The sequence below is a fragment of the Capsella rubella genome, unplaced genomic scaffold, assembly GCF_000375325.1.
Source record: "Capsella rubella cultivar Monte Gargano unplaced genomic scaffold, Caprub1_0 scaffold_1, whole genome shotgun sequence".
Classification (NCBI taxonomy): domain Eukaryota; kingdom Viridiplantae; phylum Streptophyta; class Magnoliopsida; order Brassicales; family Brassicaceae; genus Capsella; species Capsella rubella.
In genome coordinates this window covers 13,838,822-13,910,392 of record NW_006238923.1, presented here as the reverse complement: position 1 = coordinate 13,910,392, position 71,571 = coordinate 13,838,822, and the positions used below count along the sequence as shown (strand labels likewise).

The following is a 71,571-nucleotide window of genomic DNA, read 5'->3' as shown; positions in this document are numbered from 1 at the left end:
AGAGAGAGAGAGAGAGAGAGAGAGAGAGAGAGAGAGAGAGAGAGAGAGAGAGAGAGAGAGAGAGAGAGAGATCAGGAAAGAAGAAGCCTTTGTGTCTAAAGCACAACATAAACACATCAGCAGCGAGGGTGTGGTTAAAAGTGGAGCACAACGAAGCACTATTTTGGGTGGACCATGGGCACAACGCTCTGTGGGAAGGGAATGTGGTCATCGCTTGACAGACGGTGGGGGTGAATGGTTTGTATGGCCAATTGGAGCACTTTCAGAAGAAGAAAAACAGAGTAACGTGACGGGCGATGCTATGTAATATTCCTTAAGTCATGTACTATAAATACCAAGTTTGGTGAGGCTTGATCACGATAAGCTTGAGTGTCTAAAATCCTAAGAGTTCTAAGAGTCCATTGTGTTCTCTTGAGTGTGTTCTTGTATAATAAAAGCTTTCTCTTATATATATATATATATTATCTTCTGCAAACTGTTAATCTCTTTCATATATTTGTTTCCTATATCTCGATCATATCAAACCTCCTACGTGGTTGTAGCTACTATGTGTCTGTAAATTTGGTATCAAAGCCATAGTAGTCTAATCTTTGACTCTTCAATATCTAAGAGGTAGTATGTCATAACGTTGTTTTCTATTATATGCTTTGCATAGAGAGTAAGCTCTGTGGTTGCCATTTTTTTATGGATCCTCCACATCAGAAATCTTGCTAAGTTTGAATAAAAGATCTAAAGAAAAGATCCGTGAGGTCATAATGCTCGAAGTACCTTGAGGCTTATTTTGATGAGAGTTGTTTGCCTTGGTTTGCGTAGCTAGTACTTCGTGATCATTTTCTTCATGTTCTTATCGCTAAATAGTCACATGAAAACAACTTATGGATTGTTACTCCTTTGAAGACTGAGAAGAAGTTTATAGCATTTTGTCTTGGTTTCTGCTTTCTTTATATATTATAGAAAACACGTCAACTTTGTCCAAAACACCCTCTTTTCGAAAATCCACCTCTAAAAAATTAGATTATTTATATGAAATAGAGTACATGAGTTATGTGAGTAAAGTTCCTATTACACAACTTCCTTTGCTTAATCCTTACAAAGCCTTCTTAAAGCCGAATTCTACTTTCCCTAAAGTCATCAGACATGTGTTTGTGCCTAACAAACATACTGCAAAAGAACTCGCTCTAGCCTCTCCTCTAGAATAGTTTATGGTCCTTTCAACAAAAGCAGAGCAAATGGTTCCTCTCTGTCTTAACAAAGGAATGATACATCATTGGCGAAGTCTTGGCTATACACATCTTCACTATGGAGCAATACGCCTAGCATTAACTCTTTATGGAAGAAAAGGCTTATCGGTAGTGGCAAGGGTCGCTCTCCCCGACATCAGATACAAAAAGTACCAATATGCATGCATTGCAACCATCCAGACGACATTAAATGCTGGCACTATCTTTGTGACTCTTTTCCCAAACTTTAACGCGGCACTAGAAGACCCACAAATCTATCGAAACATGCAGATCCAACTTCAGATTACCGGTGCTCCAAAAATTGGAAACACATATGCAGCAACACTGCATCATCAAGTGGCATATAGAATCCAAAATCTGCTATGGATTTAAGTCTCCCTAGAGACACTGAAGATGCTTTACTCATTCAACTTGAGTCACAACATAGCTCTTCATGCATCCACATTCCAAGGCAAATCCCAAGAAGCGAATTAGTCAAGCTACTTTCAGAATCATGGGTAACCAATAACAAAAAACTCCATGAAAGAAGTACACCAATACAATCAGTGGGCTCTTCTATCCATAGACGAAAAGATGGAGCTGTAGAGATCGCGTTCAAGCACAAGAAGAAAAGTCAAGACCGGTTTTTGCATTGAGATTAACATGATCACTCCTGCATGTGAAAATCAATTCATGGAGATAGATTCACGTCTGCCCGGCGTTCCAATCTCATCTTTTGACTTACTTGGAAATCATGTCTACGCATTCATGGGTGACTCTGGTCACAAATTCTTTGATATTTGTGACTGTAAAAAATGTCTGATGAAGAAAAAGTCCCGAGGTGGAGAAGAGGAAAAAAATCTTCACAACAAATTCTCAAAGAAAGATACGAATCAGGAGATCCTCAGGTCGGATTTCTTGAAGAGCCAAGTAGTGGAAAATTTGATTACTATGTTTTGTATTCGAATAGCTCGACCCCAGCAACCCCGGACAGGGAAGAACTACCACTGAGTTACATGTTTGGCCCTCCATCCCAGTCACCATTTCCATCAAAGGAGTTTGAAGAAAACAGTGTCAAACACTCGTGGAAAAACAAAAATCCCAACATTAAGAACCCTGATGGAACAGTGAAGCAAGTGAGTGCGGCCGAAGCAACTTTGAACTGGGATCGACAAAAAGGTACCCATTTTGGAACTTTCTATAAAGGAAATAACTAAAAAGATGTCCTCCCTCCATCAAGACCTCCTCCAGTTGGCTACTACTGTCTCCATAAACTCTCCCCTTATGGCCCAAAAAGAATCTGAGCTAAAAATCCTTAAAGCCCAACTAAACTCCTTACAAAATCAACCTGAAACACAAGCCCAAATGCCTTATGAACTTTTTACACCGTACCCTATATATACACCATCTTACGCATTTCAATCACAAATCCTTTCTTTTTCTCAAGACCCAAGTGTATTTGGATCATCATCTTTCTAAAACGCTTGAAACCATTCTGGTGGTGCCGTGCCTCATGTGTATTGAAATTGTTTTTTTCCGAAAACCACAAAATAGTAAAAAATTGTATGGCCACATATCTTTTTAGTTAATTAGGTTATGTATTTAGTTTGAAAATGTGTTTACGCTTTTTATTTTAAAAATCCATGATATTTTGTATATTAGTAATTCTTCTTATTTCATATTTTTTATCTTGTATTTGTATTTAGAGAGTATTATATAATGATTAAATGTTTCAAAGTAAAATGAAAAACACATGAAAGTTGAGAACTTGAATTAAATCTTTATACGAAAGGATATTTTAATGAACTAATTAACAAAATGCTAATGTGACAATAAAAATAGATGGTATGACATATATCTGAGAGTCTCCTATTTTTATGTGTTATAAAAACACATACGTAAAAATATTTTACTTATGTTTTGTTCATATTTTACATATGTTTTGCTAATATCTATTTAATATTTCAAAGAACCAAAAAATGACTAATTTAATGTCATATATGAACGATCACATTACACTTTATATTTATATAGATTTTAATATAAACTCAATGTATCAAACAATCAAATAATTTATATATAAAGATGATTTTATCATAGTCACAAAATAATATAAATATATAAACAGTTAAAAATACATATTATCTTCTGAAGGCGCTTGGTATAGTCTCTTTTTAATATCGTTAAATGTCTGATTTTTTCGAGTTTATTGTGCGACAGGATGTCACCCGATTACAGAAAGTTATAAATGAGTTTCTAGGTTCAGGTTGTCAGGTTTCGGATCGGAATACAACTATTGTATTCCCCAGAACCTGATAAAGTGCTCACGAAAACTGTGATTGATCCAAAGGATCACCCTATCTCGTTTCAGGTAATTAATTGTTAAAGTTTTGTGAGTTAGCAATGGAAAAATAGTTCATCTTTCCCAATATTGATAACAAACCATCCTTGTGTAAGTACAGTGCAGTAATATGGTACTAATAGAGAAGAACCTCGAGAAAATGGATATCTCCTTTCTAAAGGCGTTATAAAACACGGAGGGATCCAAGTGGAGCAGGTCTTCTTTCATGACCCGGACGAGTTCATGATCGTGATCTGCAACTGCGGGATCCTACCCGTCCTCCCAATGATTGAATGATTTAATCTGGTGTGTTACGTTAAGTGTGGGTGTTTATGAAATAGTTTGTGTAACAGGAATAAGCTTATAAGCCTAATATTCGGTTTAATCATTTGGTTTAGTTATTTATGCCTTTATTTCGGTTATGGTACAATTTATGTTGGTTTGGTAGTTGGTACAATCACTATATTGTACTTGTAAGGCGATTTTGCCATTTGGGGAAATCAACAAATAAACAATAATCTTCTTTGTTCTCTCTATCGTGTTCATCATTCATCACTCATCATTCATCATCACCATCTAAATCAACCTCTTCGAGTGTCTCTTCTTCCTTTGTAGTCATCTTCTAGACTAGATTTACCTTTACCTCATGATGGATGGGATTTATCGGTTAACTGACATTACTGTCTCATTGGTATCTGAGCTCTTCGATTCTAAGGACCATAGTCATGTAGACAAGGCAACAATATATGATCAATTTGAACAAACATATGGAGGAGATCTGTCTCATGTACAAGAAGCAGAACTATGAGCGGAAGCAACACTACGATGAGCTAGATGGAATGGTCGCGAGTTTGGAATCTTCGTGGACTAAGATTCTCTCTCAAGGGTCATAGAACTCACAGATACATACCTATGAGTTCAATTAATCACCATCAAACGCTATCACAGTATATCCAAGACCACCTCAACCTCCTAAGTTTGATGGTACAACATTACTCCTTGAATGGTTCCGACGCTGCATTGAATATTTCTATCTTCATAAAACACCACCTGAGATGAGGGTTTGCGTAGCATCTTCACACATGATTGGTAAAGCTCTTCAATGGCATACCGATTACATCAGAAATAATTTTGGAATTTTCCCACTTTGGGTTGACTACATCATAGCGTTATCTGCTAAATTCGGTAAATTTCCTGATGATCCTTTATCTGAATTGATGAGTTTGAAGCAGTGTGTGATTCTGTTGAAATGCATTTGGAGAAATTTGATCATGCTTTATCCCAGTTATCATTGTCAATGCCTCACGCACTCAATATATTCTTATCTAATATGAACCCTCATCTAACTTCATATTCTAGGCAATTTGATGTCACTACAGTTGTAGATGATGTTTGGATAGCCAAGCGTTGTGAATCATTCCTCTTACACACACCTTCTAGGTCCCTTCAGTTTTTATGAAAACCAAAATAACCAATCCCATTACAACAATCCAAACACTACATCCTTATTACCTCCTCTTGAAACCACTAAAACTCTACCATATTAACCAAACTTTCCCACTGAAACCAACATGGAGAAGTCTCCCATGAAACTTTAGTGTGAGGAATTACAAGAAAGCGGAATAAGAAGACTTTGTATGTCTTATGATGGATCTTATGCCAATGGTCATCATTTGGAGTCTAAGAAGTCTCAGATTTTTGTTGTGGAATGTGATGATGAAGATTCTTCTGATGTTAGGGAACCAAATGATGTAATTGTTGAAGAAATTATTGATAAATTAGTGGACATGATTCGAGAAAATATTTATACTCCAGAGAATGAATCAAGTCTAGAAGTATCGTTTTAGATTCTGCTTTCACAACTCAGGATCTTTGATGATGAGTCACAGGGAATTCTTGGAGATCACACACTAGAGCCCATGAAGCCGTATTAGTCATACTCCCAATCTTGGTATGAGCTTCATACTGTACAATCTGAGATTAACTTTAAAGTTTTGGTTGCACATGAATGTGACATAGTAGGTGCCGTGGTGATCTATGAAGTGGTTACTACTTTTGAAAAGCTAGCAAAAACATGGAAATTCAAGTTTAAAAGCAATCGAGAGAGAAGCAAATTGTTGGATGATATGCTCTATTTTATGGAGAAATCAAGTGATAAGTATGTCATGGTATGGGTATCACATCATAGAATATTGGAATCACAACAAGGTAATGGACTGAGCTTATTAAACTGGTTAATTGATCAGGATGTGTGGAGACCATGGATCTGTTTGGGTGTTTATAATAAAAGTTTGGAAGCAAAATTGGAGCTCTCTGGCTGGAAGTATAAGAAGCAGATAAATCAAGGTCATATTTGCTTGAATGGTTTGTGTAAAGAGCTGGTTTATGGTGTAGCCAAGAAGAAGCTAATGAATGTTGAAGATGATATTAAAAAGGATAAGAAACTTGATCTTAATTTGATAGCTTTGAATATCCAAATCTGTTGTTGCATTGGAGGTCTGGACTACTTCACTTATTTGATTTTTATCTGTTACCAAACCTTAAATTGCGGTTGTGAAGCTGGTCGTATGAGTTCTGGATCCTTCTCTGTTGGTGATGTTAATGAATTTTTCATTTATTCCAAGCTGCAAAATGGGGATGAGGAACATGGTAAGAGGCTGTTAGATTGGAATGAGATATCAAGACCACCAATTTCTTCTCCTCCTGGTCTTTGACTACTGAACATCTTCATGCTGTTGTCATCATCTTTTAATTTGATTTCTTCTTGTACAATAGAATCATGGATCTCTTCCAAAAGTTCACTTGGAGCAGAATCTTCAGGATCATTCATAGCATTCACACGTGTAAAATCTGATTTTGACATTTTCGGCCAAACCATTGGATTATGTGCATATGTATTCAACATCATAGTTGCATAGGCAGAATCTGCGTTCTTGAACAGACCTGGATTGTCTGCGCAATATCTACACAATAATGTTATAAACTTTAGGGTTTTAATTCAACTAATCCAAAATAACTACCAAGCTTAATATTTTTACTAGATTAAGAAAAAGATATAACGAATACATGGTATTCTTACCTCTCTACAAATTTTTCCATAATGCGATCAATTATTTGAGCTTTTCCTGGAAAAGTCTTAAACTTTGAGAAATTCACAAATAGCTGAATGAAACTTCATTTCTGAAAATTTCATTGAATCAACAAATGCGTGCATTACAGCAAGAGGAAACTCCCCGTGTTGGCTCAGGTAATCACCAATCATAACCTATACATAAGAATAGTTATATCCCACGTAGAAATACTGAAAATAACAATGCATAGTTCTATAATTCCATCTTGCTCAGACTCAAAGTACTTCTCAGAAACTGCGCAACTGAAGCATGATTCCTTTCAACCAACTTGTTTGCTATTAAATATTCTGCACCCTTCACTGAGTTCCTGTTGAATAGCAAAATGATTATCCATGTATTAGTATGTCACTACTGGTGGTGACAAGCATTCATATTGAACAATAAACTCGGAGATGGCAGACTCCATTGTGAACTTATGAGCTTTAGCCTTCTTAAATTTGCTTGGGACATCTTCCCTACTTTTAGTTTCAATTGGCTCTCCAGCAGAAGCAGAGTCCTCGTTTGCATTTCTTGTACTAATTTCTGCATCTCTCCTTAGCTTCTCCCAATCAACTAGTGACTTAAGTAATACATAGGAATTTAGGAAAAGATTCCTTCAATTTCTTATTGAATATGATATGGAAAAAATAATACATATGAATTTAACTAGTTAGTTTTCTGGATGTACGTAAAGAAAGCATGATATGAAGCCTACCTGAAGTGATGAACCTTTAACTGAAGATGTCCGTGAAGCCATGGCAGGATTTGGATCAGCGCTTTGAGACCTTGAGCAATTTTAAACAATGTTCTTACCTAAAAGAGAAGAAAGATGCTTCGTGAGTCATAACTCTCAGTCACATTCCTGATGTACAATAATTATATAAAAGAGAAGAAAATGGAGCAAACCATGCGCTCAAACAAGTTCGGGGCCTCTAGATCACAATCATATTTTACATACACATCAACAAGCATCTGAGGTTCTTTATAGAATTTCTCAAGCATCCTGCATTAAAGATATATAAATCCATGAAATTTAAAGCAAAAAGATAGTAGATTCACTAGCTTATGAGTCGTATTGAAAGCAAAATATATCTGACCACAAAAATTATATTGTAGCTAAGACCAAAGTCGTGATTTTTACAAAGAACAAAAAAAGGTTTAACTCATTATCCGCTAATCAAAACATGTATATATGAGCATGTGTAGATGTTCAGCCACATGCAAATGTTTTATGTATAGTACAGGCATGTGCATGCAGACATATTCAAATACATAAATACACATGGCATTAAAGACATACTGGTATATAGATCAGAAAAGTATACAAGAGTCTTCCAATTATCAGAACGAACAAAGAAAGTATCCTAGAGAGCTTCTTCCAATCTTGTTATTTTTATCTATTATTTGCTAAATTCCGGAAACTCTATAGATACCTAGTGGGCACTCGAGGAAAAGTGACTGACAAAGTTTTCTACTTATCCAGAAGCAACTACGAGGATATGACACATGTACATAGAGAAAGAACGCTACAAAACAATATAGAATCCTTTTCTTCTAAAGAATTTCTATCATTTTTCCAAAATCCTTTCAACACTTTTTTTGAAGAATAAATCTCTAATCCACTCACAACTTTGGATATAAGTTTAAGATATAAGGTGCAAACCAACATTAATATCAGCACCGCCCATAAGGGTATGCAGCTCTTCAACAAAAGCAAGAGTTGTGTCTTTCGCCTGAGTGAGTGCATCTCCTAAGGTCATTTTCATCATCTGCAGTAATTTCTTCATTTTTAGGGCCCGAGACATGTTCTTCCTGACGCACTGAGGAAGATGCGGAAACCTAGGTATGCATTCAATAGTCAGCGCCTCCATTTATGATGTGGACATCGATTATTCTGTCCAACCCGCTGAACTAGATCGAGTACCAGGTCCTGTTCCACACCCTGTACCAGTCGTCCCAAAAGGTCCCATGAATCGTTCAAAGTCTTAAAAAACTTAGAAAGAGGTTCAAACTAGCTGTACAAGATATTGTGAGCTCACTATAGCTGAACTACGTCAACTGGTCTGTACCACCTTTACTCCATCACGACGGATATGATCCCATCGCCGAGGAAGAGCTTGCTGAAGCATTCACCCAAATGAGTCTTGAACATACCATTTCCCCAGGTATGAATTCTCCTTTGATAGGTCAAGAAACCTCTAGAATCCAAGAGAAGACAATGGAGTCACAAGAGACGAGCAAAACAATCTTCACCTTCGAGAGTGATCGAGAGAGTGAAGATCAAGAACAAGACATCAAGGACTTGGAAGAGCTTCAAGAGACTAATCAAGCTACCCAAGAGAAACTCTACGAAGCCATCTACTTCAAGAAACCAACAAACAAACAGGCACCTGACAAGACCCCTGGAGTAGATCAAGACGTAGTTCAGAGATCGATTGGGCCTAGATCGCATCCAGGTAAGTTCTATTCAGTATTTTTGATATTTGCAGGTCCACTAAGCCCCAACAACAGCTAGAATACGTGCCCTTCAAGTCAGTTTAAGTGTGCACAATTAGTTTCTTTATTTTGTCATTTTCTTTCCAAAAACAATAGGTTTTGTGTTTGCTTTTTATTTGTATCCTTTTGTATATTTTAGCATTTAATTTTGGCCCCAGGGCTAGCTGATGGACTCTTATAAAGTCCCCCTGCAGCAGTTGTACAATTTTCACCCTTGATTATCAATAAAGAACCGAACTTTCTTCACTTCTTCTCTTCAAGTGTTCTTAAGAGAATCAGCTTGTTCTTGTCTTGTGTGTGTGATTCCACAAGGCTACGATCGTGTACTGCATCAGAGACCAATCACATCTCTGTGGTGTACTTCAATCCGCCAAAACTTCCCCATCATTCGATCCCACACGAGAGAAGCGACCGCAATCGTGTCAGTTCTACATCAGCGACCATCTTTTCTTCACAAGAGAGAAGCGACCGCCATCTTGTGAAGCCATCATCTATCCTAATACAAGCTCACCACCGAGTCTTGTATCGATTTAGAATTGTTATCCATCATTCATGAATTCAATGACACATAAGCAGCATTGAGAAATTAATATTCCTTGCAATATCAATCTCCATTCTCCTGAATACAATGCTTATCATCTGAGTCAACATTGCTTTAGAAGTTGCCTGGTTTATTGGGCTCTTGCTACATGTAAATTATGCATTTAGTGATCACACTTGAGTGCTGAAAATTGTTAGCTAAAAGGAGAGAAAGCACACCTGTTTAGAGCAATGTTATAGCAAACTTGAACAACACTCAACATGGTTACCCATGCACTGCCACACGGATTTAAATAGTTTAATTTTAATATTGAAAGAACAATAAACCGATTCATGCCATCTAAAAGTTACAAAACATAGCTTTCTAAATCAGAGTTTTACGTTTGAACTTTCCTGAAGCAACAGCTGTAAGAAGAACCTTCAGCATTTGGAGTACAGTGCTGCACAAAATTTTCCGCTTTAAGAATTGGTATAACCAATGTCAAGAAGATTTTGAAACGCAAAGGTACATACCTGTCTGGTGATGAATTTTTGACACAACTGCAAACCTCAGTTTATCGGTGAAAAGTGCAGAATTTTTTCCGCCATGCAAACCGCTGATCCCCGTCCAAATGATCATTGGCAATGAGTTTCTGCTCGCGACAAACAAAGAAATAAAAACATATACAGAACATCAATAGAATGACTGGATATACATTACATGAGTACATAATTACATCTCAACGACATACATGAAGACAATCTAAAGCAGCATGAAATATTTGTCTCAAATGCAAGGCGTAGAGGTTTTAGAACAAGCTCCACTCTCGCACCCCGTAATGTGTGTCCAGCATTTGCTAATGAAATGTTTATAGTCTCGCTTTTTGACTGGCTAGCCTGCTCGGCTATTTCAGCACTGTGGACTTTTGGCTGTTCATCTGCTTCTCCTCTAGTTTTTTTCACCTCTACCTTCAGCTTGTGAACTGAAGTTAAGTATATATTAAGTGTCAGTCTAGAGAAAAGAAAATAGACTATTGAACTTATTTCACATGCATAAGGCAGCACAAAACAGGCCACCTTTACATGTAAATTACAAAACCCCTTACAAGTTGGTGATTTTAAAACATTACAGAAAAAAACGAAGGCTCAAAGATTTTGAAGCTATATTTCAAAGATTTTATTTCATCTATTGATTTCCGTTCTCTACTTCAAAGTGATTTTGATTTTATTTATGTTTTTACCAATTTACAAATGAATATGCGATCTACTTTCAAATCTGAATATATATTTATCTTTGTCTTTATTTGGTAAGTTTTTCTTCTTGCATCAATTTGTTTAGATTCTCTTTGGTTTGCTGGGTACAAAAAAACATAGTATCATCCTCTTATATATTAAAAGAGAAGTACACATTTTGACATTTCTAATTTATTACTAAAATTTTCAGAATTGGCTTTTAACTTTAGAGAAGGAGAAGCTTTATTGAATTTAGTAGGGGTAATTTTAGTCAATATGTCAATTGAAATCGAAATTGCTACCCAAATTAAAGAGGATCCGCGTGACAACCCGTTGTATAAATGGATCCAAGAGCCTCGAGTTTGATCAGTCGTAAAAGAAAAAAGATACATATATTTGTCGGGCCTAACAAGCATTGTCCACCACGTGGAAACATCATTAGAGTCCAATATGAAAACTGTATATGGGCCTCGATGGGTTTTCAAGCTTGAGTCAATGAATTGATTTATTTGAGTGGTAACAGTAGGCGTAACAGCTTCGTAACAAAATAAGTTTAGCTGCAAATAAGATAACATTATTTGATTTGCTACTTTCAGTAGCAACAAATTTATATCGAAAGAAAAAATATTCGATAAACTAAGTCTAATATACATGATATATATGTTCATCATAAGATTATTTATTTTAGGGTACTGATTTGATTCATGGCCATAAAATCATAATCTGTGTACAATAAAATATTGACTAACTATTAATTTCAAAACAAGAATATTCAGATTATTTAGTAATCGGAACTAACTCAATTTTGGCTACAATTTTTAATACCTTTATTACTTATTTACATAGTGATTTTTCCTTAAAACCTCCGTTTCTACTCTGTAATCTATACTATATAAAAGTTGAGGCTATAAGCTCCTTGACACGTCCACATAAGATTTTAAACGACCAATAATAATAAGACATCTAATTAATTAACATTTTTCCATCTTATTAATTAACATTTTTAAACTCTATTTATTTTTTTATACAAAATATTAATAAAAAAAAAACAAAATATAAAGAAAAAGAGAATTGTAAACTTTTGAAAAAAAATATAAAAATATATAAAACTTACATTTCTTATTCTTATTTTCTTAATCAGAAAAAGAATATTAACAAATATATATATTTGATTAAGCCTACATATTTTCAGTATAAATAATAACAAAAGGCATTACATTTGATCAAATTTCTTATGTTGTAAATTCCGAGCCGTCAGCCACAATTAGAGTTGATTACTTCTCTAAAATTTTTGGAACTGAATAAAAAGTCTCAATGAAAGCAGAAACAAGAAAAATAGGCTAGGTGACGCTCTGATTTCGGGAAAGTATGGGCTGGAGTATATGCTAAAAATCAGCACAAATCACTAGATCGTCATAGTTTCTATGTCAAGCAGCATGATTCCAAAAATTTAATCATAAAATGTATGTTTTCTTGGAGGACTATAACTTCATATTTTTTTTTTTGGATTTTGCACTATGTTTCCTTAAACACCATTTATTTGTTTGGCTTTACTTGAAGCTTATTCCAGCTAATCCAAATTTTTTTCTCTATATGGAACGTGTGTAATAAAAAGGCATCGTAATTGAAGAAAAAAATGATGAAACGAAGAGAATGCCGTGTATCATTTAAGTCAAAATTGCATCAAGTATAGATGGTTGTTATGGCCCAAGTAAGAGTTTAGTGGCATAAAATAAAGATATAAATGAGAGAAAGCATAAAGAAGACCTGCTTCGGGCCATTGATGTTGAAACTAGGCCCTCTTCCACCCTAGATGTAAATTCATACACAAGTCCATACTGACCTTTATCAACTTATTAAGTATTATTGTGAAGAAAATGTGTTGTTGAACAGTCATATAAAGTCATGAAGCTACGAGTAACCTATATGGTGCCCATGTTTGTCGTTCCTTCTAGGTCTCAAACTAGTGAGACAATGAAAGATGTTGCAAAGATCAAAGACAACCAAGATCACCATTATGCATGTGAGGTGGTGAAGGAAAACACTAGTGACAACTTTAAACCTTATATAAAAGGAAACAACAAGATTTACTTATGTTTAAGTAAACCATTAGTAGCTCCACAAACGCCTAAGAAAGAAAACCCAGAAGTACAAGGAAATGTACCCAACCCTCAATATTGGTGATCAATTGTAGTTCCCTCCCAAACATCCTCTCTTGCTCACCAACGACTTGATAGATACATAGTCCATGTGATTTGTGTGGACATAAGCTATTTTCGCCCTGATATATATGAAAAATACGAAAACGATGAATGTGAGGAAAAATAAATATGAGAAAGCAAGATTGATCCGTGATTCTTTTGATCTTATTTAATTCCTTAACAAAACTGATTTTTATAATTTTTAAAAGTGTGTATTTGAAGTGAATTTTTATGCCTTAAAAGTAATTTAACTTTTTGTATAAAATTTTATAACTATCATCAATCAAATATAATTTTTCCCAAAATATATCAAATAAACTCACGCATAGCGTGGGTTCACAACCTAGTATATTAAATAATGATCAAGCAAACAAAACTTAAATCGAAGAGTTCTTGATTGGATTCATGTGTAACCATCTAATCAACATTGCAGTGATTATCTTCTTTAACTGGATTATAATTCGATAAATCTACCCTTTTTACCTAATTTGATTTTCATTTCTTTTATCTTTAGAAAAGGATCCATAAAACATAGGTAACATTTATTTTCAGGAAATATATCTCCACTTATGGTACATTCTATTTCATAAATGGTATGGGTAAAAAATTTGTATACCTGTTGTGAGACGGGTTTAGCATGGCAGGTTTGAATAATTAAATCAACACTAAAACTATTCAGTTATCATATATTATAAATTTTAATCATAGTTCATGTTCTTACTTCTAAACTAATAATTTTATTTTATAAATTTTAATAGAATAATTGATTTGTATATATGTCCAACAAACAAAAATATTTTGACCTACCACATATCTTTATACTACTCTATCAAACAAAACAAATCTACAATAATATAGTATCCAATAAAATTTAACAAAAAACTAACACATTTTAAGTTGTAAACTATATAAATATAAAAGAGAAAAGACAATTATCTTAAAAACAAATATAATTTATAACAGCAATGAATAAAACGGAAGGTTAACGGAGTTAAGCAATAAAAACGTTTTGGTATGGTAAGGCACAAAAATTAAAGTTTAGGTTTGAAATTCAAATTATTTAAAATTTAATATATTTTTAGGCACATTGAATAGTCAAATGTATGAATTCAACATAGTGCAACTGTCTAGGTATGGAAAAGCCCTTTTCCAACACAAAATACCCTACAAAATATATGTACATCGCATCGATTACTTAATTAATAACTATATATCCGATAAAAAACATATAAGAAAAAGTAGTATTTCCCGGAAATAATTATGAAAATACAGACCCGCGGTGTACCGCAGTTCAAACCTAGTATCGAGCTAAATGGGAAGTCACAAAGCTACAGTCAGCCATTCATTCTCTGTAGTTACTTTTTAGTAGTAGCTTTTTTTAATATGCACATCACTAGTTTAGTAGTAGCTTTCTTTAATATGCACATTACTTGGTCATCTGGAACTTATTTAAACCAGTTTTTAATTTATAGCTACGATATGCGGCGGGGACGAAAGACATGTTGGAGAGGTATTTTAAGGGAGAGGACTTCCCTGCTCAGAATTAGATCGTCAAGGATTGTGAACTTTCTCCCCAGTACCGGTTAGGTTTTGATGAGGTTGACGGTGGAAGATGATGAGAAGCGACCTCAACGTTCAAGCAAACAAAAAAAAACGAAGTATTTGGACTTAAAATAACTTGGTTATCTTTCCGTTTAATTTGATATGTTATTTCCGAAGCACAATAATAGGAGGGCACTTCCCATGTTCAAAGAGAGTTTCTGAACATAGTCCTTATTAGTTTTAATTATATGCGTATTTGTTTTTACCAATTCTATGAACTTTGTGGTTCCAAAACACAAAAACATATGAATAAATGGTATGTTCAGTTTTGCCTAAGGAGAAAGTGTTCTTGTGGTTTTTTTTTTGTTGTACTGGATTAAGACCTCCATCAGATTTTTAGGGATATTTCCTAAAGGACAATGATTTTTTTTGTAAACGAGATTTTTTGACGATTTTCAAACTAAAAACCCTAAGTAATGAACTGGCCTCAGCAACATATGCAGGTAACACCGACAATGGTCTAACTAGGACACTACGACAATCTTACGTGGGTCCATATTTGATGTCGATATCAATAATTTATTTTCTTGACAACTATATATCAATACATATTAAAACAATGATATAATAGCTCCATTTCTGCTCCACATGGGAGAAGAGGGTGGGATGCTAATCATTCAATATGGCATCAAAGTTTTAGTAAAAAGAAGATGTTTTAAAGTCTTTTGGTTAATGTTATGCGGAAATATTAGTTTTAGCGGAAAATTAATGTTATGCCCAACGGTAAGATCAACAAAACTTGACTACCTTATCAAAAAGTCAAACAAACTTCATGATTTAAATGATATTTTGAAATTTGATATTTTTTAGTCCCAAATTTAAAAGTTGATGATTTTTTTGACATTTTCCCATATTAAACTATGATATTATAATAATAGCTCCATTTTTGCTCTACATTAGATTTTAACCCGCGGTACACCGTGTGTATATAATTTTATTATCATTTATATTTTATGTTGTATTTGTTTGTTAAATATTGGATGTTTTATAAATAGAGGAATAACTAAATTTTCCGGCAGTTTGTACGGCTAAATGTTTAAATTAATTTTTTAACCCGTTGTATATTACATGACCATTTGTTTGTTATATTTAGTTTGTTTTGTTTAGTGTTTGAGATTCTATTTCAATTTTAAGTATTATAACAAAAAATAATGGATCTAAATACATAGTAAGTCAATTTTACGCTATGATTTTAAAAATAATAAAATGAGGATTTAACCTATGGTAGCACAACTTTAATGATATTTTATTAATTCCAACATGTCCTCTTTATAACTCATCTACTATATAACCATATTATATAGCATTTTTAAAAACTTTTATTTTACATATTCGTAATATATATCAATTATAATATTTAAATAAATGTGAATCAAAGTTCTTCTTACGTTTAGAATCAAAGCTCACAGGTATTGGAAAACAAAATGGGAATCAAATTGTTGTATTCTTTGTTTGCAAATCATTTAGAGATAGAATATGTTCAAAACAGAATAGAAGGTGTGGTTAAATATATCATAGTTTCTGTTTCCATATTGATTTTCCTGTAATTTGTTTTAGTTGGAATGGAATGTAAAATATTTAGGAAACAAAATCTGAAATAATGTTATTTTGGAAAATAAGATTGGGTGAGATTTTTTTTTTTAATGCTTTGTACGAAAATTTGATTCCCTAGAGTGAAAACATCATGGAGAGGAATCAATTTAAAAGGAAAAAAATATTTATACATAAATTTGATTGAGAAGCAGGTTTTGACCAAGAAATAAAAACAGGTGAATGCTTTTTTCGTTTCTTTTGCGGTGGGTTATATGGTTCTTCTGATTTTGTGCGTGATGAATGATGTTTTTAGATCTTTGGCCGTAAATTTGAGTGGATACAATGTTGGTTTTGTATAACTCAGTTTTGATGTGATATGATCATATATGTGCATGACTGAAACGTGACTTAAAATAAGAAAGCACTACTGTCGTTTCTGATTAGGCCAGCTAAATTTTCCATTATGGAAGCCAAAGACATGTGTCTCTTTCTAGAATTATTAAATGGCATGATGTTTGAGCTCGCTCTCTTATTGAGCTTCTTAACGGGCCTATAAACGTTGGGCTCTTTTCGTCTCTTCTTAAATTGTAATGCACTTTTTGATGATCTAAAATTTTTAAATAGCTTCCTGAACTGGCTTTATGAAACAGGCATCTTCTGGTGATAGCAAAAAAATTGTTGGAGTTTCTAACAAAGCCAACGAATACGCTACCAAGAACCCTAACTTCCTTGGCTGCGTCGAGAATGCATTAGGAATCCGCGACTGGCTTGAATCACAAGGACATCAGTACATTGTCACTGATGACAAAGAAGGCCCTAACTGCGGTAAGTATTCACTCCTTCGAAAATCTTGGTTCTGCTTTTATATATTGCATATTTGCATAAACTATAAATGCTAAACTATAAACGCAAATATATGGTTCTTTTTGTTGCCAGTCTTTTACTTATAAATGACAGAACTTGAGAAACATATCCCGGATCTTCATGTCCTAATATCCACTCCTTTTCACCCGGCTTATGTGAATGCTGAAAGAATCAAGAAAGCCAAGAATCTGAAGCTTCTTCTCACGGCTGGTATTGGGTCGGATCACATTGATCTCCAGGCAGCTGCAGCTGCAGGCTTGACTGTGGCTGAAGTCACGGGAAGCAACGTGGTCTCAGTAGCAGAAGATGAGCTCATGAGAATCCTTATCCTCATGAGAAACTTTGTACCAGGGTACAACCAGGTCGTCAATGGCAAGTGGGACGTCGCCAGCATTTCGTACAGAGCTTATGATCTGGAAGGGAAGACCATAGGAACTCTAGGAGCTGGAAGAATCGGAAAGCTTTTGCTACAACGGTTGAAACCATTCGGGTGTAACTTATTATACCATGACCGGCTTCAAATGGCAGCAGAGATGGAGAAAGAGATTGGAGTTAAGTACATTGAGAATATGCATGAAATGCTCCCTCAATGCGACAGTTTAGTCATCAACATGCCTCTCACAGAGAAGACAAGGTACGTCGCTAATTTCACAGACAATAGAGATGAACACTAACAAGACTTGTTGTCTGAGATTTGAAAAATGAGTTTTTGTTTATCATACAGAGGATTATTCAACAGAGAGCTGATAAGGAAAATGAAGAAAGGCGTTTTGATAGTGAACAACGCAAGTGGAGCCATCATGGAGAGCCAAGCGGTGGTGGATGCTATGGAGAGTGGGCACATTGGAGGGTACAGCGGAGACGTGTGGGACCCACAACTAGCTCCTAAGGACCACCCATGGTGTTACATGCCTAACCAAGCCATGACCTCCCACATCTCCGGCACCACTATTGACGCTCAGGTAAAGTTATTTTTTCCTTTTTAACATTAAGATATAAACGTATCAAAATATGTTGTGTTCTCCAATTGTTTATTAGTAGCTTTCTTTAGTATGCACATCACTTGGTCATTTTGAAAGTAAACAAGTTTTTTATTTATAGCTACGATATGCGGCGGGGACGAAAGACATGTTGGAGAGGTACTTCAAAGGAGAGGACTTCCCTGCTTAGAATTACATCGTCAAGGACGGTGAACTTGCTCCTCAATACCGGTAAGGTTTTGATAAGGTTGACGGTGGAAGATGATGAGAAGCGACCTCAACATTCAAGCAAACAAAAAAAAATAAAAGTATTTGGACCTTAAATAACTTGTTCATCTGTCCGTTTAGTTTAATATGTTATTTCAGAAGCACAATAATAGGATGGCACTTCCCATGTTCAGAGAGAGTTTGTGAACATAGTCCTTAGTGGTTTTAATTATATGCGTATTTGTTTTTACCAATTGTATGAACTCTATGGTTCCAAAACACAACAACATATGAATTAGTGGCATGTTCAGTTTTGCCTATGAGAAAGTGTTCTTTTGTTGTTTTTTGTTGTATTGGATTAGGACCTCCATCAGATTTTTGGGGATATATCATTTGTTGTATTGAATTAGGACCTCGATCTTCTAGAAGCACTATGTGCCCTCTAAGCCTTCGCGAAACCTCCTACTCTAAATATTTTTTGTGTCACCAACTAACATAGTTAATTTTCTTATCTTGATATTCTATTTTTGAACTAGTGCTCTTGTCCTTCTCAAGTAGTACATTCACTTGTTCAAATGTTTCATCTTCAATCTCCCCATTTTTAACGTTGTGCTTCATAATCCAGAGTAATTCATTTAATCATATAATATGTGGCATGGTATCAGCCTTCAAAAACCAAACTCATGCATATGGAATGGGGAACAAAGCGATAGATCTATTGTCTAATATAAATATGTCCCAAATTATCACAATCCTATGTCACCAACACATAACTGACTTAATATAGTCACATTCATATATATATATATATATATATATATATATATTTTGGGGTAAAAATGTGAAGAAAGTCTTTAAATTATTTCTAAACAAAATATTGGACTCGGATACATTTTTCCTATATCATATTTCAGTTTTTCTTCCCGAGTAATAAATTGTTTTCATACTCTGATTGATGGTTTTTGTAAAGCTGGAAACTTTGCTAGAGCTAGTTTATTAGTTATGTACATCAATATATCATGTATATAATATAATACAAAATAGGCACACTCCAACTATATTGCCACTTTATAAACTAAAAAAATATATTATTGATATCAAAATTTGTTTCATATTTTCATTTTCGATTTTTTTTTGCCAAATAAATTAAAATAAACTAATATTAACTAACATTATATTGTATATATATATATATATATATCACATATATGCTTCTCTTTCTATTACTTTATCATGAATTTTGAAATTTTAATTAGCTTTAACCCGGTGCTTAATTATATCCAACATATATATATATATATATATATATATTCTATATAGTATTGCCAAGGAAATCGTGCCAAAAATCCCACCCTATTGCATCTGCAGCAATCTTCGTGTGAAGCCAAGCTAAGCCATATAGAGCAAAATAAAATTGCAATCGACCATTGCGAGAGACACTATTGGCAATATCCCGACCAATATATTTGCTTTTGAAGACATGACAGCAAAAAAAAAGTGTAGATTATAGAATTCTGCATTGTTCTAGAGTTCCTTAAAATTTTAGTTCTGTTTTGTTATAGATTACATATTTCTTAAATATTATTCTACACTAACTCCAATTTAAAATAAAATAAAAGAAACTGTGTTTAAAAACTATTGACTATATAAATATTATTTTATAATAAACATATTTATGACTCAATATCTCATTAATGTTTATGTTATTTTTTTCAAAGCTCAGTAAGAAAATAAGATAGTCAACGACTCAACGCAAAATTAATTTAAAACTATTTTAATAAATAAAAAGAAGCATTAATATCAAAATAAATATTCATTATTTTTGAAGCTAACTATTTTAGTGATTCAAAATTTAACTTTATGTGATGTAAAACTCGAATTATGAGAAAAACATTAAGGAAAAAATAGTAGCAAAGAAACTAAAAGAACATTAATATTATTTTTAACTAGTATGAAATGAAAAATCAAGTTTGATGTTTTATTGGATTGAAAATAGAAAATAAATAAATATATGTGTATACTTGACCTTCTTCTATTTTTGTTTAAGTAGATGTATTAATCTATATATATATATATATATATATATAGTTATTTATCTTTTTCTAACAAATGACATAAGTTATAACCAATAACATAACCATAATAATACTAGGTAGGACCAACCTTATAATTATGTCAATATAAAAATTTATGATAAGTATTTAATAGAAAATAGAGAAGAGAAATTAAAAATCATATAAAGAGAGAATACATATAATCTAAATTTTTTTTAAAACATACCGCTTCATATAATAAAAAAAGAATCGAATCTAACTTATATTTCTTTTTTTTTTAATGAATGTTAAATTTATTCAAACCAAAAAAAACCTTTTTACAAATATATGCATCCTTTGTTTTAGAGTACTTAACCTTTTAACCTTTGAGAAGAAACAATATTAGAGATTTTTTTGAATAAAAACTTGTCATCTTAGCTCCTTATCTCCAACCAGATACGCATTCCATCTATCCATCTTTGAGGGGTGAACACGCTTGAGGGACATGAGGCGATTACGGACAACTCTGTCGATGAATTTGATAAGGTGAACTGCAGGCTTTAGAGTTTCGCCATGTCGTCTGTAATTTCGTTCCGACCAAACTGTGTGACCTGTAGCTTGGAAAACATATCTTAACAAGAAGGGAGTGGTAGTGGTGAAGGTTCGCCCAGAGAGAAGAGTGAGTATGTTCTCAAAGCCAAGAGCAAAGTTGGCTTGCATTAATCTCCGAGCCAAGTCTTCCCATATACTCCGTGAGTACGTACATGAGAAAAACAAATGATCTTGATTTTCCCAATTATGAGAGCATAAAACAAAGTCTGAAGAGATTCCACCATTGCAAGCTTGGATTTTGTCTCCTGTAGTAAGCCGAGTCAAATTGGCACGCCAAGTGAAGAATTTGTATTTGGGCGTAAAAGAGAAGAACCATACCCCTTTGGACCACGGTTCTGTCTGCCCCACAGTCCGGATTTCGGCCCAAGTTTATTTTGCTGAGAACCTGGATTGGTATTTGTCTCCTTTATGACGCCACAAGGCGATATCATGCTCAGTGATCAAAGCTCTGTTACGATATTGGTCTAGTTCGCACTACAAGAAAACATGCCAATTTCCGACGACGATATGGTTGGAATTTTGTCGGAAATGACATATTCCGACAAATTTTTGACAGAATCAAATTTGTCAAAATTCTTTGGTCGGAAATTAATATTCGTCAGAAATTACTGACAAAAAAATATCGTCGAAAATTTGTCAGAAGTATTTTTCGGAATGTTGTAGGAAAATTTCCTACCTATATCCGACGAAAATTCTCAGTGGTCGGAAATTCGTCGGAAATTTCTGACAAATTTCCAACTATTTTTATAATTAAACTAAATTAATTTTAAAACTATTACCGAATACTATTTTTTATTATTAAAAAAATAAATTAAAAAATATATCAATAGTATGAAAATGAAATTAAAATCAAAATTAAAATGAAATGAAAATTAAAGTTAAAACTAATACTTAAAATAATAATTTATTATTGTGTGAAAAACATACGTTTTATAAAAAGTTAAAAATGAATTACTATATACAAATATGAAAAATTATGAATTAAAAATAAAAGGGAAAATGTAAACTCTTAAAAATGGATAATGATTCTCAAAATAGAGAGAAGAAGAAGATATGAGAAAATAAGTTTCTTGTATTTTGAATTGTGAAATTGGTGAATACTCTTTGGTGTATATATTTCCGACGAATTTCAGACTACCGTATTAAATTTCCGACAAAGTTCCGACTATCGTATAATTTCCGACGAATTTCCAACGACCATAGATATTTCCTACAAATTTCCGACGGTATTTTTTTTATTTTTATAAAATATATAATTAAAATTAGTTGGAAATTCTATGGAATTTTCGACCAATTTCTGACCACTTATTTTATTATGAAAATAAAATATACAAAAATAAGAATAATATATGTTTCGATGAAGTTACGACGACCAGAAAATTTCCGACCAAATAATTTGACAAATTTTTGACCACTTTTGTTTGGTTGGAAAATTTTGCTAATTTCTGACTAATTTTTGACGAATTTAAATCCTGGGAAATTAGTGGAAAAATGGTTAGAAATTCGTCGGAAAATTTCCGACTATTATTTTGGTCGGAAATGGTGGTCGGAAATTGATATGTTTTCTTGTAGTGTCTGTCTTCTATCTTAACGAGGAGAGGTATATGGTGGAGACGACGATGGTATGAACGGATCGCATCTGCAACCGTTGCCGTAGATCGAATGCAGCTGAAACAAGGGTTTTGAAGTGCTCTTGGAGTTCAATTCCCCAACGCGATGTAGCATAAGAGGTTATCGATCCAAATGGATGTATTGTAAACAATCAAGATATGGCAGAACTAATCAAGTCAAGCCAAGCAGTTGAAAGTTTTGTTTAAAGAACTCTAATGCATAAAAGTAAACTACAGAATGATAAACTAAAGGATCTAAGAACAGTACTGAAATGAAACTAAGAATGCAAGAACTACATAAGCAATATTAAATGCAGAAATGAAAGCAGGTAAACAATCAGATAAACAAAGATCTTAAGGATGGGCTAATGGGGTGATGAATCCTCTTAATCTCTTTGGGATTTTTAACATGCTCATATAGATCTAATCCTAGACAATGAACCACTTACCCTAATCAGTCCAATCTCTTGGCAAAGACTATCAGATCTATACCACTTCCTAATCTCAACTTTCATTGATGAAACATATGCATAAAGAACAAGCTCATTAATGTCAAGCTACTCCTTAACAGCCAATCTCTTGGGTAAGTAAATAGATCTCTGGCAGTAGTTGATCAGACATTCCATTTGAACACTTTTTGAGTGCTGGAATGTCTAAGATCTAATCCCACATGGTTAATGCTAAGATTAGCAATTAAATCTCCGAATCCATAAGGTATCTACCTAAATCTATACTTAAGCATCCCTAGAAACTAAGATTCCTCATCACCTAACCCATCCTCTAAACCCATAAAACTACTCAGATCTAGAGTTCATCATGAAGAACATAAACCTAGAAATCTTTGAATCTTGCATAACTAGATAGATAATGATCTAAGGAGCAAAATATTTTAAAGAAGCAACTCCAAATACTCAACAGATCAAAAGTTATAAAGATTACAAATTTCTGGAAATGTTTGGTGGCTACAGAGAAACCCTAATGAAACTCGATTTTTGGCTTAATGACCCAATACTAAAGGCAGAAAGCCCTAAAACACAAAAAGACAAATTACAAAGTCGGTTTGAAGAGAGCTCGGTCGGGTTCATGTTGGGCTCGTTCGGGTCCTCTCTCGCCTCTTCCAAGTCCAGCTTCCTCCTCTGAGTCCGGGTGCTTGATCGTGCTCGCCTTGGTCGGGTTGGATACACTCGATCGGGTCCATGCTTTGTAGTGTCCGAGTGTGCCTGTTTTTTCTCTAAAATGCAGATGATATGCAAATGTCTATGCTAAAGATCCTAGATGTGAAATATAATCAAAAGAGACTAGAAATCCTAAGAAGTAGAGATCTAGACATGCAAATAATGCACAAAACATATGCTTATAAGTATAAAAATATAGGGTTATCAACTCTCCCAAACTTATTCTTTGCTTGGCCTCAAGCTAATTCAAACTAGGGAGAGAGGTTTGAAGGTGGGGACTCAGAACCAAAACTTGCTGCAAAAGAGTTTAACATCAATGTCCTAGTTCGTAATTCTAGAATGCAATTCAAAGGCTGTACTCTGAAAACTTTAGCCATTCCTATTTGAACACAAGATGTCATCAGCCACATAACTTAAACAAGCAATCAAGTTAGCCATCCCTTTTAACATTCATTAAGTGGTAACCGTGAATCCGGATGTGAATTTGAATTTAAACTCATTTGGCTAGGCAAGTAAAAGGTTTAAGAGACAAAGAGGGTATCTTTTTTTGTGAGGGTTTAATCGTTTAAGTGCTGGGATCTCTCTATGAACAAGATTGAGCTTTTGGGAGAATGCTAAAGGTAAGGACCAACAAATGCATACAGGAATAACATCTTGACTACCCAAAGTACCCAAGTGATATCCTAATCGTCTAAGCCCATATGATCCTATTCTACCCTTCAACTCTTTTCATCCCAATTTCCCTTTTTGTTCTAATTCTAAGGAGAGTTTCTTATGATAAACTAGTGGATAGGGGGTTTTCTTTATAAATACTATGATTCTCTTTCTTCTTTACACTAAGACATCAAAGCATTTTGTTATCTTCACACTTTTCTCTCTTTCTTTTAAATCCAGAACCATCTCTATACTTTGCATTCCCCACACATCTTTCACTAGATTTTTTTTGAAACTTTTACTCTCCTTAAGACTCAACTCATTCCCTTTTTCTTTTCTTTCTTTTCTTTTCACCATCCCAACAATTCCCAAAACCCAAGTAGAATCCATCATAGTCCTATATGATCCGAAAAATACAAATCAGAACTACTCAAGATCCTATTCCTAACGGTTCAAACCTAACACGTTCTCTTAAAGCTCAATCAAATAAAATAGGCCTTCCACTCAGAATTAAAACAAAGGCTTGAAAGAAAGGTTAAGGTTTTTAGGGCGTGGTTAACTGGTCAAGGTTATGACCAGCTACTTGGATCAACAAGAGGGTGGTAAAAAGATGGAAAGAAGATCCAAGTATGTATACAAGGTATCCATGAGTTTAAAACAAATCACAACCAGATAATTAACAATTCAAGTTAAGGTTCTTATAAATAAGGGATGGCACCATATCAAAGCAAGCTTCAGTTTAGACTAGAATTCAAATCATGCAATCAAAGAATGGTGCGGTCTCATTTCAAGCTCATATGAAAGCATTAAACAACTATGAACGAGGGCATTAATCTTAAGTCTAATGAAACAACAAGTTCTTTGGTTATAATAATCATAATCCCCTATGCTAATGCAATGATCTTAAATGCAACATCCCTAAAGCAAGACTAATATGCAAATGCAACTATATGAACACTCTGTTTTTAAAGGATTTTCTGAAAATTTTTCAAATTTTTAGTGATTTTTGATGCACATAGATGAATGCAAGACTAGATGCTAAAAATTCGAAATAAGAAAATAGAAAACATGTCAAATGCTATCCTAAGTCCTCCCCCAAACTTAAATTACACAATCCCTTGTGTAATAAAAATTTGAAGGAAGACTTAGGATCAAAAACACAAAAATAAAAATGCAAAGCGGTACTTACAAAGGTGAGAGTAATAGAGTTACCTTTTAGGTGATTCAAACCACGAGCTCATGAAGTTGAGCTTCTCCGCTGCATTCACGTCTTGGATGTTATCGGCGTCGACTTCGAGGTGTTAGGTTGACCCGATTGGGCGTGATGATCCGGCCCGATCGAGTGTGCGATAGGGTGAGGCACTCGTGTCAGCTCCCGGATCCCTTCTGGTTCTGAACACACTTATTCTTGGATCAATTGATATTCTGGGCGGGCTAACTAGTAGGTTGGACTTGGTAGGTGTCCTGACTTATTCACTCTTACCCAAGCTGCTAGGTATGGCTGTTGTGGAGGTTGAGCATCCAATCTTGTTCTGAAGCTCCTTAATCTGCTCCCCCATATCCTTAACTGTACCAGCAAGATCCTTCACAGTGTTCTTCAATGCCTTGATGGTCTTGCTTTCGAACTTTTTCCACTTCTGTAGGATGCTAATCTTCTTGTGAGCTTCTTTTACCCCTCTTGATTGCCTAGAAGACCCTTCGCACTCATCAAAATAGAAGTCATCTTCCTGTTCTTCCCTAGCAGGTTCTTCTTCTCTGATTTCAGGTGCATAAGTTTGTTGGACTGGATCGAGGCTAGGAACTTGGTCTTGGACTGAGTGCGGGTCGTATAATTCTGAATCAGGTGGCCAAAAGTCGATATTAGCACCCAATCTGATCTTTGTAAGATCGGTGTTTGGCAATACCATTCTCGCTGCTCCAAGTGAAGGGTGAGTGAACTTATACAAGTAAAACCCGTTGGGACGCTCGCTAACGAGCAAGTGCGTCCTTGTCAAGGTCTCAATATCAATCCAGCGGGCGTTATAAACTCTCCCCCGTAATTCCACATTACATGCTATTAATAAGGGGGTGACGAATCCACCAATACTAAGTTCTCCTTGCACACCCCTCCGATTAGCCTTAATCACCCAATCCTTGCAATACATCAACTGGTCTAACAGAACTGATACCATGCTACCATCCGTTCTATCTCCTACCAGTTTCATACTGTCTCTAGTACTTGGCAAAACACCACTCAATGCTATGTCTATGAGCTGAATCTCACTCATTCACATTCCCGGTTTCCTTTCTAGCAAAAATCATACTAGCCAAGGATTTGTGGAAATACCTCACAACTGGGCTTCGAATTTGAGCACTCTTGGATTTCGAAGAAGTGTACTCTTTCCCATCTCCAATGGTTTTCCAAATGGATTTGATTTCCTCCTTTAGCACGTCTTGGCTCATTCCGCTTGCTTGCAAAACCCATAGACCTTCTCAACCTCCTTAAATGTGAGAGAATAGGTAGCACCTCTCACACTGAAGGTGATGTAGCCTAGACAGTCATCCGAGTAAGTCTCGGATTCATCCTCGTAGAAATGGAGCTGGAGCAAGGCTAAAACGTAGCATGTCTCCTCGTCATAGGCTTCTAAATTCCTTGTCATGAATGAACCAAGCCCGCTTCTCTCGAACAGAAACTCCACATCACGTGCAATGCCTAGTTCCTTCATCGTTTGCCGGTGAGGATAACGAGTGCCAACGAACTTTTGGCGCCTAAACATGGCGTATAGCTCTTCAGGAGGGGGTAGGTTCTTGGTCTTCCTTGGTGCCACTACCCTCATAGGTTCTACATCCACCATGGGCTCATCAACATCTTCTTCTGCAGGCCTCCTTCCCATTGAAACTTCTTCTCTGGAAATCGGGATTGTCTGACCCAATCGACTGGCCCGATCGGGTGATCGGGTTAGAGCTCGAGCCCGGGCTTCTCTTCTTCCACTTCTGACCCGATCGAGTCTGGCGCCAGTAGCTTGAACTGTCTTAAAATTTCTTGCAATTGCTTCAGCGGTTTGGCTGTGATGAGCTTCTCGTTGTGCTCTTGAGAGGCTCTTCCTTCTGGGTTGAGGAATCCTTGAAGACATCTTTGTTTCCTGGGAATTAGAAACTCAAAACTCAACTTTAGTAGGTTAATAACCCAGAAAATAAGAATATTAAGAACAATTATGAAAAAAACCCAGAAAATAAGAATACTAAGAACAATTATGAAAACAAACCCAGAAAATGTGAAGAACAAAGAGCAAGTTTAGCAACCAACCCAGAAAATGTGAAGAACAAAGAGCAAATGTGAAACCAAACCCAGAAAATTTATAACAACTAAGAACTAGAGAGAAGGAGGAGAGAGATAAGTGATTCTTTTAGCAAAATGAGAGAATGAGAGAGGCTTGGTCGAGTTTTGGGTTTCTAAAGAGGGTGAGAGGGGAAAAAAGTTGAAGATAGGAGCGTTTTTGGTCGGGTGAGGTTCAAAATTTGAAATTCAAATTGGGTTGACCATTGACCCGACCGTTACCTTTGACCCGATCGGACGGCTGAGATGAACCCGATTGGACGGCTGAGATGAACCCGATCGGGTTGCTCAGATTGATCCGATAGGACGGCCGAGATCGATCTGATCGGGTAGAGTTGACCCAACCGTGTGCGCGTTGACTCGACCGAATGGGCTTCGGAAATTGGGTTTTAGGGCCCAAATCGACTCCTTCTTCCTTCTTTCCTTATCTTGGCCCAATAACACCTTTCTTTACTCACAATCAAACCTGAAAACACATCAAACTAAAAGCAAACATAAAGTTATAAAAACTTAAAGAAATATGTACAGGGATACCGTTGTGACTTCCTCCCAAGTGAGCTTGTTTATAGTCACTTAGCTTGATTTGGCATAATCCTCATGAAGCGGTTGAACAATGGAGATGCTCGGTAATTCTCTCCAAGGCAAATAACAAATGTATCTGATACTTATTCTTCGCAGCAAATCTCTTTTTAAAAGTGAGTACCCTTTTAGCTTTCCTAGAAGTTAGGATGCTATTCCTCTTCTTTAACACGACAATATCCTCAGTTAACCCTTGAATGGTAGTTGCTAGTCGCATTAGATCCTTCTTGAGAGTCTTGATCACTTGGAGTTAAGTGCAGGTTGGAGAGGAGGACGAGGTTTCTTCTATTCTGAATGTTGTACTTTGGTATGGATCCGCCATATTGATCTTCATCTTCGTTCCTCTAGCAAGATCGAGGGTCATAGTTCCCCTTGCCATATCAATAACCGTACCCGCTGAGGCTAGAAATGGGTTTTCAAGTATCAGCTGATATTGCGGTTCTCTTTCCATCTCCAAAATAAGGAAATCCTTGGGAATCTTTACTCCTCCAACTTCGACAAGGAGATCTTCCAGCAATCCTACGGGTTGTCTCGAGCTTCTGTCCGCCATCACAATTGTCAAGCTGCATGGTGCAAACGTTGTATAGCCCATCCACTGAGCTATTGAGAGGGGCATTAAACTAATCGAAGCTCCTGAATCGCATAGACACTCGTTGAAGATCGTTGATTTGATTGCAGGGGAGTGTAAAAGCTCCAGGATCTCCCATCTTCTTGGAGAAGCTAGATTCTTGAGAGGGTGGAGTCAAACTCTTCCTCAGCTGCATCTTTTCTAGCAGAACTTCTTTGAGAATCTCCCTGTAAGATGGAATGTTGGCAAAAACATCTACTAAAGCCTTCATCTGATAATTTCTTGATTGAGAATCGAGGATGTGGTTATACTCTTCTTTGATTTCGGCTTTGGATTCTTCAGGGTAAAGTAGTGGTCTTCGGTTCGACGATGGTATGAACGGATCGCATCTGCAACCGTTGCCATCGATCGAATGCAACTGAAACAAGAGTTTTGTGTGCTTTTGGAGTTCAATTCCCCAATGCGATTTAGCATAAGAGGTTATCGATCCAAATGGATGTATTATAAACAATCAAGATATGGCAGAACTAATCAAGTCAAGCCAAGCAGTTGAAAGTTTGGTTTAAACAACTCTAATGCATAAAAGTAAAATACAGAATGATAAACTAAAGGATCTAAGAACAGTACTGAAATGAAACTAAGAATGCAAGAACTACATAAGCAATACTGAAAGCATAAATGAAAGCAGGTAAACAATCAGATAAACAAGGGTCTTAAGGATGGGCTAATGGGGTGATGAATCCTCTTAATCTCTTTGGGATGTTTAACATGCTCAGATAGATCTAATCCTAGACAATGAACCACTTACCCTAATCAGTCCAATCTCTTGGCAAAGATTATCAGATCTATAGCACTTTCTAATCTCAACTTTCATTGATGAAACATACCATAGATAGGCATAAAGAACAAGCTCATTAATGTCAATCTTCTCCTTAACAGCCAATCTCTTGGGTAAGTAAATAGATCTCTGGCACTAGTTGATCAGACATTCCATTTGAACACTTTTTGAGTGCTGGAATGTCTAAGATCTAATCCCACATGCTTAATGCTAAGATTAACAATTAAATCTCCTAATCCAGAAGATATCTACATAAATCTATACTTAAGCATCCCTATAAACTAAGATTCCTCATTACCTAACCCATCCTCAAAACTCAGAAAAACTACTCAGATCTGGAGTTCATCATGAAGAACATAAACCCACAAATCTTCGAAGAATGATCTAAGTAGCAACATATTATAAAGAAGCAACTCCAAATACTCAATAGATCAAAAGTTATAAAGATTACAAATTTCCGGAAATGTTTGGTGGCTACAGAGAAAAACCCTAATTAAACTCGATTTTTGGCTTAATGACCCAATACTAAAGACATAAAGTCCTAAAACACAAGAAGACAAATTACAAAGTCGGTTTGAAGAGAGCTCGTTCGGGTTCATGTTGGGCTCGTTCGGGTCCTCTCTCGGCTCGTCTGAGTCCAGCTTCCTCCTCTGAGTCCAGCTTCCTCCTCTGAGTCCGGGTGCTTGATCGTGCTCGCCTTGGTCGGGTTGGATACACTTGATCTGGTCCATGCTTTGTAGTGTTCGAGTGTGCCTGTTTTTGCTCTAAAATGCAGATGATATGCAAATGCCTATGCTAAAGATCCTAGATGTGAAATATAATCAAAAGAGACTACAAATCCTAGAAGTAGAGATCTAGACATGCAAATAATGCACAAAACATATGCTTAAAAGTATAAAAATATAGGGTTATCACATGCAAATAATGCACAAAACATATGCTTAAAAGTATAAAAATATAGGGTTATCAGCATCAGCCATTTTTCATGCATCTCTAGCACTTGTAATCAATCAAATTCATTGTATTATAACATATTCTAACCCAAAAGAACTCAAGACAAGCCATTTACTACTTCAAAGGAATGGTTGTGGGTTCTTATCCAATTTGGGACCAAATTTCAACAAGTCTTTCTTCACACTTTTAAACATTCTTCATGCATTCCTAGCACTTTTAATCAATCAAATTTATTGTATTATAACATATTATAACTCAACAAAACTCTAGACAAGCCATTTACTACCTCAAAGCAATGGCTGTGGGTTCTTATCCCATTTGGGACCAAATTTCAACAAGTCTTTCTTCACACTTCTAAACATTCTTCATGCATCTCTAGCACTTGTAATCAATCAAATTCATTGTATTATAACATATTCTAACCCTAAAAAACTATAGACAAGCCATTTACTGTCTCAAACCAAAGGTTGTGAGTTCTTATCCCATTTGGGACCAATCAACAAGTCTTTCTTCACACTTCTAAGCATTCTTCATGCATCTCTTATAAGTAGCTATCATCATTGTATTATTACCTAGGTGATCTATCTATGTTATAATACAATGAATTTGATTGATTACAAGTGCTAGAGATGCATGAAGAATTTTAGGAGTGTGAAAAAGGCTTGTTGAGACTAACGCAATTTCCTATAACATAAATGAAGTACGCGCAAGCCAAATCTAAACGGAAGAGCCTCGTACGAGTCGATTGTCTACCTACTCGATGAGATCCTTCTTCTACACTTGGTCGATTTCAGCCAGTTTTGCTCCTTTTCCCTCTGGTAAACACCTGTTTATGTACAAAAACTATAATGCATGCAATGCAAAGCCTAAACTCTACAAGTGAAGCAAAACAAAGGAAATATGAGAAAAACAATGCATAAAACTAGTGATAAAATAAGAAAAATCCAGACACATCACTTTGGTTCCGAAGTTTGTGGGCGTCCATCCTTTATATAGGACGTCAATGGGTGTTCCATGAAAGGACACGCCCATTCCATGCACCCTTTCGAAAGGTTGCATCCCTTCGAGGAGTTGCACCCCTTCTGATCACAATCCTACAAGCTACCGAGCTACCACAGTCTACCAGCTCGAGTATCAGTTGCCCTGTTCATCCAGCTGGGTTAGTACTCAAATAGTTCATTGAGCTCGGTTGAGCTGTAGGCCAGCGCACAAAACTGAGCTAGCTAGTCTTCCAGCTAGTGTAGCTCACTTCAACTGACCTAGCTTCCTAACTCGTTTAACTTGCCTTCTAGCTGGTTGAGCTAGTAGTTTAGCTACTTAAGCTCATCTAGCTATCACTTTCCTTCAAAACAATTGCCGCCCTTTCATAATTTTGGGACGCGGGCGTTACAAGTCTACCCCCCTTAAAGTGAATTCGTCCTCGAATTCGGTGGGTGTAGAGATTCCCGCCTTTTGCATACTAAGACTTTATCTATTTCTAATCTTTATCTATTCGGAATTTGGTTTTCTATAACAAATTTATGTCCTTTAGCCGCGATCATTATCCCATGATCTTGGGTCAGTTTTTCAATAGATCAAGTCTCTCCTTATCCTTGTTTGTTTCCGGCTAGGACAATATCAATATCTTAGTCCTATCCAACCTTAATTATTTACTGACCTTTAGGTTTTCCAACCTTGGTCGATATTTCTCCCGACCTTTAGGTCTTCCCCGACCATTTGGTCATATTTCTCCCGAGCTTTAGGTCTTCCCTGACCATTAGGTCATTATTTCTCCCGACCTTTAGGTTCTTTCGACCTTGGTCGATAGTTCTTCCGACCTTTAGGTTTTTTAAACCATTTGGTCGGTATTTCTCTTGACTTTTAGGTCTTTTCCGACCATTTGGTCGGTATTTCTCCCAACCTTTAGGTCTTTTCCGACCATTTAGTCGGTATTTCTCCTGACCTTTAGGTCTTCCCCAACCATTTTTCGATATGCTTTGTGTTTGACGGTTTGAACAATTGCTCAAAGCATGAGAGCATCTTTGCAAACACTTTCCAGTTCCCAAGCATGTTTTCAGTCTGATCAGAGATTTCCCTTTCTCGCTCGATCACAAAGAATAATTGCATAACTCCTCCCAGAATCGTGAATGCTCTGATACCAACTTAAAAGATCCCCACCCTAGACGTCTCAGTCTCCGACGGAAAAGGGTATTTGTTCGGCCTCGTTTGTGGCCGAACAACCAAGATTTGTCTTGTTTTCTTAGCTTTGGCTCACGGCCTTGCTTTGTAAACCCATGTACGCAACGAAATAGTTTTACCTTGACCCATGATAAGTCTGTATTTAATCACTTTTTGAGCATGTATTTATCATCATTCACTTGTTGATTCGCATCATATTGATCACTTTCTTCATGTTTTACATACTTAGGGAGGTTTTATGCATATCATGCATGTTTTGCGTATATTTTGCATATTTGGAGTGTTTTCAGGTACTTAGGAGACTTGTAGAGACTAGCAAAGGAGCATATATCACCCGACATACATATGATCAAGCATGATAATCGAGTGAGGCTATCGAGTAGGAGAAAGTGATGCAAATAAGGAGGACAAGCAACTCAATCAACATGATCGTGTTAGCTCGAGTAAACGGATGCAAAATTATGTCACTCGACCAGCTACTCGATGCGCGTGATCGCGTCGAGCAATCAAGGAAACATAAGTAGTCGTGTGCCACTCGGCGTGACTACTTGAGGAGGACAACCGAGTGAGACGATCGAGTAAGCTAGAATGAAAAGCAACATAAATACACGTCACTCGAGGTGCTCACTCGAGGTTCTCACTCGAGATGCTCACTCGAGATGCTCACTCGACCAACAGAGTCACTACAACCTTTAAACCACTTTTTACATTGTTGTTTTATGTTTTAAGTTTTTCCGAAACATTGATATAAATAGGTCTCTTTTGGCATTGCCCAGGGGATCGAGTTTTTATTCTTAGGTTTTTATTGTTTGCCACCAAAAAATCCAGAAAATTGTAATTCAGATTTTTTTAAAGTTATTAAGATTTTGCACTTAGTTCTTGAATCATTATTGTTTATCTTCCTGTCATCGTTATCATTATGCATGTTTTGAACGATTCTGGTTTTATGATGTTTAACATGATTTTGTGTCTGGATAGTGTTAGGGTTCTTGAGGATGGGAAAGATTAGGTGGAGAATGTTAGTTTGTTAGAGTGTTTAAGTTAAATTCGTTTGTTCCCTTTTGGATTAGAGTATTCATAGCTAATTCTTCTATGATCAATTGGAATTAGATCCCAGAAATTTCAGCACCTACCAAGTGTTTGATGAAATGTCTGAACAACTAATACCAGAGATACGCTTGCTTAGCCTAAGAGATTAGATGTCTAAAAAGTTTATTGACATTAATGGACTATTTCTTCATGCATGTTTACTTCATGTTTCATGAAAGAGATTTGAGATTAGGAAGTGTTGTAAACATGATAGTTTCTGCCATGAGATTGGATTAACTAGTATTTGATGTTCGTTGTCTAGGGATTGGTATGTTTGTCGTTTGTTAAACACTCGAAGTAGATTAGCATACTCCACCTACATCAATAACCTCATCCTCAGGATCTTCTATCCATTTGTGCTTTCTGTTTTATTCACTTGCTATTTACTTATTTTGTTCTATCCTCTTCCTAGTATTGATAATTATTACGTTTTAGCTTATGCATGATAGTCTATATTTTGCAGCCTCACATTTATCGCATGTTTACCATGTTCGCTTAGGATCATTGAAAACCAAAATCATTTATACTTCGCTTGACTTAATCATTTCTGATATATCTTAATTGCTAGCATCGCACCTAATTGGATTGATACTTATTGTACTGCAATGACATGATAGTACTCTAGGGTAATTGGTAGTAAAAACCTATTATAAATTTGGTGCCGCTGCCATTTGGGTGTTTGTTTGTTACATTTGAGATTTCAGACTTGCTGAGATCAAGTTGTTACTCAACATTCACTACAGTTACTCACTCTGTTCCTTTTGCTTGTCTATTGATTCAGGTACAACTCTTGCTTAACAGCTCCTACTTGACTGACACACTCAACTGTGTTGCGAGCTAAGTTGATTTGAGTTGTATGCACACACGGTCGCAAGGCACAGAAAACTTGTTCCAACCCTCCGATTTTATTGATCGTCTGGTACCTACATCAAGACAGCAACGCAACAGAGTTACACCACAACAAATGGAGATGGAAAACCATGAACAACCACCTCCACCACGGGCACCTACACGGATTGGAGTTGATGATGCTCCAAGCAACCATACCCATCGTCAGGGTATAGTGCCTCGAGCTGTGCAGAACAACTACTTTGAAATCAAGAGTGGTCTGATCTCCATTGTCCAGCAGAATAAATTTCATGGTCTGCCTATGGAAGACCCCTTAGATCATCTCGATGAGTTTGATCGTCTATGCAGTCTCACCAAGATCAATGGGGTCAGTGAGGACGGTTTCAAGCTACATCTATTTCCATTCTCTCTGGGTGACAAAGCTCATCAATAGGAGAAAACTCTTCCTCCAGGATCTATCACTTCCGGGGATCAATGCAGCAGTCGTTTCTTGCCAAGTTTTTCTCCAACTCCAGAACTGCACGTCTGCGCAATGAGATCTCTGGGTTCACTCAGAAGAATGGTGAAACGCTTTGTGAAGTCTGGGAGCGCTTCAAAAGTAATCAGTCTCAGTGCCCCCACCATGGCTTCACCAAGGAGTCTCTCCTCAGTACTCTTTACCGGGGAGTTCTCCCAAAGATTCGGATGTTACTTGACACTGCCAGCAATGACAACTTTCTAAACAAGGACGTCGACGATGGTTGGGAGATTGTTGAGAACCTATCCCAGTCTGATGGCAACTACAACGAGGACTATGATAGAACCATCAGGGCAAGCACAAATCTTGATGAAATGTATAAGAAGGAGATGAAAGCTGTGAATGATAAGCTGAACAAACTCTTGATGAGCCAGCAGAGGAACATCCATTTCGTCTCTGAAGAAGATCCTTTCCAGATTCTGGATGGGGAGGGAGAACAATCTGAGGAGATAAGCTATGTCGAGAACCAAGGTGGATACAATAAGGGATACAATCCTTATAAGCAGAATCCCAATCTGTCTTAGAGGAGCACCAATGTTGCGAATCCCCAAGATCAGGTTTATCCACCTCCACAACAACAACAGCAGGGGCAAAACAAACCATTTGTTAGGCATGTAAATTAGGGTTAAAGCCCGCAGGATAGTTTGGCCCGGTCCTGAAAAACATCGGGCTCGGACTTAAATATAAATGTCCAGAAAAAACCGGGCCTTTTAGGCTAAGCCCATTCGGGCTAAAGGAATTTTTGGGCTTAGCCCGGTCGGGCTCGGGCCGGCCCGAAAAGCCATTAAACAAATATATTTTCAATTTTTTAATATTTTAGTTTGACTAAAAGATTTGATTGATGTTATAGTTTTCATATTTACTTACTAACCTTACTTATTACTTTTAAAATATTTATCTATAATAATTTCTCATATTTATATATGTCAGAACTGAACAAAGCTAAAACTAAATATATATATATAAGTATCATGATTTTTGAAATATAGGCTCGCAAATTTTTCGGGCCGGGCTCACGTATATGAGGGCTTTACGGGTTTCGGGCCGGGCTGACATGCCTACCATTTGTGTCCTACAACAAAGGTTATGTGCCCAAACAACAATTTCAGCAAGGTTACCAACCTCCAATAGGACCACCACCAGGATTCCAACCTCAACACGCTCCGCCTTCTCAGGCACCAGACCATGACATGAAAAACATGCTTCAGCAAATCCTCCAGGGACAAGCAAGTTTCTCCATGGACAATGCTAAGAAGTTTCCTGAGCTGACTCAGAGATTGGACTACTCATACAATGATCTGAATATGAAGATTGAGACTCTGAATTCCAAGATCAAGTATATGGAGGGCAAAACTGCTTCTACTTCTGCCCCAAAGCCTAGCCAGCTCCCAAGAAAAGCTGTTCAGAATCCTAAAGAGTTTGCTCATGCCATCACACTGAGGAGCGATAAAAACTTGCTTCCCAGACAAGGACATGTTGATGTCACTGAGGACAGTGAAGACTTGGAAGGGGAGGATGTATGTAAGAATGAAGACCCGAATGTTCATCTAAAAGAATCAGAAGCCTTACCTGAAGAAGCTCTTCAACCTGCTGAGAAACATACTGGGAAACATGCTCAAACACCAGCAGCCTCCAAGGATAATCCTACGAGATACGTTCCCCCACCATACAAACCACCTCTACCATTTCCCTGACGGTTCAAAAAGCAGCAAGCTGAGAAGTATAAAGCTTTATTTGAAAAGAAAGTGAAATTGATTGAGTTGAGAATGCCATTGCTGGATGCATTTGCACTTGTCCCCCCCTTATCAAAAGTTCCTCAAAGATTTGGTTATGGATAGAGAAAAAGAAGTCCAAGGCATGGTGATATTGAGTCATGAATGCAGTGCCATTATCTAGAAGAATATCACTCCCTTGAAGTTTAAGGATCCTAGATCCTTCACTCTACCCTGCTCACTAGGCCCTCTATCTTTCAGCAGGTGCCTATGTGATCTTAGAGCTTCAGTGAGTCTAATATTATTGTCTGTGGCTAAGCGTTTAGGATTCACAAGATACAAGGCATGCAACATATCTCTCATTCTAGCTGATAGATCAGTGAGGCTCCCGCATGGACTCTTGGAAGACTTGCCAATAAGGATTGGTGTTGTTAAAGTCCCTACATATTACGTTGTCTTGGAAATGGATGAAGAGCCTAAGGATCCCTTGATTCTTGGAAGGCCATTCTTAGCTACTGCAGGAGCTATCATTGATGTTAAGAAGGGAAAGATTGATCTATGCTTGGGAGAAGACTTCAAGATGACATTTGACATCAAGGAGTCCATGAAGAAACCAACGATCAATGGCAAGGTGTTCTGGATAGAGGAGATGGGTCAGTTAGCTGTTGAACTTTTAGAAAAACTTGTTGAGGAGGATCATCTCAAGACAGCCTTGACAAAGAATGGATCAGATGGGTTCCTTTATGCTGAGACCAAAGTCTACGACACATTGCTGGATACCTACAAGGCAACTGATGATTCATAAAGTTTTGAAGAATTGGATGAGTCTGACAAGGAGGTATGCGCAGTAGAGGAGGAAGTCAGTGGCAACCCGATCACTAACCCAACTGGTGACCTTATCAATGCGGCGGATGATGACTGGTCAGAGTTAAAAGCTCCCAAAGTTAAGCTCAAACCGCTACCCTCAGGACTGAGGTACATATTCCTTGGATCCAACTCTACTTATCCTGTCATTGTGAATGCTGGCTTGAATAATGAAGAATTAGAGTTGCTAGTCACTGAGCTTTAAAAATATAGAAGGGCCATGGGTTATTCTTTAGATGATATCAAGGGGATCTCACCTAGTCTCTGCATGCATATGATCAATTTGGAAAATGAATCATACATCAGTATTGAACCTCAAAGGAGATTGAATCCTAATATTAAAGAAGTTGTGAAAAAAGAAATTCTTAAATTGTTGAATGTTGGGGTTATGTATCCTATCTCTGATAGTACTTGGCTATCCCTAGTACATTGTGTATCTAAGAAGGGAGGAATTACAGTGATAAAAAATGACAAAGATGAATTGATCTCCACTAGGACTATCACTGGTCATAGGATGTGCAATGATTACAGAAAGCTAAATGCTGCATCTAACAAAGACCATTTTCCTCTCCCTTTCATTGATCAAATGTTAGAAAGATTAGCCAATCATCCCTACTACTGTTTTCTTGTTGGGTATAGTGGATTCTTCCAAATCCCTATCCACCCAAATGATCAGGAAAATACCACTTTCACTTGTCCTTATGGCACATTTGCCTACAGACGCATGTCTTTTGGTTTGTGTAATGCGCCTACAACATTTCAGAGGTGTATGACCTCAATATTCTCAGATTTGATAGAGGAGATGGTGGAGGTATTCATGGATGACTTTTCCGTGTATGGCTCCTCCTTCTCCTCATGTTTGTGAGGAGACAAGCCTAGTGCTCAACTAGGAGAAGTGCCACTTCATGGTAAATGAAGGGATAGTGTTGGACACAAGGTATCAAAGAAGGGGATTGAGGTTAATAAGACAAAGATTGAGGTTATGAGAACAGTTGCAGCCTCCCAAGACAGTCAAAGATATAGAGTTTTCTTGGGCATGCTGGGTTTTATAGAAGACTCATCAAGGACTTCTCAAAAATTGCAAGACCCCGTACAAGACTGCTTTGCAAGGAGGTCGAGTTTGTAGTTGATGAGAGCTGTCTAGAAACTTTCAATAAGATCAAGAGATAGTTAGTCTCAGCACCAATAGTCCAAGCTCCAGATTGGGATCATTGATAACCCTATATTTTTATATTCTTAAACATATGTTTTGTGCATTATTTGCATGACTAGGTCTCTACTTCTTAGGGTTTCTATTCCCTTAGCATTATATTTCGCATCTAGGATCTTTAGCATAGGGATTTGCATATCATCTGCATTTTAGAGTAAAAACAGGTACACTCAGACACTGTAAAGCATGGACCCGATCGAGTGTGTGCAGCCCGACCAAGCGAGCACGATCGAGCACCTGGACTCACAAGAGGAAGCTGAACACGGACGAGCCGAGAGAGGACCCGAACGAGGCCAACAAGCACCCGACCGAGCTCTCTTGAAACCGACTTTGTAATTTGTCTTTTTGTGTTTTAGGGCTTCCTGCCCTTTGTATAAATAGACACCTTGGGTCATTAAGCTAAAAACGAGTTTTTCATTAGGGTTTTTCTCTGTAGCCACCAAACATTTCCAGAAACTTGTAATCTTTATATCTTTTGATCTATTGAGAATTTGGAGTTGTTTCTTTACAATATCTTGCTCCTTAGATCATTATCTATTTAGTTATGCAAGATTCAAAGATTTCTGGGTTTGTGTTCTTCATGATGAACTCCAGATCTGAGTAGTCTTTCTAGGGTTTATAGGATGGGTTAGGTGATGAGGAATCTTAGTTTCTAGGGTTGCTTAAGTATAGATTTAGGTAGACACCTTCTGGATTAGGAGATCTTAATGCTATCTTAGCATTAACCATGTGGGATTAGATCTTAGACATTCCAGCACTCAAAAAGTGTTCAAATGGAATGTCTGACCAACTAATGCCAGAGATCTATTTACTTACCCAAGAGATTGGTTGTTAAGGAGTAGATTGACATTAATGAGCTTGTTCTTTATACCTATTTATAGTATGTTTCATCAATGAAAGTTGAGATTAGGAAGTGCTATAGATCTGATAATCTTTGCCAAGAGATTGGACTTATTAGGTTAAGTGGTTCATTGTCTAGGATTAGATCTATCTGAGCATGTTAAGCATCCCAAAGATACTAAGAGGATTCATCACCCCCATTAGCCCATCCTTAAGACCCTTTGTTTATCTGATTTGCTTTTACTTACTGCTTTCATTATTGCTTCTTTAAGTTTACTTTATTGCATTAGAGTTTATTAAACCAACCCTTGAATTACTTGGCTTGACTTGATTAGATCTGTTATATCTTGATTGTTTACAATACATCCATCTGGATCGATACCTCTTATGCTACATCGCAAAGGAGAATTGAACTTCAAGGGTACAAAAATACATGTTTCAATCATCCTTTTGAGATAAGGTGTGATGCCTCAGATTATGCAGAAGGGGCTGTGTTATGTCATCTAATATGCGAGCAGAACTCTTGATGAGACACAAAGGAGGTACGCTCTTGGCTGTAGTCTTTGCATTTGAGAAGTTTAGAAGTTACTTGGATGGATCAAACGTAGTGGTCTACACAGATTATGCTGCACTTAGACATATATACTCGAAGAAGGATACCAAGCGGAGACTGTTAGGATGTATACTTCTACTCCAGGAACTTGATATGGAGATTGTTGATAAGAAGGGCATAGAGAATGGTGTTGCAGATCACCTTTCCAGATTGAGGATAGAAGATCCAATCCCTATTGATGATTCCATGCTTGAAGAACATCTTATGATCGTTGAGATATGCAAGAAGATGCATCAAACAGGAATGGCTATGAAGGAGCTTCAATGTCTATCAGTCAATTCAGAGAGTATGCCTTGGTACGCAGATGTTGTGAACTACAAGGTCTGTGGAGAGATTCCTTCAGACATGGATCCTTATGGGAAAAAAAAGTTTTTCAGAGATGTCAACCACTACTTCTGGGATGAACCTTACTTGTACAAGAGGGGTTCAAATGGGTTGTTTAGGAGTGCTTGAGCACTGTTATGGATCCGCTTATGGAGGACACTTCGCCACATTCAAAACAGTTCAGAAGATTCTACAAGCAGGCCTTTGGTGGCCAACTTTTCCAAGTATACAAACAGTTTCATCACCAAGTATAACGCCTGCCAGAGGATGGGTAACATCAACAGAAGGAATGAGGTGTCTCATACCCCGATTTTGGAAGTAGAAATTTTTGATGCTTGGGGAATTGATTTCATTGGATCATTCAATCCTCCATCAAATGGCAATGTCTACATTTTGGTTCCAGTTGATTATGTCTCAAAATGGGTTGAAACCATTGCAAGTCCCACTAACGATCACAAGGTTGTTCTGAAACTATTCAAGAGCATCATCTTCTCTAGGTATGGAGTACCAAGAGCAGTGATAAGTGATGGTGGTACTCATTTCATCAACAAAGTCTTTGAGAGCATGTTGAAGAAATATGGTGTGAAGCACAAGGTGTCTACAGCCTACCATCCCCAGACCTGTGGACAAGTAAAGGTTTCTAACAAGCAGATAAAAGGAATTTTATCAAGAGTTGTTGGAGCTTCGAAGAAAGATTGGTCTACCAAGTTGGATGGTACTCTAGGGGCATACATGACAGCTTTTAAGACACCAATAGGAAGGACACCTTTTCAGTTGGTGTATGGTAAAACATGTCATCTCCCTATGGAGATTGAGTATAAGACGCTTTGGGCGATCAAGCTTCTGAAATTAGATATTGATGCAGCCCAAGCAAAGAGAGTTCTTGACATCCATGAACTTGAGGAAATCAGACTTGATGCTTTTGAAAGTTCCAAAAACTACAAGGAGAGAACCAAGGCTTTCCATGACAAGAGGATTTTTGTTGCTGGAGATCACGTCTTGCTGTTAAATTTTCAGACTTAATATGTTTCCTGGAAAGCTCAAGTCTAGATGGTCTGGACCGTTTCAAATCAAATATCTTTTGCCATTTGGTGCGATCACACTCCTGAACAAGGATGGCAGCGAGTTCACTGTGATTGGTCAACGTGTCAAGCGTTACCTAGCTGATCAAGAGACACGAAAGGGGTCCTTAATGCCTCTCTATGAGCCTCCCAAAGCCTAAAAGGCATAAAAGTCAAGCGTAGTGACTTTAAACAAGCTCACTTGGGAGGAAGTCTTAAAGCTATCATGTAAATATTGCTTAGGACCTTCTGTGTTTTTGACTTTTGGTTTTGGTTTTGTGTTATTAAGGACTTTAAAGCGATGAGAGAGCTAAGACATTAGTGAAATGAATGGAGTGAGGGGGAGATGCATCAAACATGGTACAGTGAGATTTTGGGAAAACTTTTCTAAAGTGGATCTCAAAAAAAAAAAAAAAAAAAATCATATCTTATCTTCACCTCACTCGCTCATCTCTCTCACTCGACCTTTCTCCTCGTCACTCGACCGTCATCACCACCACTCGAGTCACACCGTCGAAGCATCGCCTTCACCCAAACAGAGAAGCCCCACTCGAGCTACGCAAGCACCGAAGCTCACTCGAGCCATTCTCACCTCCATCACTCTCCCTCACTCGATCGTCGGCTCCTCACCACACACCCGATTTTCATCATCTCTCATTACTCTCATCACTCCACCACCACTCTCTTCATCACTTGATTCTCTCTCTCATTCGATCGGTGTCACTCGAGCTCCCACTTGGCGCGCCGCCATCTCACTCGACCGGCGCATCTCTCTCAGTCGATCGACACGCTCCCCACACACTCGAGTCTATTCACGCGATTCCCTCTCTCACTCGGCTAAGCTCATTCGACCGCGGATATCTCCACTTGACCAGCCGAGACTTCACCCCTAACTCGAGCACCTCTACTCGACCTCGCCGACGGATACTTGACCGGAATTGCGTACTTGACGCGTCTTGTCTTCACCGGACACCCACTCGGTACTCACCCTCACCACTTAATTTCAACATACCGTCTCTCTCTATCTCACTCGACGAGCGCATTGGAAGCGTCCTACTCGAGTAACATCACGCGACTGAAGAACCCACTCGCTGAGCTCTCACTCAAGCTGCACTCGTAACCGGTTCCCTCGACCGTGCATCCATTCGCTCACACGATAGAATTCTCCCAAAATCGTCTCACCCTCACTCATACCCGAGTCCTCACTACTCGATCGGAAGCTGTTCAAATAACATCCTCGACGCGTGTTCAACCCCCTTGATATCACCGTCCTCCCACTCGACTGATGGATACTCGACTAAGCTCTCTACTCTACTCGACATGCTAACTCGACCATCTCTCACTCGACCAAAAGTGATAAGCATTTGTATCTCCTCTCATTTCTTTCCCATTTGCTCTTTTCTTGATCTTTGGAACACTAACAAGCTAATTTTTTGTTTTGAGTTCCAATTGTTTTAGTATCAATATGTCAAGAGATTTATTGCATGAAATACGTGAGAAGTATGGTTGTAAACCAATAGAGCGTGCATCTCCTCAGTCTATATACAAGGTTTATATGGAGAATAAGAAAGTTACATATCAGAAAGCGTCTGGTATTGGTCCATCTCATGCAAGAGGTAGAGCCAATAAGTCTTCGGGTAAGAAACCAATGGAGTTGCAGGATGACGATAGTGAATATGAGCTTGAAGAGCATCCACCTGTCCCAGTGCAGAAGAAGAAGACAGAGAAGTGGTTATCCCTGGGAGCGTATTACAAGCTGTTTCAGCAGCATGAGTTTCAGGGCACGAGGTACCCTTGTCAGCAGACAATGGATGAGCTGGCTATCTCTGATGATGTCGAGTATATGTTCGAGCATTGTCATCTCAGCACTCTCATGACTAGTCCGCGAAACGCATACAGAGGGGAGACAATCCAGTTCCTTTGTATGCTTGTCATACATCTTTATGAGGATGATCTAGACATTGAGTCAGATGGCGAATTGGGATACATCACTTTCACTATCCATGATCATGAGTATTTCCTGACCATCAGAGAGTTGGAGGGTTTGTTTGGATTCCCTAATGGAACAGGGACTGGGCAGAAGATCGATAGGGATGAGTTGTTGGCTCTTTGGGAAACAATTGGGAATGAGAAAAAGTTTGCTTCATCTAGGACCAAGAACAACAACATCAGAAGTCTAGTTATCCGCTACTTCCATCGATCATGGACACTAATCAATGGGGAGCTGGAGATGATTAATCTTACACTCAAGGATCTCTTGTTAACCGCAGACCAATTTCGGGGGGTTTAGTGATTTTGGCGATGCAGGCGGATAAAATGATGCAAAGGGGCTGGAAGCTTACTTGCCACGATCGTTATGCCAGAGACGGTCGAAGAGGTAGCAATGGATAAGATCTAGGTGGTCCTGGAGTTCGAGTATGTGTTTCATTTGTTGAAGGGGTTACCACCACCTCGGTCTGATCCCTTCACGATTGAGTTAGAGCCCAGGACAATGCCGTTGCCTAAGGCTCCGTACCGGATGGCTCTAGCGGAGATGGCTGAGCTAAAGAAGCAGTTGGAGGATCTGTTGGGTAAGGGTTTCATCCGTCCTAGTGTTTCACCGTGTGGAGCACCGGTGTTGTTCGTTAAGAAGAAAGATGGGAGTTTCCGGCTGTGTATCGATTACCGAGGATTAACAAAGTCACGGTGAAGAACAAGTATCCTTTGCCTCGGATTGACGAGTTGTTGGATCAGTTGAGGGGAGCTACATGGTTCTCTAAGATCGATTTGGCGTCGGGGTACCATCAGATTCCTATCGACGAGGCGGATATCCGTAAGACGGTGTTCAGGAGGAGGTATGGGCATTACGAGTTTGTGGTGATGCCTTTCGGGTTGACTAATGCACCAGCGGTGTTCATGAGGCTGATGAGCAGTGTGTTCCAGGCATTTTTGGATGAGTTTGTTATCATCTTCATCGATGATATCCTAGTGTATTCTAAGAGTCTTGAGGAGCACGCGGGACACCTGCGGGCTGCGGGTAGTGTTGGAAAGCTACGGGAGCAGAAATTGTATGCTAAGCTTAGTAAGTGCAGTTTCTGGCAGAGATAGATGGGTTTTCTGGGTCATATCGTGTCTGCAGAGGGAGCTTCTGTGGATCCAGAGAAGATTGAAGCTATCAGAGATTGGCCTAGACCGCATAATGCCAAGAAGATTCGGAGTTTTCTGGGATTGGCGGGTTATTACACACGGTTTGTGAAGGGCTTTGCGAGCACAGCTCAGCCGATGACCAAGCTGACGGGGAAGGATGTTCCTTTTGTGTGGACTCCCGAGTGTGAACAGGGTTTTGCTCAGCTCAAGGAGATGTTGACGAGTTCGCCGGTTTTGGCTTTACCGGAGCAGGGAGAGCCGTATGTGGTGTACACGGATGCTTTGGGAGTTGGTTTGGGTTGTGTGCTGATGCAGCAGGGTAAGGTGATTGCCTATGCTTTGCGGCAGTTGCGGAAGCATGAGGGCAACTACCCTACTCATGATTTGGAGATGGCAGCAGTCGTCATTGCTCTGAAGATTTGGAGATCTTATCTGTATGGAGCGAAGGTTCAGGTGTTTACAGATCATAAGAGTCTGAAGTATATATTCACGCAGCCTGAGTTGAACTTGAGACAGAGGCGCTGGATGGAGTTGGTTGCAGACTATGATCTAGAGATAGCTTACCATCCCGGTAAGGCTAATCTGGTTGTCGATGCTCTGAGCAGGAAGCGGCCGACTTCAGCTCGAGGGCAGGATATGGAGACGTTGGTGGGAGAACTTAGAACCTTGCGGTTGTGTGCTATTTCTCAGGAGCCACTAGGGTTAGAAGCAGTTAACCGAGCAGATCTTCTGACCAGAGTTCGAGCGGCTCAGGAGAAGGATGCGGGCCTGGTTAATGCTTCTAAGGATACCGAGTCGGAGTATCAGGTTGCAACCAATGGTACTATTCTTACGCTTGGGCGGGTTTGTGTGCCCGAAGATGAGGCGTTGAGACGAGAGATCTTGAGTGAGGCTCATGCGAGCAGGTTCTCTAATCATCCGGGAGCAACCAAGATGTACAGAGATCTGAAAAGGTACTATCATTGGATCGGGATGAAGAAGGACGTGGCTAAGTGGGTCTCTGAGTGCGATGTTTGTCTGCTAGTGAATGCTGAGCATCAGGTGCCGAGTGGTTTATTGCGGAGTCTCCCTATTCCATAGTGGAAATGGGACATGGTCCCGATGGATTTCGTGGTAGGTTTGCCAATGTCTCGGTTCAAGGATGCCATTTGGGTCATTGTGGACCGTTTGACAATGTCTGCACATTTCTTGGTTATCAAGAAAACCGATGGAGCGGCAATGTTAGCTAAGAAGTACGTGCAGGAGATTGTGAGACTTCATGGAGTACCGGCCAGTATTGTGTCAGACCGAGATTCGAAGTTCACTTCGGCTTTCAGGAAGGCTTTCCAAAAGGAGATGGGTACTAAGGTGCAGTTGAGCACAGTTTACCATCCTCAGACAGACGGGCAGTCTGAGCGGTCAGTCTGAGCGGACCATTCAGACACTTGAGGATTTGTTGAGGATGTGTGTGCTGGACTTGGGTGGTCAGTGGGCAGACCACTTGAGCTTGGTGGAGTTTGCTTTTAATAATAGCTACCAAGTGAGTAGTGGGATGGCTCCTTATGAGGCGTTGTAAGGGAGGCCATATCGGACACCTGTATGCTGGACTCAAGTGGGGGAGAGGAGCATTTATGGTGCGGATTTTGTTCAGGATACTTTAGAGAAGATTCGGGTTCTGAAGCTGAACTTGAGAGAGGCACAGGATCGGCAGAAGTGCTATGCTGATAAGAGGAGCAAGGAGTTGGAGTTTGAGGTTGGAGATATGGTGTATCTCAAGATGGCAATGTTGTGTGGTCCTAACAGGTCCCTTACCGAGACTAAGTTGAGTCCGAGGTTTATGGGTCCTTTCAGGATTGTGGAGCGGGTTGGACCGGTGGCTTATAGGTTGGAGTTACCTGAGGTGATGCATGCATTTCATGTGTCGATGCTGAGGAAGTGTCTTCACAAGGATGATGAGGTGTTGGCTATGATCCTGGCAGATCTTCAGCCTAGCATGACCTTAGAGGCGAGGCAAGTAAGGGTTCTCGAGAGGCGTGTAAAGGAACTTTGACGTAAGAAGATTCCTTTGATGAGAGTCCAGTAGGACTGTGATGGAGTCTTGGAGGAGACTTGGGAGCCTGTGGACAGGATGAATGCAAGGTTCTGGAAGTGGTTTGACAAGCAGGTCGTGGAGTAGACCGTTGGTTTGTGCTGTTTTTGAGTTGTTTCGGTTGTATCTCTTTCGTACTTTCATTTTGGTGTAATCATTATGACATTTGAGATTAATAAGATGAGTATTTCTTGGATTGACTTGTGGTGTCATGTGTGAAAGAAATATGTGCGAGTTTCTAAAAATAGAAAGTGTCGCGTTTGACGGTTCTATTTTTGGAAAGTCTTGGGGTAGTGGATAGTATAGCATTGCGATGCTATAAGTGGACCACGGGAGGTATATCTGATCGAGAGATATGCTCAGGGGCGTTTAGACTTATTTGCTCGGATATGATGTGATGGCCTCGGATGACGATTCGAGTGCACGCCTCGGATGACGATTCGAGTGGATCCGTTGATGAGAAGCGCCTGGAGTGATGTTAGGGTTTCGGTGTCGCTCGACACCAATGGAAGTTGTCGATCGACACCAACTTTCTTTTTCGCGAGGATGGTCGCGAGTGTCGAGCGACGTCAGCGGATGGTGTGGATCGACACTACTCGTCAGAACGGGTCATGTTGTGTTGTTTTGTGTTATATTGGTGGTTGTTTGAGTTAATACTTGAATGTGTTCATTTCTGCTTGTGTGTATAGTCAGTGGTGGGATGATTGCCTCACTAAGTATTTATGAAGTACTTATGCATCTCTTTCTTTGATGTAGGTAAAAGCAAAGTGTGATCCGTGGAATCATGGCGAGGAGAGGAGGATGATCTAGGCGCTCATTGGTGTTTTAGATTATTGTAGGATTTGTTAGGGTGTTAGAATGGAATTTAGAAGCATGTTAGGATGTTGGTTGAACTTGTTGGTTTAATTGAATTGTTTGACTGGATTTTTATTAAGTCTTCCGCTGGTTACGTTGATTGGTTTGTGTTACTGAGATTGTCTGGTTTCTTTTAAATGGGTTAATCCGGTTTGCATGTTTAAAAAAAAAATGAATGGGTTCTTTAAATATTATGATTGAGTCTAGATTGTTTCATGTAGACTCAATCCTAATATTTAAAGAACCCATCCATTTTAAAGAACCCATCCATCTCTGTTGCATTAGCATAGGGAGAGATGATGATTTACACCTTGTTAACTTGCTATGATTCACTAGTTGAGATCAATGCCATGGTTTTTAGCTCGTTAATGCATGATGATTGAACTTGAAGTAAGTCTGAAACAAACTTGGAATTCATGAAAAGCATTCTTGAACTTGGTTGAAACATGTTGTGATATGATCTCATTCCTTACCTTATAAGAACTTAATCTTGACTTGCAAATATCTGGTTGTGTTTTGCTTGCATACTCATGATCACCATATACATATTTGGATAATTTTCCTCTTTTCACCACTCTTGTTGATCCAAGTAGCTGATCTTTCTTTTGATCAGTTTGCCAATTGATACTTGTTGAGTGGTAGGTCTTTTACCGGATTATGCTTAGGGAGAACGTGTTAGGTATGAGCCAACATGATTAAAATCTTGAGTAGCTCTGATTTTCACTTTCAAATCAGATAGGACTATGTCTGGATTCTTACTTGGGTTTGGGATTGGAATGATTGTGAAAAAAAAAAGGAAGAGAAACATGAAAAGTTGTGTTCTTAGCGGACATTGTTTTTCAAGAAGTTTATACTCTAGTGATCGATTTTTGTGGGGATAGCATGATATACAGAGAATGGTTCTGGGTTACAAAGAAAGAGAAAAAGTTTTGATGTCTTATAACGTAAGAAGGAAACAGAACCATAATAAAGAAAAAAAAAACCTCTCTCCACTAGTATTGGTAAGAAACTTCTCCTAAGGCAAGAAAAAAGGAAAAAAAATGGGAATGATGTTGAAGGGTACAACTTAGGGATCATTCGGGTTTAGATGATTAGGAGTAAGCACTTGAGAACCATTGGGTAGTCAAGGTTTTATTCATGTATGCATTTGTTGGTCCTCACCTTTAGCATTCTCGCTAAAGCTCAATCCATTCATTGAGAGATCCTTGTCCTGAAATTGTTGAAACCCTCTTGATTCTCAAAACCTTTTTTCTGTCTAGCCAAGTGAGTTTGTTAAGCCTTGCACAGCCATATTCATATTTTTGAATAATGAATGTTAAAAGGAATGAATGATTTGAATGCATGTCTAACTCAAGGGATAGAATCAGTTTCAGATTTATGAGTTTGTCTAAAGTCTTTACGTAAAGTTCTCTCAGCATGCATCAAAGACTTAGTAACCAGGACATTGATTTTAACTGCTCTATCTTGCAAGTCACAGATTCTGAGACCCCATTTTCAAACCTCTCTTCCACTTTGTCTACTTTTGCTTTGCTTGATGGCAAGCAAAGACTAAGTTTGGGGAAGTTGATAAGTCTGTATTTCAACACTTTTTGAGCATGTATTTATCATCATTCACTTCTTGATTCGCATCATATTGATCACTTTCTGCATGTCTTACATACGTAGGTAGGTTCTATGCATATCATGCATGTTTTTCATACATTTTGCATATTTGGAGTGTTTTCGGGTACTTAGGAGACTTGCAGAGACTAGCAAAGGAGCAGATATCACCCGAGAGACATATGATAAGCAGGATGATCAAGTGAGGCTATCGAGTAGGAGAAAGTGATGCAAAGAAGGAGGACAAGCAACTCGATCCACATGATCGTGTTAGCTCGAGTAAACAAATCCAAAATTATGTTACTCGACCAGCTACTCGATGCGTGTGATCGCGTGGAGCAATCAAGGAAACAGAAGTAGTCGTGTGCCACTCGGCGGGACTACTCGAGGAAGATGACCAAGTGAGATGATCGAGTAAGCTAGAATGAAAAGCTACAGAAAGACACGTCACTCGAGATGCTCACTCGAGACGCTCACTCGACCAACAGGGTCACTACAACCTTTAAACCGCTTTTTACATTGTCGTTTTATGTTTTAAGTTTTTCCCAAACATTGATATTAATAGGTCTCTTTTGGCATTGCCCAGGGGATCGAGTTTTAATTCTTAGGTTTTTATTGTTAGCCACCAAACAATCCAGAAAATTGTAATTCAAATTTCTTTTAAGTTATTAAGATTTTGCACTTAGTTCTTGAATCAGTATTGTTTATCTTACTGTCATCGTTATCATTATGCATGTTTTGAACGATTCTGGGTTTATGATGTTTAACATGATTTATGTGTCTGAGTAGTGTTAGGGTTCTTGAGGATGGGATAGATTAGGTGGAGAATGTTAGTTTGCTAGAGTGTTTAAGTTAGATTTGTTTGTTCCCTTATGGATTAGAGTATTCATAGCTAATTCTTCTCTGATCAATTGGAATTAGATCCCAAACATTTCAGCACCTACCAAGTGTTTGATGAAATGTCTGAACAAATACCAGATATACGCTTGCTTAGCCTAAGAGATTAGATGTCTTAGAAGTTTATTGACATTAATGGACTGTTTCTTCATGCATGTTTACTTCATGTTTCATCAAAGAGATTTGATATTAGGATGTGTTGTAAACATGATAGTTTCTGCCATGAGATTGGATTAACTAGTAGTTGATGTTTATTGTCTAGGGATTGGTATGTTTGTCGTTTGTTAAACACTCGAAGTAGATTAACATACTCCACCTACATCAATAACCTCATCCTCAGGATCTTCTATCCATTTGTGCTTTCTGTTTTATTCACTTGTTATTTACTTATTCTGTTCTGTCCTCTTCCTAGTATTGATAATCATTACGTTTTAGCTTATGCATGATAGTCTATGTTTTGCAGCCTTACATTTATTGCATGTTTACCATGTCCGCTTGGGATCATTGTAAACCAAAATCATTTATACTTCAATGATTTAAAGATTTAATTGCGGCAGTCTAGTCATTCTTAAAATATGGGTTTCTACCGAAGGGATTAAACACTACGATTATGGCTCTCATTCCCAAGAAGCTTGATACATAGGAGAGGAAAGACTATCGTCCTATTTCTTGCTGCAATGTATTATGTAAAGCTATTTCCAAGATCATTGCTAACCGTCTTAAGCGAATACTCCCGTAGTTTATTGCTCCAAAAAAATCTGCTTTCATTAAAGATAGGCTTCTGATGGAGAACCTGCTACGTGCAACTGAGTTAGTCAAGGATTATCACAAAGAAGGTATTACTTCTCGTTGTGCAATGAAAATTGACATCTCCAAAGCTTTCGACTCTGTACAATGGTCCTTCCCCCTAATTGTTTTTACAGCTCTTCATATCCCGGAAAAATTGTCCACTCGATCAAACTCTGTATCTCTTCGGTCTCTTTTTCGTTTCAAGTAAATGGAGAATTGGCGGGATTCTTCCAACGCAAAAGAGGACTGATAGAGCCTTCAAAAACAAAGAGAAAGAGACCAAAATCGTGTGATTTATGAAGAATCTTGTGAGTAATCGCAAAGTTCATCTTTGTTCGTCATGTTAGTGAGTTTCTGGAAAAAAAAAAACAAAGAACAGTCCCAGGGTTTAAAACCTGGACCTCTTCAGTAACACACTTCTTAATATTCTCTTTTTAACCACATTTTCCCAATTAACTCATTTAAATTCCTACAAATGCAAAATAAATTCCTAAAAATCCTAAAAATCAAAATAAATATTATAAAATCCAAACAGTCTAAAAGTTATTTTTATTTTTTGTTTTTTTAATGATTCCTAAAGCCGAAAAATAAAAATAAATAATAAAACTAGACTAACTTACCAGTTGATTGCCTCCCACTAAGCGTTCGTTTTAAGTCATTAGCTTGAGTTGGCAGCATATTAGGCAAAGGTGCATCATCCAAACACACGATGTGTCCGTCCGGAATTTCGGCTTTCGCCCAATAATGCGTCACCCTTTAACCATTCACATTGAATGGCTTGCCATCTTTATCCAGCAGAACAACGGCTTCATAACGTCTAACCTCCTTAATGGTGAAAGGGCCTGACCAACGAGAACATAATTTACCAGGAAAGAATTGCAAACGAGAGTGACACATGTGTATCTGATCATTTGGTTCGAATTTCCTGGAGATGATCTTCTTATTATAACATGTCTTCGTTCGCTCCTTGTAAAGCTTGGAGTTATCATAGGCATGAATTCTGATCACATCCAACTCATTCAGCTGAAGTAACCTCCTTTCTGCAGCATGCTTAATGTAGAAATTCACCTTCTTTACTGCCCATGTTGCTTTGTGCTCAAGCTCCAATGTTAAAAGACATGCTTTTTTGTAAAGAAGATGGAAAGTTGTAGTCTCAAGTGGTGTCTAGTATGCTGTCACGTAGGCCTAGAGCGCGTCACCTAACTTTGCTGACCAATCCTTCCTTGTTGGACCACCTGACTTCTCTAAAATCTCCTTGATTTACCGGTTGGAGACTTCAACTTGTCCGCTTGTCTAAGGGTGATATGGAATAGCCACACTATATTACAATATACTTTTGCAAAAGCTTCTCAAAATCTTTATTAATAAACTGAGATCCACTATCACTTATAACAATTTAAGGCACTCCAAATCTAGAGAATATAATGGTCTTAAACAGCTTAAGAACCACTCCAGAATCATTCTTCGGTTTATCAATAGCTTCTACCCACTTAGAGACATAGTCAACGGCAGCTAGAATGTACTTATTCCCGTAAGATAAGAGAAAAAAGACTCATGAAATCAATGCCCCAGCACTCAAAGACTTCAACCTCAAGGATGAAGTTTTGTGGCATCTCATGTCTCTTACTGATCTTCCCTTACTTTTTACAAGCGTCACACTGAGTAACAAACACATGAGCATCTCTGAACATTGTTGGCCACCAGAAAACCGCTTTAAAAACCTTCGACACTATCTTGAAAGTAGCAAAGTACCCAACATATTTTGATCCATGGCAATAAAACAAAGTATTAGGAACCTTAGAATCTAAAACATCTATACTATAAACCCTGTCAGAAAAATGCTTGCACAAGTGAGGTTCATCCCAGAAGTACCGTCAGATTTCTCTCAAGAACTTCTTCTTAGCGTAGCCCTTAAACTTGTCTTGCTCAACCTCTCCAGCAAGATAATTTGCGCAAGAAGTTTCTTGACCTTCCGCTGTCCTAGAACAGCTCAAACAACATAATTACTAGCATCACATATCACTTCGAAAGGCAAATCCCAATCTGGCGGTTGAACAATTGGAGCACTCACTAAAACGTTCTTAATATGTTCAAATGTAAAAAGACACTAAGTAGTAAACTAAAACTTGACATCTTTGTAGAGAAAAACAATTAGTGGCATGTTAGTCTTGCTGAAATCTTTTATGAACCGCCTGTAGAACCCAGCTTGACCCAGGAAATTCCTCACCACCCTCAGAGAATCCGTCGGTTACAAACCTGTCATCACCTCAATCTTCACGTATTCAACCTCAATCCCAACTTCTGAAACCAGGTTTCTAAGCACAATACCATCTCTAACTATAACGTGACACTTCGCCTAGTTAAGAACTAAGTGCTTCTTCTCACATCTAGCAAGCACCTTACACATGTTGCTTAAACATTTTTTAAAAGAAGACCCATAAACCGAAAAATCATCCATGAAGAACTCCATGTAATCCTTAATCATGTCTGTAATGATAGAGATCATGCATCTCTGAAAGGTCGTAGGAGCATTACAAAGTCCAAATGGCTACATGCAATATGCAAAAGTACCATAAGGACAAGTAAATGTGGTCTTCTCATGGTCATTGGGATGTATCGGGATCTCATAGAAACTAGAGAATCCATCAAAGAAGCAATAATATCGATGATTTGGTAGCCTCTCCATCATTTGATCAATGAAAGGCAAAGGAAAATGGATCTTCCTCGTCGTATCATTCAGCTTCCTATAAACGATATACATCCTATGCCCGATAATGTTCTTGGTAGGAATTAGCTTATTCTTCTTATTTTTAACCACTTACCCAATTTTTGTCTGAAATCGAGTAGATGATTCTGGTTCCTAATAATTTCATGACCTCTTTCTTGACAACCTCCTCCAAATTTGGGTTCAACCCTCTTTGGGGTTCTATTGATGCCTTTGCATCTTCTTCAAGTTGAATCCTATGCATGCACTAATCCATAGAGATACCTCAAAGATCATCAAGAGAATAGCCAAGAGCCTTGCAAAAGTGTGCAGTAACGTGAGTTTGAGTTTCAAAGCTTATTTAGCACCAAGAAATGTGTACCTTAGCCCCGTAGGGAGTTGCTTGAGTTTGATTTTTAAAGCTTTTTTAACACTCCATTCTTGACAACCTCTTCTTGGTGAACCAACTTCATCACTTGCGCACTAGCATCCAACCACTTAACATAACCCAAAGTTTCATAATCTAACAACTCCCCTTCTTCTATTAATGCTACCAAGGCTCTTACTAGGAGGTCAGGAAGGTGTATCTCCTTGATCATGTCGTCAACAACTTCTGAAAGCTTGTTTACATAGAATGTTTGTCCATTAATGGTATGTCGCTTTACCAGCTTATCCATGTCAAAAGTTATCACCATATCACCAATATGTAGGCCAATCCTTCCATGCTTCACATCTATCAAGGCTCCAGCAAAAGCTAAGAAGGATCTCCCAAGGATAAGAGGATCCTTAGGTTCTTAACCATAATCAAGAACGGACAAAATCAGCAAGAATCAAGCATTCTCCGATTTGGAGAAGAACAGCTTCTAAGAAACCATGTGGAATGCGGACTGAACGGTCAGCTAAAACAAGAATGATCTTGGTTGGTGTGAAATCTTTCATATCCAGGCTAAGAGCAACTGATCGAGGCATTAAACTGACGATGGAACCAAGATCACACAAAAAAATCTCGGGAAACGAGTATTGAAGATTGAGCAGTCTAGGACAAAACTGCCAAGATCGGAGAGCTTCTTTGGGATCCTATTCTAAAAAACAGCGATGACTAGTACAAAAACCATTATAACCCCCTCCTCCCTTGACAAACATTAGTTACCATCTTCTTTATAGTCAGCTTGAACGTAGGTGAAGTCTGCACACAGTAGAAAAAGGCATCTCCACCTTCAGCGATTTTATCATTTCTTTGAATCTTTCCTCCTTTCGCTCATGTTTTAACTTTTTAGACTTCCTAGGAAAAGGCATTATAGGCTTGTAAGCCTTATATCTCAGTCGTGGAAGGGGGTGATGCTGAAACTGATTCTTCGTAAGGGGTGTTGATTGACACTGAATTGGTGTCGATAGACACCATGCTGTGAATTAGCAAGATCTTCATCATCTATCTGATCTAGCACAATGACATCTTCAATGATTTGAGTTGTTTTTCACTCCTTACGAGACTACATGGCAAGGATTCTTAGGATTTTATTTGGTCTTTCCCGGGAGAAACCCCTGTTATCTATTCAGGCTTGTCTGAGCAAAATGACTATCCAACTTCTTAGTATGATGGCTAAAAAATTCTATCTTACCACTCAAATCAATGTATAAGGTATCCACCTTTCAATCAAAATCCATCGTCATCTTCTATTGGGTCTCTAGAATCTATTCTAGCATATATTTCATCTCTGTTTCTGCAGATTTCGGTGGAATTGGTTGGTAATAAGAGTTCTCGTCGTTCATGGCAAAGATGCTTGTCTTCTGTTAATTAGGCTTTGAAGTGTATCCCGAAGAATTCTGATTGCATGTGTAAGTGCTTCTCTAACCATACACGCTATAGTTTATCTTCCATAGTATGTTACCAAACTTCTAACCTTGATATCTGACTCCATTAACATAGTTCATGTCTTCTTCTTCATCCTCATCTGGTTCAAAAGCTTCAACCTCAGCAGCTGACTGAACAGACTTTTTAGCAACAAGAAGGTTATGTACAGAATCAAGCTTGGCCTTAACTTCTAAGAGTTGCACGCCGTCCATATTTTCAGCTATCTTTCTCCTCTCATAATTAGCATTTTTAGTGCTATTGCTGGACGTTAAGTTCTTAATCAGTTTGGTGGCTTGAGCTGGAGACCTTGTATCGTATTGTCCAGTACTTGGAGCATCTATTGCTATCTGATACCTTCAATCCAAACCTATGTTAAAAATAGCTGAAATTTGTCAAAACCATGGTGTGCGCAATCTCTCTGATATCCTTTGAAACGCACCTAAACAACTGATATGATCGTGGCTAGCACGGAGCAAGAGGCTACAGAGAAACCGGAGATGGTGGGAAGGATCACTCGTTCAAGAGCTAAGGAGATGGCCAAGGAAGCACACACATTCATAGCTGACGGGTCATTCAACCTACCAAGGATCCAAGTCTTCAACATATCTAACCTGAAGACTTCACCCGGTGATGAGGACTAGGTAACTTAGGTGAGAAGTTTGTACTCTTTTTCCCATAGCTGAGTTTTGTCCCAATGGGTTTTCTCAGCATGGTTTTTAATGAGGCAAATGGATCACTACGTCGAGTTATCTAGAAATCATTACCAAAGGGGGAATAATGTACTTCATTACTACTACAGGTCGTCAAGCTTCTGTACTAGTTCAGCCGACTTCTGTACTATTACAGGATGTCGTGAAATGTTGCTGTTTTTATTTTTCCTTAAAACGTCTTGTTGTTTTGGTTTTAAACTTCTTGTTGTTTGGAGTGTCGAGCCCTAGGGTGTTTAAAACCTAAAGCTACGCCTCTTTTCTCTTTAGCGAAGAAGTTGTATGAACAAGTATTGTCACACTTTTTCTCTCAATTCGAATTCTTGAATGCGTTCTAGATTTCCGGGTTTCTATACACTTTGTGATTCAGAAACTCTTCATTGTTACAATCCATACAACCACCTAAACATCTATCTCCATCAAATCATTGTTTTCATCATTCAATCTTCTCATATCATCACTCACGTTCATCGCCCATCATCATCAACAAACTCACGTCGCCTATCACCTATCTTCAGCCTTCATCGGAGTTCTATCCTAGGGAGATCATATTAACAACCTTAAATGCTTCTGAAGGACTCGAAGAAAAAGTAAAAAATTTGTTCCGCAGCTCTTCTAACCTTGCATCATCATAAAAGTTGTTCGGGAATGCAATTTTTACATCTTCTTAGTTTGTAAAGGATGCAGGCTTCAACTGCTTAAGCCAAGACAACACTTCTCCAGCTAAAGAGTACTAGAAAGCTTGCATAGTAGAAAATTTGGAGACACACCATCAGCCTTTATACTAGATACAAAATCTTCAAATCTCTCAATGTGGTCCATGAGATGCTCGTGAGGAAGTCCATGGAACAGATATTATCCTACCAAATTGTAGAATCTAGGCTTGAGCTCAAAGTTATTTCTCTGGAAAGCTGGAGGACGTATGGCAGAGCGATAAATGTATAAATTTGCAGGCATGTTGTATTCCCCAAGTATTTCGTCATCATCTCCTTCATCGTTTACAACCAACTAAGCATTGTTATCTACGGGTTGATATCAGTCGACCCCTCCTTGGTGTCGTTCGACATCGTCAGCGACTCATTCGAGAATCGCAGTCTCGTCAGCGTTCAGCTTCTGTCCCAGTTTATTTCTTACATGTCCTTTTCTATCTCTAAGCACACTTTTAGCATCTAGAATCAGTATTACCGGTGCTTCCTGGTGTTGTGCTATTGCTGCCTGTTTCTTTGCTTTTCGATTCTCTTTCTAAAACCGTTAGTTCCTTATAACGGAGATCAACTAGGTCAGTGTTTTTCTTCCTTCTGGTGTTAGGCATACACCTGAAACACATAAGAGAAAAGAGAAAAGAATATTATTAGTAACAAAATAAACAAAAAGCTTATACTAAATTTTAACCTTAATCTAATGGTAAATCAAAAATTGAGTCCCAGGCAGCAACGTCAAAATTGGCCTGAGCTACTATCTCAATTAAGAGATCATTGTAGTACTTAAGGATTCGAATCCACATAGACTCAATGATTACACAGTAAATATTTACATTTAAAATTAAGTTAAACAAAGAAGGTTTTAAATTATTAAACAGCAAATCAAAATAAAGATTGGCTTTATTTGAATGGGAAGAAAAGTTAGGCCTAGGGATATTGATACTAGGATTTTTCTATCAATTACCCTAGAGTACTATCATGTCATTGCAGTACAATAGGTATCAATCCAATCAGGTGTGATGCTAGCAATCAAGATATATCAGAACTGATTAAGTCAAGCAAGCATAAATGATTTTTGATTTTCAGTGATCCTAAGCGAACATGTTAAACAAGCGATAAATGTAAGGCTGTAAAACATAAACTACCATGCATAAGCTAAAACGTAACGATTATTGATACTGGCAAGAAAACAAAGTAAAATAAGTAAATAACAAGAGAATTAAACAGAAAGCACAAATGGATAGAAAATCCTGAGTATGAGGTTATTGATGTAGGTAGAGTATGCTAATCTACTTCGAGTGTTTATCAAACTGTAAACATTCTAATCCCTAGACAATGAACTTCTAATACTAGTCAATCCAATCTCTTGGCAGAAACTATCAAGTTTACAACACTTCCTAATCTCAATTCTCACTGATGAAACATGTAGTAAACAGGCATAAAGAAACAGCTCATTAATGTCAACAAACATCTTAGACAACCAATCTCTTGGGCTAAGCATGTAAATCTCTTGCACTAGGTTGTTCAGACATTTCATCATATACCTTTCGGGCATGAAATGTCTATGACCCAGTTCCAATTGATCAGAGAAAAACTAGCTAATAAAAATCTAATCCGGAAGGGAAACAAAACGAATCTAATATAAACACTCTAGCAAACTAACATCATCCACCTAATCTATCCCATCCTCAAGAACCCTAACACTACTCAGACGCAGAAATCAAGTTAAACATCATGAAACAAGAATCGTTCAAAACATGCATAATAATAAAGATGACAGGAAGAGTAACAACAATGATTCAACAACTAATTACCAAATATCAATAACACAAAAGAAGTCACGATTACAATTTTCATGATTGTTTGGTGGCTAACAACAAAAACCTAATAAAAATTACTCTATCCCCTGGGCAATCCAAATGAGACCTATTTATAACAATGTTTGGGAAAACCTTAAAACATAAATTGACAACGTAAAAGCGGTTCAAAAGTTGTTTTGACCAAGTTGGTCGAGTGAGCATCACGAGTGAGCATCTTCTCTGCTTTTCTCGATCGTGTCACTCGAGTGTGCACGTCGAGTGACAGTTCTTTCGCATTCCTTGGGTTTACTCGATCACCCTACTCGATCACGTCCGTCGAGTGAAGTACATTTCTGCAACGCATCCCTGCTTCTCACTCGATCGTCCCACTCGATCATATGCATGTCGAGTAACGCTTGTTCCTCTGCTTCGCTCTACATGTCTCCTAAGTACCTGAAACACTCCAAATATTCAGAATGTATGCAAGACATGCATGATATACATAAAACCTACCTAAGTATGTAAAACATGCAGAAAAGGATCAATATGATGCGAATCATCAAGTGAATGATGCTAAAAGGATGATGAATACATGCTCAAAAGGTGATGAAATACAGACTTATCAGATATTCTCAGGAATACAATCATATTAAATAGATTAAATAATTTAGGACTCAATTTAAGCGCCGTTCTTAAACTTAAAACACAAAAGTAAAATCTACCTGCTTTCGTTGCGATGATTATATAAGTCTAAAACTAGAATTCCAAATTTATTTGCTAAATTCTAAAGATTTAAACTAGCATTTTCATTCAAGTTTGATATGTTCTCAAAATCTCTAAACCAAATTTCTTTGCGAATAAGTATTTTGCTGAACCTAGGTTCTATTAGCTAGATGAAAAAAAAAGGTTATATTAGGTAATTAGTCACACTTTTGTGTCGCCCTAGCCTCCTTAATCCCAGGCACACTTCCCAAAACCGCCGCTCATCTCTTCCGATCTGTTTTCCTGTGGCCGGCCTTTGATTTCTCACTTGTTGTTCGTTGTCCTCATCCTCTGCGTGTCTACCAGCTCCTCGTCGTGTCTTTCTCCGGCCTTTTGGCCGTGAGACAAGGCCGGCGAAAACCAACTTTTAGTTGCTGCTCTCTTCTTTTTCACCGGTCTCGCTAAAGCTCGTCTCCACTATAGTGTCTCCTCGGTCCAGTGTTTTTTCAGATCTAGAAGCTTGTTGGTGTTTCGTCTCTTCCCCATGGTAGTTACAGTTGCCTTCGCTGGAGCTCCTCTGTTGGATTCTCCACGAATTTCATTGTTTGTTTTTGTGGTGACCCTTGGTGACGACTCCTCTGCCTTAAGGCTATCTATTACTGCAGTATGCAGATCTTGTTCTAGTCTCCGCTTCTTCTTGGTGGTGTTGTTAGATCCAATCAACCTCTCTGCTGTTGAGATGGTGGCTTTTGCAGTGTCTCTGTTTGGCGGGCATGTCTTCAATTCTCTACCAGCTTGTGTCTCCTACCTCTCCTCCAGCCTCCTAAAGCCTCTCTCCCTTTGTGACGATGGGTTTTATTGTAGCTTTGCTGGCCTGTTTCCCTCTCCCCCCGTTGTGCGACGTCTTCTTCATCTCGCATTCACCCTCAACTCACCTCCTCAGAGGTCCCCCCAGGTTTGCTCTTGCTCTCAGCCCTATGATTCTTCAAAGATTAGAAGATTTAGGTTGTTGGTTGAGCTTGTGGCTCTGGTCTTGTGGGATTCAAGTGTAGCTCTTTGGTATTTAATGGATTTTGATGCCCTGGAGTTTACTTTTGTGCCATCTTGTAGCACTTTTATCGCTTTGATGCGATCCTTTACCGCAGTATGCGGATCAGTTACTGCATTTTGCAATCTCTGTATAACTTTGGTTATGCTAAATATGGTCATATGGATGCTTGGACAAAGAGTTTCATCTTTAGACAACCGATTCTTATGGAACCTATGGACGGCCAGAACCTGTTTCCTCTTTGAGGACCGCTTCTTCTCTGCCTATGTCCTCCTTAAAGCTATCACGGAAGCAAGACATTGGCAAGAAGCCCAACTTGCCATCCCCACTCCAAGTTTAAGCTGTCCTACCCTTCTGATTTACTTTGTTCCTCTAGAAACCTACACTTGTTTTGTAGATGCTGCTTGGTGTTCAAGTACAGGAAGGAGTGGTTCAGGCTGGATTTTTAAAGATTCACTTGGTGTGACTATCTCTCAGGCGTCGTCTTCGAGCCCCTTTGTGCCGGCTGCACTTGTTGCAGAGGCGTTAGCGATCCGTAGTGCACTGTCTTACATCACCTCGGTCGCTCATCTCTTTCAAAACCGATCGTTCTTGATCTGTTCGGACTTTCAAGTCCTTTTCAAGCTTCTCAACTCTCAAGGAAGCCTCAAGGAGCTAATAGGAATCATTCATGTCATCTCTTGTCTGAAAGAATCCTTCTCCTCTATCTGCTTTTCTGTTATCTCTTGTGTAAACAATGGTGTAGCTAATGCTTATGCTATTTCTGCTCTCCTTGTTTCCTTGTTTGTAACTCTGTCCTCCCATGGTGGAGGTTAACATTTTGTTTAAGTTTTAATATAAGTGTTTGATCAAAAAAAAAAAGTCACACTTTTGTGTCAAATCAATTATCTAAAGATTTGAATTCTAGATGATCAATGATGAGATCATCACAAGTACTCGACACTCTAAGGTGGTGAAAAGATATTCCTTAAGTTTAACGGACGATGCAGTCACGAAGAACAAGGATGGTGGAGCGAATGGTCGACCAAGAGCTACGGAAGACTCTTGATTTACCAATCTTGAATCCTTTAGATATGACACACTAAGCCGAAATCAAGAGAATATACATAAAACGTCCATAATATAGAGAGAATATACATAAAACGTCCATAATAATAGCTCAACATGCATAGCATATAGGAAGATCGAAAGAATTAAATGTTGTTTTCTATAGACGAAAATTGATCTTCCTTCATTATTTTTGGGTTCAATCCACTAAGTTGGGCTTCTCTCATGGACCAAGATTGTAGAAAAACTTAATTTGTAGCTTAATTCATTTTGTCCCGTTCGGGATCATTCGTTGAATAGACGCATATCAAAATCGGGTAAATGATACTAGGAATTTTCTATCAATTACCCTAGAGTAAAGCAAGCAAGCATATCAAAATCATGTCATTACAGTACAATAAGTATCAATCCAATCAGGTGTGATTCTAGCAATCAAGATATATCAGAAATGATTAAGTCAAGCAAGCATAAATGATTTTTGGTTTTCAGTGATCCTAAGCGAACATGTTAAACATGCGATAAATATAAGGCTGTAAAACATAAACTACCATGCATAAGCTAAAACTTAACGATTATTGATACTGGCAAGAAAACAAAGTAAAACAAGTAAATAACAAGAGAATTAAATAGAAAGCACAAATGGATAGAAGATCCTTAGGATGAGGTTATTGATGTAGGTAGAGTATGCTAATCTACTTCGAGTGTTTATCAAACTGCAAACATTCTAATCCCTAGACAATGAACTTCTAATACTAGTCAATCCAATCTCTTGGCAGAAACTATCAAGTTTACAACACTTCCTAATCTCAATTTTCATTGATGAAACATGTAGTAAACAGACATAAAGACTCATTAATGTCAACAAACATCTTAGACAACCAATCTCATGGGCTAAGCATGTAAATCTCTGGCACTAGTTGGTTCTGACATTTCATCATATACCTTTCGGGCATGAAATGTCTATGACCCAGTTCTAGTTGATCAGAGAACTAGCTAATAAAACTCTAATCCAGAAGGAAAACAAAACGAATCTAACATAAACACTCTAGCAAACTAACATCCTCCACCTAATATATCCCATCCTCAAGAACCCTAACACTACTCAGACGCAGAAATCATGATAAACATCATGAAACAAGAATCATTTAAAACATGCATAATAATAAAGATGACAGGAAGAGTAACAACAATGATTCAACAACTATTTGCCAAATATCAATAACTCAAAAGAAGTCACGATTACAGTTCTCAGGATTGTTTGGTGGCTAACAACAAAAACCTAATAAAAATTAATCGATCCCCTGGGCAATCCAAATGAGACCTATTTATAACAATGTTTGGGAAAACCTTAAAACATAAAACGACAATGTAAAACGCGGTTTAAGAGTTGTCGTGACTATGTCGGTCGAGTGAATATCTCGAGTGAGTATCTCGAGTGAGTGTCTCGAGTGAGCAACTCGAGTGAGCATCTTCTCTGATTTGTTCGATCATGTCACTCGAGTGTGTAGGTCGAGTGACGGTCGATCCTGTTTCGCATTCCTTTTGTTTACTCGATCCACCTACTCGCTCCACCACTTGATCGACTACTCTATCAACCTTCTCGATCACGTCCGCTGAGTGAAGTATGTTTCTGCTACGCATCTCTGCTTCTCACTCGATCGTTCCACTCGATCATGTGCATGTCGAGTAACGCTTGTTCCTCTGCTTTGCTCTGCATGTCTCCTAAGTACCTGAAACACTCCAAATATGCAGAATGTATGCAAGACATGCATGATATGCATAAAACCTACCTAAGTATGTAAAACATGCAGAAAGGGATCAATATGAAGCGAATCAACAAGTGAATGATACTGAAAGAATGATGAATACATGCTCAAAAAGTGATGAAATACAGACTTATCAACTCCCCCAAACTTAGTCTTTGCTTGCCCTCAAACAAAGCAAAACGAAACAAAGTGGAAGAGAGGTTTGAAAATGGGGTCTCAGAACATGTACTTTGCAAGATATAGCAATTAAAATCAATGTCCTGGTTGCTAAGTCTTTGATGCATGCTGAGAGAACTTTACTTAAAGAATTTAGACAAACTCATCAAATCTTAAATTGATTCTATCCCTTGATCTACACATGCCTTCAAATCATTCATTCCTTTTAACATTCATTACTCAAGAATATGAATCTGGTTGTGTAAGGCTTAACAAACTCACTTGGCTAGGCAGAAAAAGGTTTTGAGAATCAAGAGGGTTTAAACAATTTCTGGACAAGGATCTCTCAATGAATGGATTGAGCTTTAGGGAGAATGCTAAAGGTGAGGACCAATCTCAAACCCAAGTAAGAATCCAGACCTAGTCCTATCTGATTTGAAAATGAAAATCAGAACTACTCAAGATTTTAATCCTGTCGGCTCATACCTAACACGTTCTCCCCAAGCATAATCCGGTAAAAGACCTACCACTCAAAAATTATCAATTGGCTTGAAAGAAAAGGATAGGCTGTGGGTATGGCAAACTGATCAAAAGAATGATCAACTACTTGGATCAACAAGAGTGGTCAAAGGAGGAAGATGATCCAAATATGTATATGGTGACCATGAGCATGCAAGCAAAACACAACCAGATATTTGCAAGTCAAGATTAAATTCTTATAAGGAAAGGAATGAGATCATATCACAATATGTTTCAACAAAGTTCAAGAATGCTCTTCATGAATTCCAAGTTTGTTTCAGGGCATTGATCTCAACTAGTTAACAAGGTGTAAATCATCATCGCCCCCTATGCTAATGCAACAGTCCTACATGAAACAATCTAGACTCAATTCTAATATGCAAATGCAAGCTACATGATCACTCTGTTTTTAAAGACTTTTCTGAAAAATTTTCAAATTTTTTTTGGGGTTTTCAATGCACATATATGAATGCAAAATATATGGTAAAAATTCGAAATAAGAAAAGAGAACACAATGTCAAATGTCATCCCAAACCATCCCCAAACTTAAATTACACAGTCCCTTGTGTAATAAAAATTTGAGAGTTGGTTTGAGAATCAAACAAACAAAAGTATGAAAATGCAATGGTATATACAGATGAAGGTTTGGAGTGGTGCCTTACTGAAAATAGCAGTCCAGGTATTGAGTCATGGACTCGCTTGTATAAGCACCTGGTGCAGGCTGCACAGGAGGAGCCTCTGCTGGTTGCTCAACGGTCTGCTCGACCGGATCCTTAGTGAGGTCTTGGAAATGATACGCACCTGGATCATTAGTCAGGTCCTCAATGTGATCCTCGGCTTGATCCATTGTCAGATCCTCAACATGATGCTCGTTTGGCAAGTGTGATGAATTGGCTTTTGTCTTCTGTCTCGCTGCCTTCTTCTTTTTACTTTTTTCCTTCTTTTTGCTAGCCCTAAGCTCAGGGGAGGACTGTCTCAGAGGAGAAGAAGAAACATCCTGCTCTCTATACTTATAGGCGGAATGACGTGATGGAGAAGGAGTTTTGTAGCGTGCTTGGACATCACTCGTGGACAAACGGCGCTGAACTGGCCTAGCATCCTGCGTAGTAGTGTCTGCCAATGCTGTGGTGGTGGAGGCGCAGCTAAACTTAGTCATGAAGCTCTTCATCTGCGACTTCATAGATTTTATTGCCTTGTCTTGCAGCATGATCCACTTATGTAGTGTATTGATCGCTTGGTACCTTGATAAGTCTGTATTTCATTGCTTTTTGAGCATGCATTCATCATCTCTTCAGCATCATTCACTTGTTGATTCGCATCATATTGATCTCTTTCTGCATGTTTTACATACTTAGGTAGGTTTTATACATATCATGCATATCTTGCATACATTGTGCATATTTGGAGTGTTTCAGGTACTTAGGAGACATGTAGAGCGAAGCAGAGGAACAAGCGTTACTCGACATGCACACGATCGAGTGGGACGATTGAGTGAGAAGCAAGGATGCGTTGCAGGAACATACTTCACTCGATTGACACGACCGAGTAGGATGATCGAGTAGGTAGCAGAGTTACATTGCAATTACAACGACGATCGAGTGAGCAGCAGACGTATATGATCGAGTAGCTGATCGAGCAGAAGGGAAGCGAAGCAGAACCACCTGTCACTCGACACGCTCACTCGTGTGACATGATCGAGCAAAGCAAAGAAGTAGTTGATGGTTTCACAGATCACTCGACGCGCTCACTCGAGGAACACGGTCGAGTATGAAATGATGCAGAGAAGAAATTAAGTGTTACTCGATACGCTCACTCGACCGAGAGGACCATTACAACTTTTAATCCTCTTTTACGTTGTCGTTTTATGTTTTAAGGGTTTCCCAAACATTGTTATAAATAGGTCTCATTTGGATTGCCCAAGGGGGGGGGAGTTTTATTTTATTAGGTTTTTGTTGTTAGCCACCAAACGATCCTGAGAATTGTAATCGTGATTTCTTTTGAGTCATTAATATTTTGCAGTTAGTTCTTGAATCATTGTTGTTACTCTTCCTATCATCCTTATTATTATGCATGTTTTGAACGATTCTTGTTTCATGATGTTTAACATGATTTCTGCGTCTGAGTAGTGTTAGGGTTCTTGAGGATGGGATAGATTAGGTGGAGGATGTTAGTTTGCTAGAGTGTTTATGTTAGATTCGTTTTGTTTCCCTTCCGGATTAGATTTTTATTAGCTAGTTTTTCTCTGATCAATTGGAACTGGGTCATAGACATTTCATGCCCGAAAGGTATATGATGAAATGTCTGAACCAACTAGTGCCAGAGATTTACATGCTTAGCCCAAGAGATTGGTTGTCTAAGATGTTTATTGATATTAATGAGCTGTTTCATTATGCATGTTTACTGCATGTTTCATCAATGAGAATTGAGATTAGGAATTGTTGTAAACTTGATAGTTTCTGCCAAGATATTGGATTGACTAGTATTAGAAGTTCATTGTCTAGGGATTAGAATGTTTGCAGTTTGATAAACACTCGAAGTAGATTAGCATACTCCACCTACATTAATAACCTCATCCTCGGGATCTTCTATCCATTTGTGCTTTTTGTTTAATTCTCTTGTTATTTACTTGGTCTGCTTTGTTTTCTTCCCAGTATCAATAATCGTTAAATTTTAGTTTATGCATGGTGGTCTATGTTTTACAGCCTTACATTTATCACATGTCTAACATGTTCGCTTAGGATCACTGAAAACCAAAAATCATTTATACTTGCTTGACTTAATCATTTCTGATATATCTTGATTGCTAGCATCACACCTGATTGGATTGATACCTATTGTACTGCAATGACATGATAGTACTCTAGGGTAATTGATAGAAAAATCCTAGTATCAATTTGGCGCCGCTGCCATTTGGGTGTTTGTTTGTTACATTTGAGATTTCAGACTTGCTAAGATCAAGTTCTTACTCAACATTCACCACAGTTACTCACTTTGTTCCTTCTGTTTGTCTATTGATTCAGGTACAACTCTTACTCAACTGCTCCTACTCGATAAGAGAGATAAGCTGATTTGAGTTGTATGCACACACGGTCGCAAGGCACAGAGAACTTGTTCCAGCCCTCTGACCATATTGATCGCTTGGTACCTGCATAACGACAGCAACGCAACAGAGTTCCACCACCCCACGTGGAGATGGAAAACAATCAACCACCACCCCCACCACGGGCACCTACACGGATTGGCGCTGGTGATGCTCCACGCAACCATACCCATCGTCAGGGTATAGTGCCTCCAGCCGTGGCGAACAACAACTTTGAGATCAAGAGTGGTCTGATCACCATGGTCCAGCAGAATAAATTTCATGGTCTGCCTATGGAAGACCCCTTGGATCACCTTGATGAGTTTGATCGTCTCTGCAGTCTCACCAAGATCAATGGAGTTAGTGAGGACGGTTTCAAGCTACGTCTCTTTCCATTCTCTTTGGGTGACAAAACTCATCAATGGGAGAAAACTCTTCCTCCATGATCTATCACTTCTTGGGATCAATGCAAGCAGTCGTTTCTTACCAAGTTTTTCTCCAACTCTAGAACTGCACGTCTGCGCAATGAGATCTCTGGGTTCACTCAGAAGAATGGATAAACGCTTTGTGAAGCCTGGGAACGCTTCAAAAGTTATCAGTCTCAGTGCCCCCACCATGGTTTCACCAAGGAGTCTCTCCTCAGTACTCTTTACCGGGGTGTTCTCCCAAAGATCCGAATGTTGCTTGACACTGCCATCAATGGCAACTTTCTGAACAAGGACGTCGACGAAGGTTGGGAGCTTGTTGAAAACCTATCATAATCTGATGGCAACTACAATGAAGATTATGATAGAACCATCAGGACAAGCACAAATCTTGATGAGAAGTACAATAAGGAGATGAAGGCTGTTAATGATAAATTGGACAAGCTATTGATGAGCCAGCAGAGGAACATCCATTACGTCTCTGAAGACGACCCTTTCCAGATTCTGAATGGGGAAGGAGAACAATCTGAGGAGATAAGTTATGTCCAGAACCAAGGAGGATACAATAAGGGATACAATCCTTATAAGCAGAATCCCAATCTGTCTTATAGGAACACGAATGTTGCAAATCCCCAGGATCAGGTCTATCCACCTCCACAACAGCAGCAGCAGGGGTAGAACAAACCATTTGTGCCCTACAACCAAGGTTATGTTCCCAAACAACAATTTCAGCAAGGTTACCAACCTCCAGCAGGACCACCACCAGGATTCCAACCTCAACATGCTCCACCTCCTCAGGAACCAGACCAGGACATGAAAAACATGCTTCAGCAACTCCTACAGGGACAAGCAAGTGGCTCCATGGACAATGCTAAGAATTTTGCTGAGCTGACTCAGAGATTGGACTGCTCATACAATGATCTGAACATGAAAATTGAGACTCTGAATTCCAAGAGCAAGTATATGGAGGGCAAAACTGCGTCTACTTCCGCCCCAAAGCCTGGCCAACTCCCAGGAAAAGCGGTTCAGAATCCTAAGGAGTTTGCTCATGCCATCACGCTGAGGAGCGGAAAAAACTTGCCTCCCAGACAAGGACCTGTTGTAGTCACTGAGGACAGTGATGACTTGGAAGGGGAGGATGTATGTCAAAATGAAGATCCGGTTGTTCATTTGGAAGAATCAGAAGTCGTACCTGAAGAAGCTCCTCAACCTGCTGAGAAACATGCTGAATCACCTGCAGCATCGAAGGATAAGCCTGCGAGATACGTTCCCTCACCATTCAAACCACCTCTACCATTTCCCGGACGATTCAAAAAGCAGCAAGCTGAGAAGTATAAGGCGTGCGATTTTTGCTTCCTTGTATTGCTTTCACTAGGATACTCGAAGGAAGCAACATTGAGTTTACCCCTCTAGCAGAGGCTCTCTACACGACAGATGGTGAGGAAGCGATGGAGGTATCTGAGAAAGAGGATGATGAGATGGAAGAAGATTCAGATGAGTATAGACCAGAGAGGTACCACTTCAAGGACTACACAGCGCCTAGATAAGGCAAGAGTTTGGTGGAAGCTCACAAGCGTATCAGTACACTTCAGAAGTGGAACATGCTGCAAGACAAGGCAATAAAATCTATGAAGTCGAAGATGAAGAGCTTCATGAGTAAGTTTAGCTGCGCCTCCACCACCACAGCTTTTGCAGACACTACTCCGCAAGATGCTAGACTAGTTCAGCGTCGTTTGTCCACGAGTGATGTCCCATCACGCTACAGAACTCCTTCTCCATCACGTCATTCCGCTTATGAGTATAGAGAGCATAATGTTTCTTCTTCTCCTCTGAGACATTCCTCCCCTGAGCTTAGGGCTAGCAAGAAGAAGGAGAAAAGGAAAAAGAAGAAGGCAGCAAGACGGAAGGCAAAAGCTAGTTCATCACACTTGTCAGAGGAGCATCACGTTGAGGATCTGACCATGGATCAAGCTGAGGATCACATTGAGGACCTGACTGTTGATCCAGGTGCGTATCATTCCCAAGACCTCACTGGGATCCAGTCGAGCAGAACGTTGAGCATCCTACAAAGGCTCCTCATGCGCAGCCTGCACCAGGTGCTTATACAAGCGAGTCCATGACTCAATACCTGGATTGCTATTTTCAGTAAGGTACCACTCCAAACCTTCATCTGTATATACCACTGCATTTTCATACTTTTTTTGTTTGATTCTCAAACCAACTCTCAAAATTTTATTACACAAGAGACTGTGTAATTTAAGTTTGGGGGAGGGTTTGGGATGACATTTGATGTTGTGTTCTCTTTTCTTATTTTGAATTTTTAGCATATAATTTGCATTCATATATGTGCATTGAAAACCCCTAAAAATTTGAAAAAATTTCAGAAAAAATCTTTAAAAACAGAGTGATCATGTAGCTTGCATTTGCATATTAGGATTGAGTCTAGATTGTTTCATGTAAGACTGTTGCATTAGCATAGGGGACGATGATGAGTTACACCTTGTTGATTTGCTATGATTCACCATTTGAGATCAATGCCCTAGTTGTTAGCTTTTTGATGCATGATGATTGAACTTGAAGTAAGTCTGAAACAAACTTGGAATTCATGAAGAGCATTCTTGAACTTGGTTGAAACATGTTGTGATATGATCTCATTCCTTACCCTATAAGAACTTAATCTTGACTTGCAAATATCTTGTTGTGTTTTGCTTGCATGCTCATGATCACCATATACATATTTGGATCATCTTCCTCCTTTCACCACTCTTGTTGATCCAAGTAGCTGATCTTTCTTTTGATCAGTTTGCCACACCCACAACCTATCCTTTTCTTTCAAGCCAATTGATAATTTTTGAGTGGTAGGTCTTTTACCGGATTATGCTAGGGGAGAACGTGTTAGGTATGAGCCGACAGGATTAAAATCTTGAGTAGTTCTGATTTTCACTTTCAAATCAGATAGGACTAGGTCGGGATTCTTACTTGGGTTTGGGATTGGAATGATTGTGGAAAGAAAGAAGAGAAACATAAAAAGTTGTGTCCTTAGGAGGAGAATGTTTTCTAGAAGTTTATACTCTAGTGATTGATTTTTGTGGGGTTAGCATGATATACAGAGAATGGTTCTGGGATGTTAAGAAAGAGAAAAAAGTTTTGATGTCTTATAACGTAAGAAGAAAACAGAACCATAGTTAAGTAGAAATCCCCTATCCACTAGTATTGATAAGAAACTTCTCCTAAGGCAAAAAGAAAAAAAAATGGGATTGATGTTGAAGGGTAGACATAGGGATCATCCGGGTTTAGATGATTAGGAGTAAGCACTTGGGAACCATTGGGTAGTCAAGGTTTTATTCCTGTATGCATTTGTTGGTAAGCCTTTAGCAGTCTCTCTAAAGCTCAATCCATTCATTGAGAGATCCTTGTCCTGAAATTGTTTAAACCCTCATGATTCTCAAAACCTTTTTCTGCCTAGCCAAGTGAGTTTGTTGATAAGTCTGTATTTCATCACTTTTTCAGCATGCATTCATCATCTTTTCAGCATCATTTACTTGTTGATTCGCATCATATTGATCCTTTTCTGCATGTTTTACATACTTAGGTAGGTTTTATGCATATCTTGCATACATTGTGCATATTTGGAGTGTTTCAGGTACTTAGGAGACATGGAGAGCGAAGCAGAGGAACAAGCGTTACTCGACATGCATACGATCGAGTGGAACGATCGAGTGAGAAGCAAGGATGCGTTGCAGGAACATACTTCACTCGATGGACACGAAGTAGCTGATCGAGCAGAAGTGAAGCGAAGCAAAGAAGTAGCTGATGGTTTCACAGATCAC

General features: G+C 38.4%; 2 protein-coding genes and 2 non-coding genes across 4 annotated transcripts; 2 read left to right on the top strand and 2 right to left on the bottom strand.

Moving 5' to 3' along the window:
• The first annotated feature begins 16,896 nt into the window (after positions 1-16,896).
• LOC17898383 (formate dehydrogenase, chloroplastic/mitochondrial) lies at positions 16,897-18,497 on the top strand. The gene is made up of 4 exons (XM_006305215.2): positions 16,897-17,080; positions 17,213-17,753; positions 17,844-18,081; positions 18,221-18,497. Exons 1-4 carry the CDS (start codon positions 16,897-16,899, stop codon positions 18,287-18,289), a joined length of 1,032 nt encoding a protein of 343 aa, XP_006305277.2. The 3' UTR covers positions 18,290-18,497.
• Positions 18,498-34,876: 16,379 nt separating this feature from the next.
• LOC111832391 lies at positions 34,877-36,972 on the top strand. The gene is made up of 3 exons (XM_023788698.1): positions 34,877-35,141; positions 35,195-35,749; positions 36,362-36,972. The coding sequence occupies exons 1-3, from the start codon at positions 34,877-34,879 to the stop codon at positions 36,970-36,972; spliced, it is 1,431 nt and encodes a 476-aa protein (XP_023644466.1).
• Positions 35,287-35,390, bottom strand: LOC111828798. Its single transcript, XR_002832558.1, has one exon. It is a non-coding gene; the product is annotated as a small nucleolar RNA R71 (small nucleolar RNA).
• Positions 36,973-67,831: 30,859 nt separating the features above from the next.
• On the bottom strand, positions 67,832-67,938 carry LOC111828805. Its single transcript, XR_002832565.1, has one exon. It is a non-coding gene; the product is annotated as a small nucleolar RNA R71 (small nucleolar RNA).
• Positions 67,939-71,571: the final 3,633 nt, after the last annotated feature.

Bases quoted from the DNA above. Each gene is read 5' to 3' on its own strand.
- LOC17898383 (XM_006305215.2), top strand. From the start codon at position 16,897: ATGAAACAGGCATCTTCTGGTGATAGCAAAAAAATTGTTGGAGTTTCT. The intron at 17,754-17,843 runs GTACGTCGCTAA...TTTATCATACAG, and splicing joins CCTCTCACAGAGAAGACAAG to AGGATTATTCAACAGAGAGC. The intron at 18,082-18,220 runs GTAAAGTTATTT...TTTTATTTATAG, and splicing joins GCACCACTATTGACGCTCAG to CTACGATATGCGGCGGGGAC.
- LOC111832391 (XM_023788698.1), top strand. From the start codon at position 34,877: ATGGAGATGGAAAACCATGAACAACCACCTCCACCACGGGCACCTACA. The intron at 35,142-35,194 runs GTTTCAAGCTAC...GCTCATCAATAG, and splicing joins CAATGGGGTCAGTGAGGACG to GAGAAAACTCTTCCTCCAGG. The intron at 35,750-36,361 runs GTGGATACAATA...CCTACAACAAAG, and splicing joins AAGCTATGTCGAGAACCAAG to GTTATGTGCCCAAACAACAA.